The sequence below is a fragment of the Toxorhynchites rutilus genome, chromosome 3 (genome assembly GCF_029784135.1).
Source record: "Toxorhynchites rutilus septentrionalis strain SRP chromosome 3, ASM2978413v1, whole genome shotgun sequence".
In the NCBI taxonomy this organism is placed as follows: Eukaryota; Metazoa; Arthropoda; class Insecta; order Diptera; family Culicidae; genus Toxorhynchites; species Toxorhynchites rutilus.
In genome coordinates this window covers 109,233,240-109,305,123 of record NC_073746.1, presented here as the reverse complement: position 1 = coordinate 109,305,123, position 71,884 = coordinate 109,233,240, and the positions used below count along the sequence as shown (strand labels likewise).

At 38.4% G+C, this 71,884-nt stretch overlaps 9 protein-coding genes across 9 annotated transcripts in view; 3 read left to right on the top strand and 6 right to left on the bottom strand.

The window, feature by feature from the left end:
- Positions 1-1,035, top strand: part of LOC129776547 (leukocyte receptor cluster member 8 homolog) — a 10,420-nt gene extending 9,385 nt beyond the window's left edge. The window contains exon 5 of the mRNA XM_055782255.1: positions 1-1,035. This exon is cut by the window's left edge and continues 1,060 nt beyond it. The gene's annotated coding sequence lies outside the window, so the exon portion shown is untranslated.
- An 11,508-nt stretch (positions 1,036-12,543) lies between these two features.
- On the bottom strand, positions 12,544-15,139 carry LOC129775810 (carnitine O-palmitoyltransferase 2, mitochondrial). Its single transcript, XM_055780919.1, has 3 exons — positions 14,823-15,139; positions 13,923-14,711; positions 12,544-13,862 (listed from the first exon to the last, which is right to left on the bottom strand). The coding sequence occupies exons 2-3, from the start codon at positions 14,680-14,682 to the stop codon at positions 12,652-12,654; spliced, it is 1,971 nt and encodes a 656-aa protein (XP_055636894.1). The 5' UTR covers positions 14,683-14,711; positions 14,823-15,139; the 3' UTR covers positions 12,544-12,651.
- A 6,032-nt stretch (positions 15,140-21,171) lies between these two features.
- LOC129773425 (uncharacterized) lies at positions 21,172-22,368 on the top strand. The gene has a single exon (XM_055777032.1). It carries the CDS (start codon positions 21,172-21,174, stop codon positions 22,366-22,368), a length of 1,197 nt encoding a protein of 398 aa, XP_055633007.1.
- A 5,750-nt stretch (positions 22,369-28,118) lies between these two features.
- Positions 28,119-28,907, bottom strand: LOC129776992 (protein D2-like). The gene has a single exon (XM_055783002.1). It carries the CDS (start codon positions 28,834-28,836, stop codon positions 28,207-28,209), a length of 630 nt encoding a protein of 209 aa, XP_055638977.1. The 5' UTR covers positions 28,837-28,907; the 3' UTR covers positions 28,119-28,206.
- Positions 28,908-36,717: 7,810 nt separating this feature from the next.
- On the bottom strand, positions 36,718-38,418 carry LOC129776138 (actin-related protein 2/3 complex subunit 1A-B). The gene is made up of 3 exons (XM_055781575.1): positions 38,281-38,418; positions 38,061-38,205; positions 36,718-37,999 (listed from the first exon to the last, which is right to left on the bottom strand). Exons 2-3 carry the CDS (start codon positions 38,131-38,133, stop codon positions 36,951-36,953), a joined length of 1,122 nt encoding a protein of 373 aa, XP_055637550.1. The 5' UTR covers positions 38,134-38,205; positions 38,281-38,418; the 3' UTR covers positions 36,718-36,950.
- A 7,301-nt stretch (positions 38,419-45,719) lies between these two features.
- Positions 45,720-47,873, top strand: LOC129779165 (DNA polymerase delta subunit 2). The gene is made up of 4 exons (XM_055786453.1): positions 45,720-46,089; positions 46,145-46,417; positions 46,881-47,005; positions 47,066-47,873. The coding sequence occupies exons 1-4, from the start codon at positions 45,891-45,893 to the stop codon at positions 47,831-47,833; spliced, it is 1,365 nt and encodes a 454-aa protein (XP_055642428.1). The 5' UTR covers positions 45,720-45,890; the 3' UTR covers positions 47,834-47,873.
- A 733-nt stretch (positions 47,874-48,606) lies between these two features.
- Positions 48,607-53,919, bottom strand: LOC129773424 (uncharacterized). Its single transcript, XM_055777031.1, has one exon. The coding sequence runs from the start codon at positions 53,917-53,919 to the stop codon at positions 48,607-48,609; it is 5,313 nt and encodes a 1,770-aa protein (XP_055633006.1).
- A 1,233-nt stretch (positions 53,920-55,152) lies between these two features.
- Positions 55,153-57,728, bottom strand: LOC129773423 (uncharacterized). Its single transcript, XM_055777030.1, is given in 4 exon segments — positions 55,153-55,737; positions 55,802-56,287; positions 56,320-56,844; positions 56,959-57,728. Coding segments are annotated over 4 exon segments (1,692 nt in total). The 5' UTR covers positions 57,122-57,728; the 3' UTR covers positions 55,153-55,219.
- On the bottom strand, positions 57,707-59,509 carry LOC129773422 (uncharacterized). The gene is made up of 3 exons (XM_055777029.1): positions 59,167-59,509; positions 58,206-59,096; positions 57,707-57,976 (listed from the first exon to the last, which is right to left on the bottom strand). Exons 1-3 carry the CDS (start codon positions 59,167-59,169, stop codon positions 57,707-57,709), a joined length of 1,164 nt encoding a protein of 387 aa, XP_055633004.1. The 5' UTR covers positions 59,170-59,509.
- Between the last annotated feature and the right edge of the window lie 12,375 nt (positions 59,510-71,884).

Here is a 71,884-nt window from a genome sequence, read left to right as displayed (position 1 = left end):
AATATTATAATTTGCCTGCTATTGATACCAAGAATATACCCACCTGTATGGTTAAAATACTTCCTAGTCATGTTGCATTCAACCAGGAATTTCATCAAACAGGATTCCCTCACAAGGCTAACAACTAAACGTATTTCGGCTGCAGTGACGCGTGAATGGAATCGATATCTGAAGCTCTATTGGAAGAGTTTCGAGCACAGGAACAGTTTCGATTATCGTATTATTCTGAAACGATTTCAGAAGAACGAACTGTAATTCCTAGAACGTCGACTTATCGTATCAGTGAATTATGTGTCCGGTGGACATGCCACAACACGATGAACTGAATGGATGTGTGTGAAGATTAAGTTATATATTATTTCTCTTATTATCAATGAGTGGACTATATCAAAACGCGGGGAGTAAAGCTAAACTTCGTGTGTGATTTTCTTTGTGGGAAATTATAGGTCACGCTGAACGACGCACATACGCTCGTGGGATTGGAAGTAGGCGCTTCCAGTTCGTCTGTTCGCACGTCGGAAAAGAAACGATCAACGCCTGATCGATACGTGAAACAGTGCAGAAAATACCTCATGTTCCTTCCGTAAGCAGTGAATTCCGTATCCTGAATATATTCCTTTCCAAGCAACTCTCGATGATCCTACCTCAGCGTAGCCAATCCCTTCCTTAGTCAATCCCCGTCCTGTTCACCAGCACCGATGTGTTTCGAACAAACCAACTAGCCTCCTAAACCAGGGGAAGTGACACCGAAAAGGCTGTGAAATGTTCCAGGAGAACAGATAGAAAATAGAAACATTATCCAACTTTTTGCCTCCGACATTTTTTTATGTTTTAAATTTTTATTGACGTTTTTCGTTGGCTAATAATAAAACTATCGTTTTGAATGAGTTATTGGAGAGCTGTTTACTTTTAAAATAATACTGACTTGGATAAACTTTGTATATAAAATCGAGAACACTATATGAGCGCTTATTACCTTACCCATCAAGTTTCCTACTATCTTTATCGGAAATCAAATAAATTTTCATGTTTCAAGTGTAATTGTTATATCTTATTTGAGAACGCTCCATACTGGAAAGAAACATATTTTTAAGAAAAATGGGTCCGTTGGTACACTACGTAATTGCTGCCATTCCATGTAACAATTCGACTCGGGGACAAATTAAAGTTATCGATTTCCTAACATGGTGAAACATCGTTTACTGAACTTAGAGAAAATGATTCTACGTGGTTTGAACAAGTGGGTCGAAACGAACTATCTGCTGTCACATGCGCAGTTTTGTAAAGAGTAAAGTTAAATGGACGAATGATGGTTTTGCGCTGCTATCTTCTGAAATCCAAATTGCATTTTATCGCTAAGAACTTAGGTTTATTCTGCGACAAAGAGTAGGCCCCAATAGAGTTGACTACAAGATGCTCAAACAGACTCTACTCAATGTCTTCAACGACCTCTGATAAAAGCAGGAGCTCATTGAAAGTTGGAGACAGCATTGTAGTATCAATTTTCAAGATCGAATTTTTTTAAAATCATTTTGACTACTTATTGTATATGAGTGTCGTCTTTTTTAAATTAATGATATTTTGTCTCTTTCCTTAGGCCACAAAAAACTTTGAATGTCAAGAACAAAGCATTTTCCAGAACATTCATTCTGTGCCGTCATGGAATAATTTTATTAAATAAATTAATTAATAAAACCTTGTTAGAAATTCGAAAACTGCCCAGAACTCAGCTGTCAACGATTGCATAAAAGCCAACCAGGGCAAACCCGATTCTTGGTTTTGTCACCGGTTCCTAAAAACAACCTTTCGGCTGGAACTGATGTCAACATCTAGTTAAATGATCGTATGTGCCAGTGGTTACAGTACAACGCTCCCGTCAGTAGCTGCCGCTAGTTCTGATCCTTTCAACAAGTGTATGGAAGTAAATCGTAGAATCTGACTGACTTTGTCAGCAAGTTTAATAAAGCGATCCAAATGTTGACACAACGGGGGTCTTCGTAGCCACATTGGTTGCACGTTCGCTTAATAAGCGATCGATCATGAGTTCAAAACTCAGGGCCCTCAATTTGGCCATCTTTGTGTTGTTATAGAATAATTACGTCCATGTAATAATCATCAGCGATGGAGATCGATACACGGTTCATCCATTCATCCATACAACTGCTTTGCTCTGCAAGAAACATCGGGCTGTTGTGCGATAAATAACACAACCATGATCATATCAATTGTCTCCGCTGTCCGGTCTGAACAATGGAAAAACAGAAGGAATACTCTTACGCCTGAAAATGACTGCTGTGTAATGTACAATTTACAGATCCGATAAAACATGTAGCATGTACACGATTAAAATCCGGTTCTGTAACAGCTAAAGTGCTAATGAGCCTAAATGTACACTGAAAAACAAATGTACTAAAAGTTTTTCTAAGATCAAAAAAATCGAAAGTAAAAGATCGATTTTCGCGACTTTTCGAGTAAAATGAGTCGATCCAAAAATTGGAAATCGGAAAAAAATCAATCCAATATCGTCAAATCCTACTCTGGTCACCTTTCTGTCCAAAAACAGACCCTTGGAAAAGTGATAGCTAAAGCCAACAGAAACCATCAGCACGTTGAGATGGTAGCCCTTGTTCCGTCCGCGAAGCGTACGGAAGGGGAAAATAAATGACGTCTTTAGCACTTCCCCTCCTCTTTCGACAAGGAGGTGCGAGGGTATAAAACGAGCCACCCGATTGTGCGGAGTATCAGTTTTCATCCAACCATCCAATAAGCAACAAATGCAAGAGTGCAACAACAAACAATAAAAGGAACGAACAAAATCAAGAAGCCGCCAACTAATCATCGCAAGAGTGCGATAATAGGAGCAGCCGCAAGCAACAACAACATAAGCAGCAGCAGAAGAGTGGCGCATTCGCATGCGCAACAGTGAAAATATTACGATCATGTGTATATATTCAAACTGAATGAATTCAATAATAAAATGAGGAAACTGTAAATAGTTATACATCATGTTTCATTCTGCGCTACTCGAAACCTGAATCCACGAAGAGTTTTCTGAAACACATTCCAAAAGAGTTACATGCTCTTTTCAGAGCATTGGAGCGGAGCTACAAGGGGCTCCCACCCATTGAACAAGGCGTGAGGAACACAAGGGTTCCTTCCACGCACCGGTTGTCTCCACGAGGGGAGCAACCTTCTAAATACAGTCCACCCCAAGTTCCCAGCAGACGGAACATTTGGTCCGATCGAACCGGATTCACGACCAGCGAGAAACCATCCATGAGCGGATCGGTTTAACATTCCACGTACGAGCTAACAGGGTGACGAGTAGTGCAAATGGAGCATGGTGTAAGCAAGTGAAAACACGAAGCAAAAAAAGAATCGAGCAGAGACAAATTGAACACTATCGAACAACTAAGTACAATCAAGCAAGCGAGTGCAACATCTCAAAGAAATCACCAACGAAATCAACGAAAGAAGAACCAGCACAATGGAGCAGATTGAATCATTCATTTATAACCGCGGAATGGCGCTATTCTGGGTAACGAGAATAAAAGAAAAAATGGCGATTGCAAAAAAGGAGAAAATCGATCTCACATCAGCACAGATAAAGGTGTACCAGCAGAACGTAGAAAATGCCCGCAATAGCTTCATCGAGTGGCACCAGAAAATAGTTGTGAAAATTTCGTTAGCCGAACAAGATGTACAGTTCATGACTTTTTGCGATTTGTACGACGCAGTAGCCATCGGCTTCCAAACACGCATGGATGATTTAACTGCACACATCACACCACAGCCATCTATGTTATTTCAGCAGCCGATTATTATGCAGCGTCCCACGTATACACATGAAGATAAACGCATTACAACCACTGAAGCACATCAGGACACCAATACAGTTAACTCATGTACAACAGTTTTTCAACGATCACATACGTTTTTCGACGCATACACAGACGGCTATGCTATTTCACACACACACGCAGAGGATGATGCACTTCTCGACGCACACAAAGATGATGATGTTGCGAAAGATCATAAAGAAGAAGCCCACAATGCGAGAAAGAAGCATGAACCGAAAATACAAGCATCACAACAACTAGATATTCACATCGAGCAGGCATTATCAACGTACTACATCCAAATATTAATCAACACCGTTCAACAAAAAATGGCATTTCACAGCAAGCGGGAATCCTACAATCAGCAGAAAAATAGCAGCAGCACCAAACATTCAATGACAATTAGCGATATTCCGAAATCACAACAGCGGCCCGCATTCGGTAAAACAGTTGAACATCAAACGAAAGATTTTCGAGCAACCACGCAAGTTAAACGCAAACCAACGGATGACGACAATCGAATATTCAAAATGAACAAACACAATGACACGTCCGGATATGTTTCGCTTATGAATACCAGTACACGAGCACGCACACCAACGACTCCACTTCTTTCGTCGGCGGAGTATGTTCCGTCCGCGAAGCGTACGGAAGGGGAAAATAAATGACGTCTTTAGCACTCTTTAGTGAGGAACACAAGGGTTCCTTCCACGCACCGGTTGTCTCCACGAGGGGAGCAACCTTCTAAATACAGTCCACCCCTAGTTCCCAGCAGACGGAACAGCCCTGGACCAGAAAAGGCGTGTAATTGTGTGATTTTCCACCATCGCATAATCGTATGATGTATGGCGACCACTATCTTAACTATCACAGCCACTCGGAGGAAGTTAAGAAAAAGTGCATCATCCGGTTAAACTTACTCAAAACAATCTCTAAACCTCATTGGAGCAACAACAGGAAGATACGTCTACGGATGGCCAAAGCAATCATTAACACCCGCCTAACCTACAGCCTTGAACTGACGTGTTTGGCCGGATACAAGCTCCCAAAAACACTGACACCAATTTACAACAAGGTACTACAAACTGTCTCCGATCTACTGCCATCCACGCCAGCAGTCTGTATGCGCTGAAGTAGGAAAACCTTTCGACTTACTCATAGATTCGGCATTATTATCCAAGACAACAAGTTTTCTTGTCAACCGTAGAGGGGAACCAACCGTCCCATTTTGGCAAAACAAATCTTGTTTGGGACAAACGATTGGGGGTTCCCAGCTGTTCGAGTGGAAAACGATATTAGAAACAACCGGGAAAAGTTCGGTAAGTTTGCAGCAAACTTTGATGGCAATGACAGCAGAAAAATACACGGATGGCTCTGTGGGATCATGGGAGTTGGAGATTTGTCGACATATACCAGATCTTCTCGACTGAATTAGGTGGAATCTACGTGACAGCTCTGCCGTAATCTCGCAAAGTGACGCAAGCGCCAACATTGACATTTTGCGTTTTTTGTTATAGATCGATAAAGAATACCAAATCCTTCCAAACAACTGTGAAAATTTACAGAAATGTGGAAAAATGACCCCGTAAAAGCTTGAAAACGGAGTGGCGCAAGCGCCATTTCCACTGTGATGGGGCGCAAGCGCCATTTTCCCTATGTTGTGACGTAATTTGATAGTGATGCGATGTGATTTTTGGATCTGTTCTGATAGAGTACGATGAACGAGCAGGGACAGCAAATTTCACATAACAACATCTTCCGCAATGAACGTTTAGCATAATAAAAGTCACATGCCTTTTTTCTTGTAAAAAAACACTTTTCCGAAAAGCTTGTCATGCCAAATATTTTAATCAAAAGTAGTCCATCCCCATATAATGTTACTTTTATAATAGCAATTTTGTTTCAGAATTACAAATCATGTACTAAGAAGCTCACAAAACCATGTACTTTAAATTCATAAAATCAAACTCATTTTAAAGTGAAGGATATCCTAGATTGAAATGTTTTGCTGTTCTCACATATAGCTCATAAAGATTAGAACTAAATAGTTCAAACTCATCAATTTAATTGTTGATTACAAGGATTCTCTAATATGTAGTGTCTTTTTTTTTTCAGGCATCAAGGGACAAAGCTTCCTGGCGATGTTAACTTTCCTCGCCTGTTCAATTCCTCTTTCGGATAAATTGAAGCTGAGTGTTGATTGAAGGGTAAATGTCGAATTTGGTGAAAAGCTGCACTTCTCGCAATGCTCCAAACGAAACGAAACGTATCTTGCAACAAAACTCAAAACATCCTCTTGTAAACTGTATCTGTTTTATTTCGGATAATTTCGGACGGCATTATGTTATTTAACACGGATGGTTTCAATTGCATTTTGAATTCGAAAAAATCGGTGCTGTCCATAATTATTACAATCGGGTTCTCAGCTACGTTAACCTGTTCGACGCATGCTACAAAGTTGGGAAAATGTGTTAATTTTTCTTCCTGATGCTTCGCTCAACATGTTGGAGAAACTTATTGGAAACAGATTCTCACATACTTTGATGGATGAACGCCAATCGGTTGTGGAAACAGCGATTCAAATTTGCTGTTTCCAAACAAACTGACGTTGGTGGCATAGCTTAAATAAAACTGCATTTTTTCAAAAATCAAGCCGATGGCAATGTTTTTCCATCAACAATACACATTTTGTACAGATCAGATTTTTGTAATGTACGCGTATGCTACTTATACATGCAATTTTACAAAAAGTCTCGTACTGAAAATTCTTACCTCTGGCGCTTGCGTCACTTTGCGAGATTACGGCAGAGCTATGGCCAACAAAGTCAACAAAGCCGCTGTAGGTCGTCAACGACTCAGCAAGTGCTATCGACGCCATCGGTACAGAGTACAAGTATTCGGGAAGTATCTACTACCTGACACTGTCCTCATGTAGATTCCTGGACACTGTGGCATTGCAGGTACCGTAGCAGCCGACCGGTTTGCTGGACGATTCGAAATTGTGGATGCAGAGAAGTCAATTTCTGCGGAAAAAGAATGATTCCATCATCAGAATCGAAGATAACGAAGAAATTAGGTAGTAGCGAGTATTGTCCAGACTAAGGACTGGGATCATCGGTAGCAAAATGATAAAGCGATCTATAGATTTTAAATATTTGATGTACATATTTTTTGGTTCTAAACATACCTGAGGAAAAAAGATAGCGTATCTGAAACAGAAATGTCACCGAAGAATCATCTTCAAAAAATAACCGGAACATGATGGGATACCCATCCAGGAGACCTCATTAAGCTTTGTGCAAAGCAACAATATTATCGGTATTAGAATTTGACAGCTTTGACAACTCAGATAATTTTCTCTTTGTATAGTGTGATTCAAAACGGACTCCCCGATCTCAGTTGGGGTTGGCGAGGCTGGGCCCGTCCTGTGTTTGCCTTGAAACCCCATTTTCAGTCACTAAAAGGGTTTGGTTATGTAAGCCTTCGTAATCCACACCTTTCATGAAAACAATCATGTGGTCGCATGGTTTAGTGGTTAGTGTGACGCTTCCCAAGATGGGGAATCCGGGCTCGATTCCCGTCCTTGTCAGAAAATCTATCGTTTTTCGAGCTTGCATTGGTTCAGGGGAGCTGTTTAGGGTATGATGGGATGAGGTATTGGACCAGATTATCCATCGTGGCTCAACGCTAACGCCTGACAATGCTGCGAGAATCTATGGTCTCCACAACACTTGAGCTTAAACAGACTCAGCAATTGTGCGAACTGTCTGTTGTATAAAACGTTCATAATAAATATTAAATAAATAATGAATTATCACAGAAAATAGTTCAATGGACCAAATTTTGCTTGATTTCTACGTTTATTAGCTTTCTGCAAAAATGCTTCGATTCCCTGCCGGACGGTCTTGCGGCAGTTTGCGAGAACTTAGCCTCGGCGATGAAAAGATGGATGTCGGCATATTCCCAAAAAACTGTATCGGTTGCAACGGGGGCGTTGGAAGGTTTACCGATCTTTGGGGATCCAAAATCATTATTTTAAGCGTTACGTAATTGGTAGACGACGCCTTATGCCTTATGTAGTGGTAACATCCATACCTCCCACGCAGAGATAACGAGTTGAATTCTCACTCCCGACATTCTTCCAAAAATGGAAGTAAAAGTGACGAACCAGCGGAAATGTGTTGAAAGTCACAATACTAGAGAGAAAAAACACAGAATGAGTGAAGGCAAAACCTGAGTTCACATTGCTGCGAGAGGTGAAAGACGTTTTTAACGATACTTTCTAATATCTAGGAGGAATCTTATATATTATTAAATGCTCAATACAAATTCTGTTGAATTTTCTGTAGTATTTTCATGGAGTTTTTCAAGCAGATGAACAACAGATTCAAATTCAGTGATGCGACCCTCACGATTGCCTCAGTATTGAATCCCAGAGACATTTCCTATCCAACAATCAAAAATGAAGTATCAGAAGCGTTTCTTGCTTTCAACGATGAAGATTAACAAGACGTGGAGGACGAATTCCGTGCCCTAAAAGCGGAATTGTTCCGGAAAGAACTAATTGTTGAAAAAACAACAATGTGCAAGGAAAAAGAGAGAGTCCCAGACTCATTCAGTTCAACTCGAACGGAATACAGAATGGAATTTTAATCTGGATGAGAAAGTATCTCACGTCGACTACGTTCAGAGAATTGGAAATTAATCCATTGCAAATTTGTGAGCAACCAACACGTTTTCAACAGCATTTGTTCGTGAGACATTTTTCGTCATCAAATCGCCTATTACTTTAGGTTCCATAACACTGTTTTCTCAGAGATGTTCTATAATTTTGAGGCATCGTGTACAAATTACGTTACGGAGAGTCTCTCGCTTGCAGCCGTCCAATATAGATGTGTTTTTCAGTCTCTCCTCGTTTGTATCTATTTCGTTTACTCTTCAATAAAGTGGTGGAATAAGCAGTCTTTCAGTTAGGATTCAGAATAGTTTTTGGCGTGATTTTGTGAAGATGCCGTGTTTTGGTTTTGTGTTTTATGTTATTGATATTGGAGAAAAAACGAAGGGTCATCGACCGACATGTTTAGACATGTCTCAGCTTCGTCCATATCGGTGTGAGCAAACGTCTGGCAATCCTGAGTTTTACGACCGTCGTAATGGGTGTAAAGTGTTCGAGAAGCAAAAGAGAGCAAAAGCTAAATTTATCGTTGTGCTATATTGCGTTTCATTGGGATTTGCTTGAGCAAAGCTTCATTAATTATCAGCCTCTCTAAAGTGATAAAAATAGCAGTAAAAAGAAAGTTTTGTGAAAGCAATTAACAAAGAATGGTGTGCTGTTTTTAGTATTGCTGCAAATAAGTGAAACGTCTTTTTTTTGAATCTTCGTTCTCTTTTTTCTCTCCCTCACTTCATTGATATCAGTGCTCATATATGAGATCGAAAAAGTGACGTAGTGAGAATGCGTGTGATAGTTTTTTCCTGTTTATGTTTCACTTGTTCACTAGGAACAGATTAAATTTTCTCTAACTTAATTTTCATTTTTGTTCTCCACATATTTTCTCACTCCAGAATGAATTCTAGTGTCCAAAACAATTGTCAAAATGTTTAGTTGTATCGCGTTGAATTGGGCAAGAATATAAATTATACACATTGTCGCAATTTATTCTCGAGTGTTGATCTGAAAGTTTACTTCGTCTCTCTTTCCATTTTATGGTTTATGTGTTACTATTGTGAAGGAGTGCATTTTAATGTGGATTCATGTTCTGCACTCTGGGGTTTGCGCTTGATTCTTTCTGTGTTATACCATTCTCTGAGCGGCTAATTAAGCCCATTTGTGTCGCGCGAGACAGGGGTCAGATGAATTCAATAATTACATATATGAGCTCCATTTACAGTTGTGCATGGTTGCGAGACTATTTTTTATGAGTTGATATTTTTATATATTTTTTAATAAAATTATATACATATATAAACGATCGGCATGGGGTGTGCTTTACAAGTGAATTCTCGCGTAACTTTTGAAAAGGCCCTATGTAACAAATGTAAACAAATCGAGTTAATGGATGCACGCTATTAGTTTTCAATCATTGAATGTATTACAAAAACAATCGTTCACGTATCTATTTTCTTCATCTTTTTATCGCCGATACAAAAAATATCCAATGTACAGATTCGGATTTTAAGCGCCCGGTTGTTACTTCGGACGCATCTTTCCTCCGACGCCCGAAACGTCCGAAGTAACAAAGCAGTCAAAACAATACGAAGTCGTACTTCGGTCGTTTCGAGTTTTTGTTTCATACAGGTGTTGTTACGGATTTCAGTGCAATTCGACGAGTGATAACAATAATAATCTGCCTTTAGAATGAAATGCTGTTATTTGGATTGTTGTTTAGCAGTTAGTTTCAAATTCTTATCGTGCAACGTAATATGTACAATGTGCAAATGCGGGTAGTCAAAACGTCCAATGTAACATTTTTCGCTCCTAGTCTTCAACTTTAATCTCAAATCACGGAACAACAGTTACGATTGGTTTTTCAGAGTTATTCTTGACTGCTAGTGGTGAAAGTAGCGATAAAGATCGAAAACTTTTAAGACAATTCGCGGAATAATGTTTGGGTTTTCAACTTCGTTTTTCTCGCGTTGACGAAAATGTTACATTGGACCTTTTCAAAAGTTACGCGAGAATTTTCTAAGATTGCAATCGCGTATAATGTACAGTTTGTCGTAGTGACATTATCACCGAGGGAAGAAATCCTGCAGTAACGATATCTGAACTGGACGCCACAATCAGCTAAGATATATAATACTAATTCTCGCGTAACTTTTGAAAAGGTCCTATGTAACAAATGTAAACAAATCAAGTTAATGGATGCACGCTATTAGTATCATTGAATGCATTACAAAAACAATCGTTCACGTATCTATCTTCTTCATCTTTTAATCGCCGATGCAAAAAATATCCAATGTACAGATTCGGATTTTAAGCACTCGGCTGTTACTTCAGACGCCTCTTTCCTCCGACGCTCGAAACGTCCAAAGTAACAAAGCAATCAAAACAACACGAAGTCGTACTTCGGTCGTTTTGAGTTTTTGTTTCTTTCAGGTGTTGTTATCTATGTCAGTGCAATTCAACGAGTGATGACAATAATAATCTGTCTTTAGAATGAAATGCTGATGTTTCGATTGTTCTTCAGTAGTTAGTTTCAAAATCTTATCGTGAAACGTAATATGTCCAATGTGCAAACAGGGGCAGTCAAAACGTCCAATGTAACATTTTTCGCTCCGAGGCTTCAAATTTAAGCTCAAATCACGGAACAACTGTTACGATTGGTTTTTCAGAGTTATTATTGACTGCTAGTGGTAAAAGTAGTGATAAAGATCGATACCTTTTAAGACAATTCACGGAATAATGTTCGGGTCTTCAACTTCATTTTTCTCGAGTTGACGAAAATGTTACATTGGACCTTTTCAAAAGTTACGCGAGAATTCTTCTTGCTATTCCGATGAGGAAGTAATGTTTTATATTCTGAATTTGTATACATTTTTAATTTGTATTCCGTAATTTAGATAAGTGAAACAGGTTATATTTGGGAAATTGGTGGAGGCGGAGAATTTAAATGATACCGTTGGTTCTCACCTAGAAATGCGTGATGAACTTAATCCGCGTTGACGGCATCGAGCTTCGTATTACTAAATGGGGGAGTAGGCATGACAATATGGGTTTGCAGTTTAACAGAATATATTTCAAGTATGGCTTGTTTCAGGAGAAAATGTGGTGTTTCGGAGTTGGGGTGAGGGTTATTTGGTTGTTGGGGGTTCAGTGGACTGGGAATTGTGATTTTTTGGAGATTTTAATTAGAGGATTGTCGGGAATTGTTAAAGGTTATATTGCAGCGGAATTGGGAAGGATGAGGGGAACAAATTGTAGAGCTATAGGAGAGTTTTGGTTTAGTTGATGGAGGCAATCGTATTTCACGGAGAGCAATTGCGAAGTGTATAGTCTACCCAAGCTCAAGCTCAGCTTACAGCTTACAGGATACCTAAAGACCTCGGCCGCGTGTTGAGATATGAGTGCGCGTTTTTAGAATAACATCACTTACCGCAGTGAATCTTGATTTTTGTTAACCATTCCCACTAACAACTATCCCTTCCATGATAAACGTTAGGGAACCACGCTATAGAGGCGACCCTTCTGGCCTTCGGGCGGCGAGTATCATACTAACATTCCTTCCCTTCCCCTGGTGACTGTAAGGACGTGGCCGGCGTCGTTATTGACCATTTAAAGCTCGAATCACCGAAAATTGCACAACGAGAATGATTTGCTAGTCCCAAGCGTCGTTCTGTGTGTTCTTTGGAGAGCAACTACGAATTGTACAGTCTACCCAAGCTCAAGCTCGTGCACAAATTACGTTACGTGAGAAAGGGGAAGGGGGTTCAAAATCCGAATTTTGGGTGACGTCTATCTCCATGCATTTCGGTGGTTTGTATGTCGATGATTTTTCCTGGAAGCTTACAAATGTAGTAGTTAACAATAAGTATCATTGTTATATTTTGTTCTGTTGTTCTACCTTAGACTGTTCAGAATATTATCAGAAAGTTCATATGAAACATATATAAATGTAAAAATAAATCAGTGAATCAACTATTGAAATACGTATAACAAATATATCGGCGAAATCATCAACAATTATTATTTTTTATAATCAAACATTTATATAACCAACTTTATTTCATAAAAATATGTCGCTCAACAAAACGAATTTATACACAATTCACAAATCACCTGTGATTTGTTTGTTGCATTGAAGACTTAAAATCATTTACCGGACGGTTTTGAACTATTCAACACATTGGCAATATCATCATATGCACTACGAAGACATTCTACAAAATCGCTACCATTACGCTCCGGCTTATAACTAGTGATCACACATCCCAGAAAACCATCCTGGATGTTGTATCCAATGCCATATCCATCCTTCACAACCGGTCCGAACCCACCAGCGAGAAGTGCCGGCGATGAGAGGGTACTAGTGGAAAGGATGTTCCGATTGATAGCCGCATAGGCAGGATCCTCGAAAATGCAAGGCAATGGAATGTCATTGAGTTGGGCTGTATGACGCAGTCCGAACAAATGTCTATCGAAACCTTGACCCATGGCTGCTTCCTTCGTCAGTTGCCCGTGAATGGTGGAACATTTATCCATCATTTGTCGAAGGTCATTCATTGAATGAGGATTTTGTTTTCTTTCTATAGCTTCACAGAATTCTTTAGTAGCCGAAGTACATGGACGCATAGTTTCGGTTCGTCCATGGCGAAAAGCGGCAGTACTACACGATTCGTATGTGGCCACAAACTGTCCGTGCTGCTTGTAGAAAGCTAATTGGAAACCCAGTTGCATAACAGAATCTGGACTGATTTTTTTCTGTTTACAGATGTTCTTATTAATACCGTTGTATTTTATATAATTCATGTCCAGCGAGTCAATTATTGCGTTGTGATGATTTTGTGCAGCTATGATACCATCTCTAATTTTGCTATCTAACTTAAATTCTATCAGCTTGACCACATCTCCGCTGGCGTTAGCGTCCTTCGGTTCCAACTCTGGATGCACAAAAGGAGCATTCGTAGTTTCTTTATAGATTTCTTGGAAGTACCGAAGCACAGCCACTCCATCGCCCCACGAGTGCTCGAAATTAACGCCTGCCGTTCCATCTTTGGCTACAATCAACGAGAACGATTTGTCAAACCATCGGTTTGTTCCGTCACCTAGTAGGAAATCTCTAATCATAGGAATTGGCTGATCCGGATCAATCTTACTGTTATCCAAGCAAATACAGAACAGTGCTGAATCAACGTCAAGAAGTGCTTTTTCGTTTCCATTTTCGTGAAGATGGTAGCGAATTTCGGCCCACGTGTCTCGGTTCTCCGTGGTCAGCAGACTCAGTGGGGTTTCATTCGGTGGGCGATTATCCTCCAGGACATGTTTGAATCTAGCTAACAAAGTCGCTGGCTGTTCTATGTTACCTGGAAGAAATATGCAAAAATTAAATAGTTTTATATTCTTAAGGTTATTTGCGTGAATACCCGTTTCATCCATAACATCTACTGAATACATGTTTCCGTTTCGAATCACCAGCACATGTTTCGACTTCTCGGTTCTATAAATTCTATCTTTGTCCGTTTCGGGAATCCTGGTTGCTCCAAATAACCCTTGATACTGGCTCATATCAAGCGGAAAAGCCTTGAAAGCATATGCCACGTATGTAGAGATGATAGATGGTGTGAGTGAAGTAATGGTCCTAAATCTATCCGTGTCGCTTTTAGCAGGATTCAGGTGGAACACTTCTGGCTCAAGCAGCTGTGCTCGTAGTGAATTCATAAAACGCAACGAGCTTATCACCAGATTAGTTGTCCGCACCAGTTGGTTATTGTATTCCGGACGTGGATCTGGGTTCATCATCAACAGAGGATTGTAATTTATCGGCAGTGGAACTCGATCTCTGAGGTACATATCGAACCATGGTTCGGAAATATAACTGGTATGTTTATTTTGTGAATCTTTTTGCTTAAGCAACTCTTGCAGTTTAGGCCCGGTGGTAGTCATGAATCGATCAACATTGTCATTTGTTTTCCGGAAGGCCTCATCGATAAGCAGCGGTTTCTGAGCAGCTAGATATCGCTCGCAGGTTTTTTCGAGCGCTGGGATCGGTAATCTAGGCAAGGAAGGCTGAAAATGCAGCATAGGGATTCGTGTTCTCTGCAAGTATTGATAGTCCTCGCCGGAACTGGCGCGAGTAGTTTTACCCCGTAAGAAAACGAAATTACTGCGTGGAACGCGTAGCATTTTTTCACTTTCTCTCTTTTAATAGAAACCTACGAAAATGAATATGAACTTTGATTATCTTACATATCTAATCACACAAATAGTCCAAAGTCCAATGATGATTTCATTGAAATGGCATATTTGATTCTCTGTTTTCTGACCTTTTGAGATTCTAGTTTTGCACCTAAATAGTGGTATCAACTTTGCATTTAAAACAATAATAATAATAAATTGATAGTGACTTTGAACACAAATTTTGTAATAAAAACCTGGCTTATCAGCCTAACTGATTGATCATCACGATAACAGTAAACAGAGTAGAGATGGGCAAACCGTTCATGAACTGATCAAAAGAACTAGTTCACCAAAAAGAGTGAACGAACTGCCGTTCTTTTTTGCTGGGCAACAGTTCATATGAACTGTATACCCAGTTCAGAACGAACTGTGTACGGTAAACGATGAACTGATAATACATTTCAGAACGAACTGACCGCTGACTGAACTATGTATACAGTTCAGAACGAACTGTGTATACAGTTCTGAACGAATTGCGTATGCAGTTCAGAACGAACTGTGTGCGATGACCGCCGAATGAACTGTGTATGCAGTTCAGAACGAACTGACCGCTGGCTGAACTGTGCATGCAGTTCAGAACGAACTGTGTACGGTAAGCGATGCATAAGAGGAAAGTAAACGAACGAGTGATAGATGAATGGTGCTGCAAGGTAAATAGTTCTTAAATTAGCGAATGGAAACAAACGATAGCCCCATGAAACAACAAAAATAATATGTCGGTATTGTCGCTTTCATAAAAAAAGCAACATTTCAGGATACGATGGTTTTAAATTGGATTGTTAAATTATTTATCAAATAAAATTATTAATTTCATATTTTGGAGTTCAGGGTAAATATTTCAGCAAGTGCTGAAATATTTTGCTATAGCATTTATTGTAATACATCGTAAGCAAAGCAGCACAATGCTAGTTTATGCTGAAAATAATGAATAACGACTCAAACAAAATCAAAATTTAAAATCAAAGTTCGATTTTCTATTGTGCTAAGTTATTTCTAACCAATATCGGACGAATAATGATTAAAACGACATTTTATGAATAAACAGTCTTACATAACACCCCACACTTTTTATACTTGCTTCGACATAATCCTCCACTGTACAAAAGAGTGAGTGAACTGCTCAAAAGAACTAGTTCACTTAAGTGAACGGTTGGTCACTGAACGGTTCATTAAAGTGAACCGTTTTGCCCACCTCTAAAACCGAGTAAACACCAAGATGGTGGAGTTAACAGGTGGCTCGTAATTTACACTATTTTGAAAAGACGTATGAGGAATGGCAAGACGAAAAGTTTGGATTTGTTTATGTTATTACTTACGTTGATATGGTTACATTTGATTTCGTCGAAGGTATTTGAAGAAGTATAATAAATAAACAGTTGTCGTTGAAAATTGTAACCTAGTAACCTTTATGCATATGCTTCCGCTAGCTGGCTCGGCTAATGTGATTCAAGGAATGCTTTGATCGTGGTACCGCCACTGGCGTATAATTTGCAGCTTTGTTTTTTTTGTGCTGGTTCATAACGGCAATCAACCGTGCCGGCGAAACTGTAGTCAATGTTTAGTGTTGATTGGATACCATCTATGTAAATAAGTTCAAACTTACGGGATACGTCCGAACGGCAATTCTGACATTACGTTTTACCTTCCACTTCACTTATCTTGGTAAACACGACTGCAAGATAGAAGTCAATAAACATTGTAGGAGAACGTGGGGTAAAGCGGCCCATACATATACAATATTATTGAGCAATTCCAAATGAAATCGACAAATGGCAAAACATGAGTGTTTTTGATTTGAATAGAAGTTTGTATTCCGTTTGGGTTGGAGGAAGTATAAGTTTTTCGAAGCATTTGGGAATTTATTTTAATCAAGTGTAACTTTCGAAAAGGGCGTATCGATTTTAGTAAGAGAAATCTTTGATAATTTATATCTCAAAAACTATGAGTCCTATCGAAATAGTGTCTTAGAAAGAGTTATTGTGAATTGATGTCCAAACTATATGTTTAGGAGTTACGTTGAAAAACATCACTACGTTTCGATTAACCCACATGTCTTCAAATGTTTTTCAACGTAACTCCTAAACATATATATTTTTACCATAATGATGTATTTGGAAAAGATGTTGAAAATTATAGGCAAATTCATAAAATTTCATGAGCATGGCAGTATAACACAACAAACATATTAATAGAGCCTATTTACTAGAATAAAGGCAATAAATCAGTAATATTTTTTTTAAATCTCAAGAATGGCTGAATTTAGAAGGAGATTGATAAAGAGCTTTTTTGTTTTAAATCACATCAGAATTCATAATTTGTGGCTAAAAATTATTATTAACATATAAAAATTCGATGTTTCGGAAATTCATAAAAATACGATGTTTCACAAAGTTCGTCAAAAATAGTTTTACCATCTTGTACCCATTTTTTAAATTTTCTACGTGACTTCTATTTTATATGAAACATTTAAAAAAATGCATATATAATTAAACAAAAAATTGAAATTGAAAAAGATAATAAATTAGAAATGTTTTTTCAAATATCTCGAGAATAGTTGCATTTAGAAGAAGATTTATGAAGAGCTTTTTCATTTTAAATCACATCAGGATTCATAATTAGTGGCTAAAAATTATTGTTAACATACAAAAATTCAAAGTTTCGAAAATTCATAAAAATTCGATGTTCCACAAAGTTCGTCAAAATAGTTTACCATCTTGTACACATTTGTTAAATTTTCTACGTGACTTCTATTTTATATGAAATAAATAACATATATGTATTTTAGATATTGCAATTTTTTTTTGTAAATAAAAAGTATTTCCTCCAACCCAAACTGAATACAAACTTTCGTTCGAATCTAAAAAAACATTTTTTTATTTTTTTAATGCAGAATTTTTAGTTCGATTTCATTTGGAATTGCACTATTGCACAACATACAGTGATACAAACTCGAAATCGTACGCCACCGTGCAAATCTCTTGTCCCTTCCAAAGATAAGATCAGACATTAGGTCGTATGAATAAAAAAAGTATTTACTTATTCTGCCCGTTTCCAAGTAAAGTAAACTTTCCTAGTATTTACTTGAATCCGTATGAATAAAAGTTTACTTTACTAATTTGATTTTCGAATTCGAACATAGTTTTTACTTTGTCAAACATCTATCAACTGATTGTTTAGGTTTCGTTTCAAAACGTTTTTTTTTGACGAAGCGTGAATTCGCGATGAAAAAGGAATAGTGTCGACGTCTGGTGGCGACTTTCAATTAGGGACCATAGTTTGGGTCTCTATCTCGTTTGTGTAATACCTATCATATTAGAAGACACGAAGCCAGTTTTCAAATTTGAATGAAAATGTTCACATCATGTTATTTAATCACTTAAAACACTTTTTTCCGACTTTTATTTAACCCCCTTTGTCTATACATTTCCAACATCATTATTGAAACTTTTCATTATAATATAAAGTTGTCTTCAAAAACAATATTCGTACAAGATTTTTTCACCACCTGCAAATAAAAGTGTTTTACATTTAAACAGAATGCCAAATTGGTACGGAAAGGTTATTTTTCATTCATAATTTAAATTTTAAAAACGTGTTCATTCCGCCTGAAAATCAATCTATTTTTTTACGCTCCCCTAAACTAGTAAACGAAGCTCAATGCCATCAATGCGGATCGTTAACTTGTTTAACTTCAAGCGCAAGATAGCAGCATTAAACATAAATCGGATATGACATCAAAACGGAATGATAGTGTTTTCAGATCCAAAGTATGCTCATGAGCATACTTGATGAATACTGTTTTATTCATACGAAATCAGCTAAACATCCATTTTCGAAAAGTAAATACTTTGTTGTTTCTTTTATTCATACCAAACGTAGTAAAAACTTAATCTCTCTGCTCGACTGCTCGAATGAAGTAAAGTAAAGATGAATTTTGTTTTTACTCATACGGCCTATTAGGGGGTCTTTTACGGACCAAATTTCTGTCAGCCGCTCATTGGCTGATTTCGATAAATTTTATAAACAAAGTCGATTTTTTCAGTGTTGCCAATGAAAATAAATAGCGTTGGATTTGTATTGAGTTTGTATATAGTGAATTTAATGAATATCACTATACAGGGAAACTTCGATATAACGTACCCTCGTTATAATGTACCCTCGATATAACGTATATTTTACCTCGATATAACGTACACATTACCAAAGTGTAAAGGAAAATTTTTTTTCAATATTTTTTTTCTGATAGAACAATGAATTATCTGTATTGTGATGCTAAAACAAGTTTTGTACCTTGAACCAATCCCGAAATACAGTTGGTTTTGTGATTCCGGATTCTAAATGAATCATGCTTTAATCAACAGTACGAAGGGAAACATCATGAGAAAGGCTGGCTTCGTCTTCTGATAGAAGTTATTCATCAACTGTACTAAAACAGCAACACAATAATGTATTATAGACTACGTTTGTGAGTACTTCATTGTGCTTCGATATAGCGTACAATTCGATACAACGTACAATTTTGAAAGTGAAATGTACGTTATATCGAAGATTACTTATATTTAGTTTCAAGGAAATGTGAAGGAATTATATACAAGTTTATGTATGTGTTTTTTCACAATGGAATAAAGTGAACGGCAAAACACTCATTTGTCAATTTAGCTTCGTTAGGTCCCTAACGCGATTTCATATTTCGGAATATAGGGCCCTATTATAGAAATCGAGGCGATAAGAATTTTGCTCGTTAGCCCTATTTCACTATTATAGATACCGAGCAATTCGTTAGCATCGAGCGAGTGATAGCTATCGGTGCAGCCTTCAGAGTTTTTGGAGTTGTTTGGTTTCCTTGTCGCATACCTTCAGAGAATTTTTTTGTTTTGGTTTGCGTCCCTGATATTTTCCTTTGAGAAACATTTCGGAAACGCCTAAATATATGCAATCGCGACACATGAAATTCGAGCTCGGTACGAGATTATCTCGATTTACAAAATACGAGATTTATTTTGATTACGAGAAATGTTTTAAAACGAGTTTGAAATATTTCACGAAGCACTATAGAAAGGATGCCAAATCTTTTTTTGAGACATCTGCTATGAAAATTATAAATATCTATATTTCCAAAAGTGTTAGTATGATGAGGTTTTGGAGAAAACTGGTATTCCCTCAACGAATGAAGCTTAACAGGCGTAATGCATGCATGGATGTGTAATAAAAACATCATGGAACAATTTGCCTTACAAAAAATATAATTATTAGAAAATGAATTTTTTCATGTATTTTCACAACTGCAATCTATGGAATTCCGTAAGGAGTCACACATGAATTCCACTTTTTTTTAGCAAAACAATTTTTTTGCATGTAATTCTCTTTTAGCGTCGATTTCTTGTTGTAGCGGTGTCAATAGCTTCATTGTATTGGGCCACCACCTGTGGCCCTAAATTCTCGTTTGTTGTGTGCTAGAGTTTTCTTTACCTTCCACCTCAAGTCAATCCAAATCTGTAATTTAAAAAAAAAATCATTATTGTTTTGCAAGACATTTCAGCTTTAGCATATGGTATAGAAAGTTTGGTATAGTATAACAATAAAAAAGAAAATTGCTGACAAAAATAACACGTACTGATGTACGCTAGCAGGAAGATGCAATTTTTAGGTAGGAAATTCGGTTGATAGTAATTTAAAGAATATGATAAAATTTACTTATGAAATTATATGTATCGTAGAAAAAACACTTACTTTCTGCCATTCTGAACCAAGACGCTCAGTGTATTAAGCTCCTCACTGAATTCCTCCCACTTTTCCTTAACCCTTTCACGTACAACATCGGGTCTCACTCGATGTGATGAGATTGTGCCAAAACGTACAACATCGAGTCTCTCTCGTGGTGCGCTTGGTGCGTCACAAGAGTAGTGAAATCAATCGGTGCGTGACCCATTGAAGCGTTTGCATTTGGTCCGGTCTTTTGAAAATTAAATCGTATGGGAAGTTGTTAACACATTAAGGACCGCACGTTTTGGGGCAAACTTGAACGCTTCATTTGTTCGGATTCCACGAATGAGATCGTTTCCTCCGATGTGGATGAGACGAAGGCGAGCCATCGGTAGGCCTTGTTTGGTTCTTGGCAAACCAAGGATTTAACCTTCAAGTGTAGAAAACACGGGTTATTTCGTGAGCCATTCGTAACGGATGGAGCGTGAAACACGAGAAATCTCGTGAGCGGTCCACAATGTGTTAACCGGGATTTTATTTGAATTGTTTCCACAAATAGCTCGTGCAATGTTTACATTCGCTTTCATTGGTTCAACGACAAATCAGTCGTGGTGATGATTTGTCGGTCCACTCATTTTCAGCCACTAAATATGCGCTGGAAGTAAGTACTGCATTGTAAATTATAACATGATTGATATAATCCTGGATTGAACACTCCGTGATGTAGCTTTGATGACCGTCCACACCGATTCGATAGCAACAGTGCGTTCTAGACTCAAACCGATGGATGAAATTGCGATAATCGGGGATTTCAATTTACCTGGAATCAAATGGAGACCTTCGAGATCAGGATTTCTGTACCCGGATGCCAATCACTCTACACTTTCGACATGCACAGTCTCCCTATTGGATTCGTACAGCATCAGCCTGCTTCAACAGATCAACCATGTCGAGAACAACAACGGAAGAATTCTGGACCTCTGCTTCGTTAGCAGTGCTGACTCAGCTCCAGTTATTTCAGCAGCGGCTGCTCCGCTAGTTACAACCGTTTCTTACCACCCCGCTCTGCACCTTGTTTTGGAAAACCGTGCTTCAAATCAATTCCGCAAAACCGCAACTGCAGTGTACTATGACTTCAAAGAAGCTGACTATAACGCCATTTCTAACGTCCTGTCTACTATCGACTGGGAAGATGTTTTAGATTGTGACGATGTAGACAATGCAGTTCAAATGTTCTCCATTATCGTGAACTATGCTATTGACAGGCATGTACCGAAGCGAACTACTTTAGAGCATTCGCATACTCCATGGCAGACTAGGGAACTAAGTCAAATGAAAACAGCAAAGAGAGCGGCATTACGTCGATTTGCCAAGTACCGAACCGTGCCACTTAGGAATTATTATGTGCGACTAAACAATGTATACAAGCGAACTACTCAATCGTGTTATCGTAGTTACATAACTAACATGCAGCTGAAACTGAAATCAAATCCTAAGTCCTTTTGGAAGTTCGTAAACGAGCAAAGGAATGAGTCCGGTCTACCTTCTACAATGGAGTACAATGGGCGCTGGAGTTCTGACACACAAACGATATGTGACCTATTTGCTGATAAATTTGGAAGTGTGTTTTCGGATGAGTCGATAACACCCGCGCAAATTGAATCTGCTGCTGGAAACGTACCTTTTCTCGGCCAGTCTTGCTCCCATATCGAGGTTGACGAGCCAATGGTACAGTCTGCTATGAACAAACTCAAGGCGTCTTGCTCAGTTGGTCCTGATGGAATTCCGTCTATTATATTGAAGAAATGCGCAGCTAATCTGATGATTCCTCTTTGTCGCATTTTCCGCTTATCGTTGATTAGTGGAACATTTCCAACTTCCTGGAAGTCGGCGTTTTTGATTCCTGTACATAAAAAGACGGGTGGGTAATGTCGGGGACATAACCGGAGTGACGTAGGACTATACAAAGGGGACAGCTTTTGTTAAATATATATTTTAAATATATTGTTTTATTTTCTTCTCCTACGTGAATACCTACCTACCTGAAAAATGGATTAGTTTACTGTTTACTCTTTATGAATATGTTGATGGTTCTGAAAAGAACCTTTGGTGTTGTGTTTTTGTTATCACTCGATATTCCCATCTTGTTCGGTTAAACCTTCCTGTTTAGCTATTGCGTTTGCCACTCGCCACAGCTTTCACAGTTGGAAAATTTCTTCCCATCCAGCTTGTGACATGTTGTTCAGTAAATTACATTTAATGCGACGTGCCGGAGAAACACTTTGCTACTCACTGAAACTAATTGTTGCCTTGATGAGCGCCGAACCGAAGCTGCTCTGTTCTTGATGCGGGTTTTCTGATTGTCGTGAGCAACTTTGCAAGCCAACTCGAGCACTCCGACGGCCGAAACTCTATAATCGCTGTTAGGTATAATGGTGCTCCGGCACATATCCGTTCGTTCTAGTTACCCTTGCGGAGCAATCAGTGAATGCGACCAACAGGGAACTGGAGACCTGCACGGTTCGAGTGAGACTTTGCCTTTCCCTTAACTTGTCCTCCTTTGTTACGTCCACGATGCCGATGCCGATACCACACGGGTTTACGGTTTGAAAGAAAATAAGATATTTTTTTGGGGTCCGAGTGTTTTATACTCTAGCGGTACACACTCACAGGATAGAGACAAATCGGCAGACTCAGCCAGAGGGGCGAGTCCAACGAGACGAACGAATGAGCGTTAAAAGGGAGCGATGGCAAAAAAATACATTCATTCCTTAGAGGCGAATGAACTGAAAAGTTTAAACCCTCTTAAAGCCAAAAAGAAGAAGAAGAAAATACATTCATTACGATTTGTTCGCTCGTTGGATTCACATGCAGGCTAAAAAGGGTCCTTTTCAGGATCACAAAATTATCTTCAATCTAAAGAGTTTATTGTTATGTTATCACTCGATATCCCCATCTTGTTCGGCTAAACCTTTCTGTTTAGCGATTGCATTTGCCACTCGCCACAGCTTTCACAGTTGGAAAATTTCCAACAATTTTTTTTTTTCAATGGCACGTCGCATTACCACCACTCAGTATCGGATTGGAGGTAATTTTAACCTGTAATTGAACATTTGCGATGGCAGTGGTACAGTGTCGACTTTCAATGTGGGGTCATAATTTGGACGACGAACTCTATGTTTACAAAAATGTCCAACTTAATATGTCGCATTACAGGTCCGTCCAATTAGCTAAATGTCGAGATAAGTGTAAATTTCTGTACTTTCAATCTAGAAGCAATTTAAGAATTGGTGAAAATCAATAAGCTCAGAACAACTGCCAAATTCACATACTCATCATATCCTGGCAAACAAATTATGAAAAAATCAATTTGTGTTTTATTATTATTTTGGATATTGTTTTAGAAAGCATTGAACTGTATTTCGTAAACTCTTTTTTGGAAGGTTTAATGGCCCTGAAAAGCGCCTTGTTTTATGGAATGGTTCCAATTTAGAAAACTTAGTACTCGTGGTTTTGAAAAAAACCATTTCAAACGTCCTCGATGCCGCCTTGTTCTGGATTTGCCACCAAAGCAGTTTGTATAAAGAACAAACTTTTTTCTTCTGCTACCTGATGCTGTTTTGCGATTGCGTTTGCCACTCGCCACTCGCCACTCGCCACTCGCTGCAACTGCCTGTTGTTGTCTTGATGTGTTCTGTTCCGAATGCAGGTTTTCTTATCGTCGCGAGCAGCTTTGTCAGCTAACTCGATCACTCCGGCGGCCGAAACTATATAACGCCGGCTAGGTGAACTGGTACACAGGTACTAACGCGCTCGGCCTAGCTACCTTTGCTGAGCAATTGGCGGATACACCTACGGGGACTGCACACCTGCACGGTTCGAGTGGGACTTTGCCTTTCCCTTAACTTGTCCTCCTTTGTTACGTCCACGATGCCGATGCCGTACAACCACACGGGTTTACGGTTTGAAAGAAAATAAGATATTTTTTTGGGGTCCGCGTGTTTTATACTCTAGCGGTACACACTCACAGGATAGAGACAAATCGGCAGACTCAGCCAGAGGGGCGAGTCCAACGAGACGAACGAATGAGCGTTAAAAGGGAGCGATGGCAAAAAAAAGACGGGTGGGTAATGTCTGGGACATAACCGGAGTGACGTAGGACTGTACAAAGGGGACAGCTTTTGTTAAATATATATTTTAAATATATTGTTTTATTTTCTTCTCCTACGTGAATACCTACCTATCTACCTGAAAAATGGATTAGTTTACTGTTTACTCTTTATGAACATGTTGATGGTTCTGAAAAGGACCTTTGGTGTTGTGTTTTTGTTATCACTCGATATCCCCATCTTGTTCGGTTAAACCTTCCTGTTTAGCTATTGCGTTTGCCACTCGCCACAGCTTTCACAGTAGGAAAATTTCTTCCCATCCAGCTTGTGACATGTTGTTCAGTAAATTACATTTAATGCGACGTGCCGGAGAAACACTCAGTGTCGCATTGGAGGCGATTTTAACCTGTAATTGAACATTTCCGATGACAGTGGTACAGTGTCGACTTTCAATGTGGGGTCATAATTTGGACCCCGAACTCTATGTTTACAAAAATGTCGCATTACAGATCCATCCAATTAGCTAAAAGTCGAGCTAAATATAAATTACTGTACTTTCAATCTAGAAGCAATTTAAGAATTGGTGAAAATTGAATAATCGGGGAAGTCCCCAACCATCAATAAGCTCAGCACAACTGCCGAATTCTCATACTCATCATATCCTGGCAAACAAATTATGAAAAAATCAATTTGTGTTTTATTATTATTTTGGATATTGTTTTAGAAAGCATTAAACTGTATTTCGTTAACTCTTTTTTGAAAGGTTTAATGGCCCTGAAAAGCGCCTTGTTTTATGGAATGGTTCCAATTTAGAAAACTTAGTACTCGTGGTTTTGAAAAAAACCATTTCGAACGCCCTCGATGCCGCCTTGTTCTGGATTTGCCACCAAAGCAGATTGTATAAAGAACAAACTTTTTTCTCATGCTACCCGCTGTCGTTTTGCGATTTTGCCACGTTTGCCACTCGCCACTCGCCACTCGCTGCAACTGCCTGTTGTTGTCTTGATGTTCACCGAACCGAATGTGGTCTGTTCTGAATGTGGGTTTTCTTATCGTCGCGAGCAGCTTTTCCACTTCGGTGGCCGAAACTATATAACGCCGGCTAGGTGGACTGATGCACTGGTACTAACGCGCTCGGCCTAGCTACCCTTGCGGGGAACTCCAGACTAACACGGTTCGAGCGGGATTTTGCCTTTCCCTTCACTTTTCCTCCTTTGCCATAACCAACCATGGCTGCTTGTGTCGGTTGATTGATGTGATGTGATGCGAAACGATGTGGTGTACGGTTTGGATGAGAATGATCGTTACGGCAGCGGAGGGGGGATATTTAAGCTGACTGGCTGGTTCGAGAATTACGCATGTGTGAGACTGCGACCAATGTTTCGTTCATATTTTTTCTTTTTCCTTTCCAATCGTGCTTCGTTGTATTTCGCTGCTGCGCTGGTTGACCGTTTTGGTCGGTACGATTTGAGGAGCACAAAATGGACCAATCAAAAATGGGCACATAGTGCATTTGGACAATGCTTGATATTTCACAATTATTTAATTATTTATCTCAAGAAAACTGAAATGTTATTCATTATGATAGATGCGTAGATATATTTCCTATCAATTGATGCAAAAACCTTTGCGATCTATTGAGAAATGCTCGAGTTATAAGCGTTCCAAATCTTGCATTTTTTCCTACTTGTTCAGTGCCTAGATTTTCATTTCACCCCCTATATCTTCCGGTTAGACGTAGTCCTACGTCAAAAAGGGTGCCAAGACTCAAATCGATAACTACCGAGGAATTTCCGCACTAAGCTCGGTCGCCAAACTGCTTGAGCTTGTTGTCTTGGAACCGATCTTTAGTTTCTGCCAGCATTACATTGTAGAAGACCAACATGGATTTATGCCTAAGAGATCTACTGTAACCAATCTGTTGATTTTCACGGCTTATATAACGGAAGGTTTCAATAGCGCCAAACAAACAGATGCGATATATTTCGACCTGACAGCAGCGTTTGACAGCATTAATCACGAAATTGCGGTTTCTAAAATGGAGAATTTGGGGTTTGGCGGCAGAATAATCAGTTGGCTGCGGTCATACCTAATCGGTCGCCAGCTAGCAGTAAAAATTGGGGATCATTTCTCGCGCAAATTCGACGCGCCATCTGGGATTCCTCAAGGCAGCCACCTGGGGCCGTTGATTTTCCTCTTGTACTTCAATGACGTCAATTTTAAGCTGAACCTTCCGCGCTTGTCACTCGCCGACGATGTGAAAATTTATTTTATAATCAACTCGACTGCCGATGCCTGCCTACTTCAGCAACAGCTGGATAGTTTTGCCGAATGGTGTATTGCTAATTGCACGAAGGTGAACCCAAGTAAATGTGCTATTATCACCTATTCAAGAAAAAAGGAACCGATCTTGTTCGATTATAAACTCTTGGATACTTCCATCGAGAGAACCAACTGTATCAAAGATCTAGGGGTACTTCTAGACAGCAAACTATCGTTCCAGCAGCACATTTCATATATTGTGGGCAATGCTTCCAGAAGTCTGGGCTTTTTGTTTCGAATCGGTAAAGATTTCAATGACATATATTGCTTGAAGTCTTTGTACTGCTCGCTGGTACGTTCGACTCTTGAGTACGGCTGTCAAGTTTGGAGTCCTTATTACCAAAATGGTGTCGACAGAATTGAAGCTGTACAGCGCAGGTTTGTGCGCTTTTCTCTTCGACGCTTGCCGTGGAGGGATCCTTTTCGGCTACCCAGCTATGATAGTAGATGCCTTCTAATCAATTTAGACACCTTAGCTGTTCGCCGCAATGTCGCCCGTGCTATGCTAGGGTCTGATGTCCTGACGTCGAAAACAGAGTGTCCGGCGTTGCTCCATATGCATATGTTTAAGCGTTTCTGAAATGTTTCCCAAAGGAAAATATCAGGGACGCAAGCCAAAACAAAATAATTCTCTGAAGATATGCAACAAGTGAACCAAACAACTCCAAAAGTTCTGACACTTGCATCGATAGCTATCACTCGCTCAGGGAGCCGATCTGGCGTGGAGGTAACATCCATACTTCTCACGCTCAAGATCATGAGTTCAATTCTCACTCCCGACATTCTTCCAAAATGGAAGGTAAAAGTGACGAACCAGCCAGAAGCGTTGAAAGTCACTATAATACATATCACTCGCTCGGTGCTATCGAATTGCTCGATTTCTATAATAGTAAAATAGAGCTAACTCTTATCGCCTCGATTTCTATAATAGGGCCTAATTACTCGCGTGAAACTACTTGTTCAAATCCAAAACTTTTTGTTTATATTTGTCTCATGTGAACTGGCTGTCAAACTCAGCTTCGATGTCCCGGAATTGCAGACATGTGCAAAAAGAAGCAAAAAGAACACAAATATGTTTTCACGTTATGGTGCTGGTGGTTAAGCCAACTATGCAATCATGAGCAATGGCATGATCTATGTTACGTTCTTTATGGTTACACCGTCGCTATCATTTTTACGTCCCCAGAATCATGTTAGCTTGCGTTAAAAATACCGCTGCTGAAATAATCTGGAGAAATAAAAAAACGCTTATCAGACAGGTTTATTTATATTGTCGTATATTTCCAGTACATTCTATGCGCTTTAATTCCATCACATTTGAACCTTTCGTGGTGCTTCAAGCACCCAACTGCTCGTACAGCAATGGAACGTAATCATCCCACTCGGCTTGATAAAAATTGCCGGCAATCGGATTTCCAAGTTTGTACTTATCGGCAAACTTCTTGATGGAGAATCCTCCACGGTTATCTCCGCTGCGATTTGTCAAACGCGGCTCATCGAAGCTCAGCTTGCCGTTCTGCTTGTACACCAGAAACACGTAACGATGCAGACCGGTTCCCTTCGGTGGTCCCGAACCGACATACTCGGACAGAGTTTCTCCTTTGGCCACATCGGCACCCGGAATGTTTCCCACCAACCAATGGTGCCACTCGCGGAACGTTGGCTCCTTACGACTTGGAGCATCAGGATCGGTCATGCACAGAGTGTAGAAAGTCGATCCGTCGGCATCCCAGTCTACCTTTGGGATGTCTTTCACCTGTGTTGGGGTCAACTCGTTACCCTCGTTGACGACAACACCACTCGGGTAGCTAACTTTTGCAACCACTGAAGGGGCCACAGGAATCACATCAGGAACGACTTGATGCTTTTCCATGCTCTTAGCTATGGCGGAACTGAACAATCGAACAGAACTTGCAAAAATGCTACGAGTGAGGGTGGGACACGACTGTAGCAGACTAATTGACATTGTTGAACTGAATGTGAAAACTGTATCGGCCGGTTGCTATTGGCGAATTCGTTTTTAAAACTGAGTTAGTGCCACACTGATTCTGTAATAAAAAAAACATTTTCAGTTCCACGAATGCGGCGGTTTGTTGGTGTGCGTTATATAGTCTGATTTGTTTATATTTGCGACGACAAATGTACGGTGTCGACGTCTGGTGGCGATATTAGTGCTTGGGAGGTAAATTATTCTCTATCAGATCAGAAGGGCCAAGTGCAGTGTAAAAATATAAAAGTTTTTCGTTCAATGTTTCTGCGATATCGATTAAAAAACCTCTTATTTCATCACATAGAATAAACATTCGATACGTTAAAGTAAATTTCCATTCATAATTTTGATTTTGAAAGCATGTTTATTCCGCCTGAATATCCATCATTATTTTTGCCTCCCCATGAAAGCACACGAAGCTTAATGCCGTCTACGCGAATTAACTCTTCAAAATCAGAATCCGAATTGGATTACGATTCCAATAATACAAATGCAAAAGCAGCAGGGCTTTCCATTTTCGTAGTCTTCATGTTTAGAATTTCCAAAACAATACTCGGAACTTGACAGTTCAGTATAGTTGTATTGGTGAACCCGAGTGCCAACCCGTGAAACATCAAGGGGTTAGACACAGCAGTGGAACTCCATACAATTCACTGACTAAAAAGTGTCCACATTTTCATCGCTTGTTTACGTGAAGAATATAATTTTTTCAGGCACACTTGATTTGAGAGTGTATGGATTTCTAGCTGTCTTGACGCAAGGTCTTTAATGAAAATTGAGAAGATGGGAAGGTTTATATAAACATGTTTATAATTACATAAGTTTATTCAAATATTAATATTGCTCTTATTTAACTATTCAGTGCAATTTTATCAAAATTTGAAAGAGAAATTAAAAAAGGAATGTTTTTTTTTCAATATTTTTATGAGATTAATCTATTAAAAATCCATGATTACCTTTGCTTTATTATTTACCCCCCATTATTTGTAATTTTTCCTGCTTTTCGTTCTTTGACCTATCATTTTGAGAGGTTTGAAATTGCGACAAGATAGAAATTTGGTGTGAAAGAGCGAATTGTAGAAAATTAAGTCGCAAATTCTCTAAACTTTATAATTAAAGTTTTTATGTAGTATTCAATTTTTGAGTTTGTTTGAATGACAGATTGAAGTTGATTCATAGAAGAATAAGATTTCATTTGATATTACGATTTTTGAAATCGACTCAATGGTTGTAAAATTATGACGTTTTGGAAGAAATCGTACTTATTTAATCAGCAAAAGGCCCACGTGGCATGTGCTGTACACAAAAATCGTCTCCATTCACATGAATTTTATTTATCACAGTTTTATAGTAGTTTTATAGCGCTTTTTTAGTTGGAGTGCCTTTAATTGGCAGTTCGCCAGTTGGAGCACGCGTCAATCAAGAAGCAATCATCCGTCATAATTGTATGTCAGTTTTACTCAGTTTTTCAATGCCATTTTTATTGAAGAGTCTTTGAACGTTAAAATCAAAAAATTAAGGCACAGTATAAAAGTATTTAGTTTTGCAGTTTGTTTGAAAAATGTATTCGTTTGAAAATATTTATTAATATATATACATATATAAAGTGGATTATATCACATCCACTATTCAAGGAAGTTAAAGATATTTTCTAAAAGACATGAAAAACAACAAGAAAAACGCGAACTTTGAAATTTGTGAACTATTGCAGTATTACTGCAGTATTATTGCAGCCATTCCATGCCAACCCGATATAGTGGTTTTCAGATTTTCGTGAAAGATTTTCGTGAAAATTGGTAGCTTGTTTTCTTTATGGTAAAATATTGAACCTGTATTATTTTTTTGTTGGGTCCCAGCAAACATTAAGTCGTATGAATAGCTATAATTGGAGGCGATATACATACAACCAAGACACATTTGTATGATATATGATGCATATAACTAGCAAATACACGCAAAAGTGGAGGCTATATACGTATATGCCATATTGTGTACGCATATAAAGCCGTATATAACGATATGCGATGCTTTTTGGACTGATATGCGATTTGATCCGACAATATTACCACTCAATCCATCGATGACATGGAAAATCGTGTTTTTGCATTTTATTCGAGTTTAGATATACATGATCGATATTTTGATTGATATTTTATGCGATTGTGATTTGATACGAATTTATGTAACTTATCATATGCAAAGTTATACGATTTAATGTTTGCTGGGGTGATTCGATTTTTTTCACTTTTTCCCAAAAATGACTTTTATCAAAAACTCATAACTTTTGAACCACTAAGCCGATTCAGATTATCGATACATCAAATTGAAGTTAATGAGCTAGTCTTTTTTGGAAAAAATGTCAAACTTGCAAGAAATTTGAATTTTTTTCTTGTAATTCTTGATTGTATCCGTTTTTATAGTTTACATGGTTTCGGGACCAACGGCGCTATATTTTTCTATATTTTTTCTTGAAAACTGAGGATTTTTAACTCAAAATTAGTTATAATTTTTTTAAATTAACCGATAGTTCGGAATATTAATTTCTTCCCCTTTTTCCTATTCTCAAAAATTCATAACATTTGAACTGCTAGAGCGATTCAGATGATAGATATATCAAATTAAAGCCTAGAATTTTTTGGAAAAATATTGCACTTGCGAAAAAAATTAATTTTGTTTTCGTGCTTAATAATTGTATCTGTTTTTTTATAAATAAAAAAAAAATTTTTTGCAAGTGTGAAATTATTGACTTGCATTAACTATGTCGATTATCTGAATCGGTTCAGTAGATCAAAAGTTATGAATTTTTGAAAAACGTAATTTTTGGAAAAAAGGAGAAACATAATTTTTTCAACCATAGGTTAAATTTGAAAAATCATAATTTAAAAACATTACACATTTTTGGATATGTTATCTAAAAAATCCTCAGCTTTCGAGGAAAATATAAAAAAATGTAGCGCCCTTGAATGAAAACTATAAAGAACAATTACGAACAATAATTGACATGGAATATATATAGTATATAGTTTGGTGTTAATTTCCCCGGCAGCTAAAAAGCTGTTTACTAAAAACTAATTGATGTTAACGTTTCATTACCTTGTAAATTCTAGATACAATACCAACAGAGGGTATTTTAAAAAATGGCTTTTTACGGGGTGTGTTCGAAACTGAAAAAAAAGAAATTTATTCAGAAATCATATTTTTAAGTTGTTTTTTAAACGTACATACATTATTTAGTCGTATAATTATTGTATCATTCAATTTATTCCGATGAGAATGCTTTAAAATATTTCAACTGATGCTCTTACCACATTTAAATTTTTTTTTCAATGTTCAGTTTCTATGGCGAAGCTTCATTCGTAAATTACACATTTGTCATCATTGGTGGAATACGACCATAAATGTTGTTATGAATAGAACAGCAAGTTATGATTACAATACATATGGGTTTATTTTGATAATGCATTATACATAAGCCGATAAAAATGCATTATAATATTTGTCCACAGCGTTTCAGCGTGTATATGTATATTTTATTCAATTTTCAGTTCATAATTTGTATCCCATTCGCCGTGTTTATCATGATGATGCTAACATTATATACGAACCTCCCACCTTATATATGATGTCTCCCACCCTCTTAGAGACATCTTAACAATATGTTCAATTTTTAGAGCGTAAACCATCTGTCAATTTTTTCACTGTTTACATTTTCTTGCCACAAATCGTTGCCACTTTTTTCTCTCAAGTTCCACTTCTCTTCTCTGGGGTTAGACACTAAGTGGTGCGGACTCAATCCACTTCATTTTCAAGCAAATTCATGCATGTTTTCAAGCGATTTCTTGCAATAAATTCTCAGACCACCAGGGATGCCACATTTACAAATATGTTTGTAAATTTACAGACATCTGTAAAACACTTTTCATTTTTGTTGTAGACTTTTTGGATACAAAAATATTTCACAGGTTTTTGAAAAATAAGAGGCTTTATTCATCACATCAAAGATATTCGACTCACCATATGACATTTTTCCATAGTTTTAATACAGAAAAGTTATTATATTTAGTTTATATCAATACACATGACGTTAGACCAGCGATACTCAACCTGCGGCCCGGCAGTCTTTCTGGTTGGCCAATCTGGTGTGTATAAAGTTTGAAACTCGTACTTTTGCCATGACATCATTGCAGACGAAAGAGAGAATACGGTTATTCACAATTAATGAAAAATTGCATTCTCTGCAGGAAAGGAAAAATCTTGAATGAAAATTGTCTCTGATAATTATTTTCTGTTCTAGATAAGATTGTTTTGCTGAAATGCAAGGAGATTTATTGAAGAATAGTTAAGTTAGGGTCAGGACTATGTCTTCTAAGTATTTAAACAACATCGAATAAAAATTTTCATTCTATTTTCAACAACTTACATTCGCTTTCGGGTCTGCTTATGACGAAATATGGGTTACTGTTCGATATTGTTACCACAGACATGGTTCATGGCCGTGTGGTGATCTAAAACTTGTATAGCCTTGCATGGCGGATGGAAAATATTCACTGCATTTTCTTATAAATTTCATCAACGACAAGACCGCAAGCCTTGGTGGATGTCCAATATATCAACGAAGAAATACTGATTTTTATAAAAATTAACAACGCGTATATATGTGTATGTATGTATGTGTAGATTGTTGAAACATTTAAACACACTTACAACACATAAGTTATTAAGTGGCCCGAAAAATCAATTTTTTCCACTTATTCCCAAAAATGACAAATGAAAATTAATAACTTTTGAATCACTGATTTAGAAGATCGACATATAAAATTGAACTAATGACCTAGCCTTTTAGTGAAAAATATTTAACTTGCGAAAAAAATGATTATGTTTTAGTAATTATTGATTGTAATCGTATTTTTATTTTTTTATGACTTTGGACTAGAGGGCGCCATATTTTTTTATATTTTTTCTTGAAAGCTGAGAATTTTTTACATAACATATATCGATATCAGAGATGCTATTTTTTCGTTTTTTAGATATGATTTTTCAAAGTTAACCGGTGGTTCGAAAAATCATTTTTCCCCCTTTGTCCAAAAATAACATTCTGCAAAAAATCATAACATTTTAACTACTGAACCGATTTAGATGATCGATATATTAAATGGAAGCCAATAAGCAAAATTTGAAAAAATATCACACTTGCGGGAAGTTTGGATTCTAGAAGCGGGAATATTGATCGAAGACTTAAAACATGTTAAATTTACAAAGTTATAACTTAAAAATGAGAATTATAGCATCTCTGATATCGAGATATGCTAGGTAAATAATCCTCAGCTTTCCATGAAAAATATAAAAAATTATAGCACTCCTATCTTTAACCGAGGAAACTATGAAAAACTAACTGAATCAATAATTACAAAAATGAAAAATTCAATTTTTTCGCAAAAGTAAAATTTTTCCATAGAAAAATAACTCGTAAGCTTCAATTTGATATGTCGATGATAGGAATCGGTCCAATAGTTCAAAAGTTATGACTTTTTGTAGTGGGAAAAATGAGGAAAAATTGTTTTCGAACCATCGATTAGTTCTGAAAAATCATATTTCAAAAACGAAAAAAAAGCATCTTTGATATCGAGATATTTTATGTAAAAATTCTCAGCTTTCAATTAGAAATATAGAAAAAAAAGCGCCCCCTAGTCCAAAGCCATGAATACATTGAAAAACGACTACAATCAATAATTGCGAAAATAGGATCCATATTACCTGCAATTTCAATATTTCTCAATTAGAGCTCATTGGCTTGAATTTGATATGTCGATCATCTAAATCGGTTAAGTGGTTCGAAAGTTATAAATTTTTGAAAAAAGTCATTTTTGAAAAAAGTGGAAAAAAATAATTTTTTGGATCACCCTAAAATGGAAATGGGCACCCTAATGAAAAAATAAAAAAATACGAGTTTAATGTTTTGCGATAAAGAACAAAATTACCACTTTTGACGAAGATCTGAGAATCACTATATTGGTTTGGCATGGAATGGCTGTATATATATACAAAATACAATCTTACGTGCATCGCGATGTACAAAGTATTAATGAATATGTGAAAATTAACGTTAAAAAACATTTCTATAGATCTGTACACTTTTACAGACTTTTCCACATTTTTAACAGACATTCACATGTTTTTACAGACTTTTTTCAAAAATCATCTGGCATCTCTTCCTTCCACTTTTTATCGAATATTTTCAAATCGCAGGAGTAAACATTTACGTGACTCTGACTTCGTTTGTTTTTATTTCGTTCGGAAAAAACGTTATGTCAAAGGGAGGGGAGATTAAAAATGCGTTGCTCAGTGAAAGGTTGAGATGCTCTTTCAGAGATGCAATGGTTAATTAAACAATTGACGGAAAAATGTAGCTCGTTCATTTTATAATTCTAATTATTTTTGCCCTTGACAACAATACCTCTTTTATAGTGTTGATTATCATAAGAAAAATAACACTCCTGATCGTTGGATCTCTTTTGACATTTCAATTGGATCTTTTTTGACAGCCGTTTTGATTCAGTCCGCACTACCTAGGTTAGACATCAATTGAATATAGGCTACCCAAAATCAAAATCAATATGGCGTCATTTGTTTACTAACATATCATTTACGAGGATTGAAATCATTGAAATCACGGAGAAAGTATGCTTTATTTTTAACTGCATGAGCAATTTTCATATTTCGGTTTCACATGGAGGTGTTCAAATTTAACATGGAATTTAAAGTTAGCCACTATTCGACTATATAACCGGACCGAGTTGTAAACAATAGTAATTGATAGAACCAAAATGTCAGTAAACCGCAGCATTATTTGGTACACTGGCAATATGAGGGATCTGACGTTTTAGTCATACCCCTGGAAACATCTCAGTGCGAAACTAACAGCGTTAGGGCCGAACCAAGGCGCTTATATCAATTTATAGAGGCGCCTTGGGCCGAACCTAGTGCGACACTAGGTTGAAACTGAGTGAATAAAAAGTCACAGGAGGGTTGTGTGCGAGACACGACCGCATAGTTGACGTAGGATTCCGTTAGGCTATCTGTTGATTTCAGATATGTTTGAAGGATTACATCGTTAAACTCTTTGATAATGATTTGGTATTAATGTCTCTGTTAGGGAACACATTGTTATAGGAAAAAAAGTTTTCCCAACTAGTGATTCCCGATAATCGTTCCATTAATCGAATACTTCCTACAGAAATCGATTATTAATCGAATTAATCGATTATTTGGGGCGATTAATCGTATCGAATATCAAACTGCTGAAAAGTATTCGATTAGCTGATGAACGATTAATTTCATAAATCGGAGATCACTACCCCCTACTTTCATGTATTTTCAATGTCGATTTCCCCCAGGTAGCTTGGTTTTGATGTCTCTGTTAGGGACCCGCCTCATTTGTCGTCAATCGATCAATCAGAAGTGGGTATTTCCGTTAGGATAGGGGCTGAGATTTTTCAATTGTTCGATAGTTAGTTTCATGACATATATTATTTTCTTCAAAACAAAAAATTGTTATGGAGTGCCGATATCTATTGACGCAAAAATTTCATCAATCCATCAAGAAATGACTGAGCAATGAGCGTTTGAAATTGGACATTTTTCACGATGTGCTCGAATTTCGATTTTCAATTTGTACCCCAATATGTTCCCGAAAGACGTAATCCTACGTCAAAAAACGTTTTGACAGCAGTTAGTGTGGCACTGGGGTTGAAACTGAATAAAAACGAATTCGCTATAAATAAAAATCTAACCTGTAAGCAAAACAAATTGGGAAGAAAACGGATTGGTTTTCTCGCAGACATAGATTACTAATCCAAGTAACTCAAGCCATTTTCTAATACGTGTTTATTCCACACAGTCAATTGCGTAATTTGGAATTTGTTGAATGACTCTACATTCATCAGAAATTTATTTATCTAAGTGCATAAAATAAACCGTTCGCCTCAAACATTTCACTGATAGCGAAAACAGACAGCTACAAGTATTGAAAAGATATTTGGAATTTATTTCCTGTATGCTGATGAATACTGTTTGATTTCCGCAACAATGCATTAGATTCGCAACCCTTGCATCGAGCGAGTCAACGTATTTATATCCCAGATGACCAGTTGACCATCCAAGCCGGATGTGCTGATGCGTTGAGCATTTCCTTTGCTTCCAGAATACAAACAAACACATGTTATTGCATTTTGGTGAATCGATTCCAAGTTTGTGTCGGAGTTTTCAGTGCGTGAGTTTCGATCCAGTGATTGGAAAATACGCATAGCCGATATACCGCCCTGTTCCTTCTTCGTTGACTTATCCAGTTTGGCCGCTAGAATCAATGTATTGTTGTCTATAGTATAGATGAGTGGCACACAGCTGTGACCCGCCACCAGAATCGATTGTGGAGAAATCCATTCGCAGCAGAGAAATGGAAGATACTCCGTCCTGAGTTTAATAGCAATGTTTCCATTGTTCGCTTCACCAATGTTAATTGCACTGTCATGGCCAACCCAGCAAATCCGATTACCGTCAGCAGAAAAGCTAACACTGTGGACCCAGCCTCCGCCGCTGGTTGAGTTTTTAAATTCCGCCAACATTTGACCGAGAGGCTTCTTCGGTCCCCAAGCAGTGGGTTCCGGATGCTGCTCAATATCCTTGATGAAGGCAGAAAACACACGGACCTTATAATCGGTGGAACCAGCTACCAACAGCATGTTATTCGGATGCCAATCCAATGAAGTCACCGTCGAACGGATGGGTTTCTTAATATGCTTCGAAACCCACCAGTCATTTTCCGATTCGAAGTAGCAAACCGAAATCAGCCGAGCACCGGAACCGACCGCAAATTTATTCTCGAACGGCGACCAGCGGACACAAGTGGCAGCCCGGTTAATTCTCAAAAGTACCAACGTTGGCTTCCACTTGCCATCGTCACCCTGAGACCAAACATATGCGTTCCGGTCCACCGCACATGTTACAATCCGGTTGGTGTTGGGGGCCCAATCGATGCCCATAACACGTAGGTCATGCTGATTCAGCACGTCCAACAACTTCCACTCGGATCCGTCACGCTTGTAGATATGAACCTCATTATTGTTAGGCGATATAGCAATTTCTGAAAAACATGTAATTCCAATTTTCTAATTAAACCGGTGTAGAATATTGGAATAACTCACGGGATCGATCCTTGTTCCACGCGTGACAAGTGATGGGATTTAGATTACACCCGAAAGTGTGACGCTCGGTCATTGTATCAAAATTCGCCCAAACGGTGACTAATCAATCGTTTCCAGTACCAGACGGTCACACCCCACGCAAAGTCTAGTATAGATAAAAGGAAATGCATCGATATATTTATCTCGCAGCACTAAATATAAGGTGGAATAACACTCATACCTATTTTGAAATGCAATTTATAAAAAAAAAATTCGCGGACTCTGGGCCGTCTACACGAATTTTTCACCTAATCTGAAATAATCAACCAACTGCACTGCAGCGTAGAAATTCGTATTGAATGAAAATGACGTTTCTTTGTGGCCGTCCACCAGTTTGACAGTTTAACTTTCTCACACTAGAGGGGAAAGCCACATGATCATAAATAGTGCAAAATTCGAGATGAAGATGGCAGGTGCGTGGTTAGAGGTGCTCAACAACTGTTCTCAACAACAGATCAAATTTGATCAACGTGTACTGATCAAATATATGCGACACAAATCACAAATAAAAAGGCAAATATTCAATTATTGGATGTCTAAAATGTATTTTCGATCTGTTCTTCTTCAGTCGATTTTTTTCTATGTTTGATGTTTGACAATGTTTGCCACTGTTGAAAATTTAAGAATGGCAAACAAAATAGTGTTTGTACAAATATTAAACCAAACTTTATCTGTCAAAAAGAATAAAATATTTGACCTCTGTGCAAAAGTGTACGGTCACCTTAAGACAAGACATAACAATTGACGAATTTACGCAAAGCTGAATCAGCTCATGCGACATCTACATTAGAGCTCAGAACCACAAAAGTGATGGTGTTTGTTTATTTTACACACTGAAAAGCAAGACGCGGTGATGGTTATTCATTTTATTTCAATTTAGATTAATGTCAGCCATTAAATGTCGTCAGTATATGGTAAGAAAGTAGGGGCTTTGTATTTTTACCATGGTTTCAACACGCTATTTGACCAAAGTCATAGATAATCTTCGAAAATTTTAAGTTTGATAATGCATACCGGTTATTGATACTATGGATAATTGCGATGAAATCGATATCATATCAAATTGGCTGATATCATTGGTTTTGTAGGGGCCGATACAAGAAGGATTTGCAGTATTTTTAGCGCAAAACACCCTATTCATCGTTTACTTAGTTGAAAAAAATTTAAGTTACAATACTTATAACAAGCCATTCCTCGTCATACACATAGCACATTGTAAAATGATGATTTTCTAACCTTTTCAGCGTGGAAAGAATACATGAAACCGGGAAATTTGAAGATAAATTTTGATTTTTCTAGAAAATTTGAATGAATTTCATATCAAAAAAACAAAACATCCTCATTTTACTTGCTGCGCCATCTGGTTGTAAATCCAACGTAAATTCGCCAATTGAGTACTCGACTTGAGTCACATGATGAATTTACACAAAGCTGAATCAGCTTATGTGACATCTACATTAGAGCTCAGAACCACAAAAGTGAGGGTGTTTGTTTATTTTAGCACTGATTCGGTCGTGATTATTTTCATTAATTTATAATTAAAATCATTTTAGCCATTAAATGTCATCAGTAAATGGTAAGAAAGTTATATTTTTGTCTATTTACAATGGTCTCAACACGCGATTGGACCAGAGTCATAGATAATCTTCGAAATGTTTATGTTTTATAGTGAATATAGGTTATGAGTACTAACTTCTGGACATTTTTCAGAAGCTCAAACTGTGAATAATGCAATGAATAATGAATGTAATCGATATCATATCAAGTTGGTTCATACCATTGATTATGCAGGGGCTTCCTTTCGACGGATACGAGAAGGATTTGCAATATTTGAAGCGCAACAAATGCCACCCATCATTTACCTAGTGAAAAATGTAAATTATAATACTTGAATCGAATCATTCGTCATATGTTATGAATGAAACAATGTAAAATGATGATTTTCTAACCTTTTTCAGCGTAAAAAGAAAACTTGAATCGGGGAAATTTGCAGAAATTTTCTGATTTTTCAAAACAAATCAAACCGATTCCATACCAAAAAAACAAAACATCATCATTTTACTCGCTGCGCCTTCTGGTTGCAATTCTAGCGTAAATTCGTCAATTGACGAAAGCTGAAAGCTGAATCAACTCATGCGACACCTACATTAGAGCTCAGAACTACAAAAGTGATGATGTTTGTTTATTCTGCGCATTTACAAGCGCGATTCGGTCGTGATTATTTTCATTAATTTGTATTTAAAATCATTTTAGTCATTAAATGTCATCAGTAAATGGTAAGAAAATTATAGTTTTGTTTATTTACATTGGTCTCAACACCCGATTGGTTCAAAGCCATAGATAATCTTCAAAATGTATAAAAGAAGTATCCATTGAAGCATCACTGGGACTGTGCTCATCGGTCATTTCGTTCTCTCTCCCTCTATTTCATTCGTATATCTGGTGTTACTAGAAGATGCATCATTCCAATTCATTTTGAATCGTGTCATACGGGACTTGGACGCAAGAAAACTGCGTTTTATTTTATGAAATAATGTTTTTACCGGAGTGCTCTCTCGTAATTCACAAATCGGAATATACATTGTTTATAAAGTTCAGACTCCCCCGAATCCATACATACACATGAATGTATGAAGAACGTCTTGCTTCGAATATCTTCACCTGAAAACAATAAAAACAATATATTAAATTGTATATCAAATTAGTAAAATCCTTACATTCCATTCGTGCTTCTGTAAACTAGGCCAATCTTGAAAACATTGTTGGTTATTACAACTGACAAATGCTGATACTTAACGAACGCAGAAATCAAAAAGTCAACAGAAATTGAACGAAAAAGTTGCCAACAAAAATCGCGCGCGACTCGACATGCTAGGTTGAATCGGAAAAGTTGGTCCGACAACTTTTTTGACATATTCGTTAAGTTGCTTTCCAACTTAGGTTGCCTAGTGTGTAGATGGCCTTAGAATTATTTCAATCATTTAATATCGTCACTATGTGATAAGAAAATCAGAGTTTTGTATATTTACGATGGTTTCGACACGCGATTTGACCAAAGTCATAGATAATCTTCGGAAATTTTAAGTTTTATTATGCATTCAGGTTATAAATACTATGGATAATGGCGACATTGAGTCACATTGAGTTGGCTGATATCATTGATTATGTAGGATGCGATACGAGGAGGATTTGTAGTATTTTCAGCGCAACACATGCTAAAGGAAGGAAGACAGTAAAATAAAAACTATTAAACAACTTTTGGCATTTTCTTTTTATTCATATTCCGAGCCCAAGCCCGTATGCTCGCACCTTCCTCTTTACCCCGTCCATAAGGTTCTGTACAACGTCAGGTTGTAGTTTTTTTTTAACAGAAATCCATTTTCTCTTGAAGTCCGCCTCCGATTTGACAACTTCTGGGTTCTTCCGGAGGGCCTGCTTCATAATCGCCCAATATTTCTCTATTGGGCGAAGCTCCGGCGCGTTGGGCGGGTTCATTTCCTTTGGCACGAAGGTGACCCCGTTGGCTTCGTACCACTCCAACACGTCCTTTGAATAGTGGCACGAAGCGAGATCCGGCCAGAAGATGGTCGGGCCCTCGTGCTGCTTCAATAGTGGTAGTAAGCGCTTCTGTGAGCACTCCTTAAGGTAAACCTGCCCGTTTACCGTGCCGGTCATCACGAAGGGGGCGCTCCGCTTTCCGCAAGAGCAGATCGCTTGCCACTCCATGTACTTTTTGGCAAACTTGGATAGTTTCTGCTTGCGAATCTCCTCCGGAACGCTGAATTTGTCCTCTGCGGAGAAGAACAACAGGCCCGGCAGCTGACGAAAGTCCGCTTTGACGTAGGTTTCGTCGTCCATTACCAGGCAATGCGGCTTCGTCAGCATTTCGGTGTACAGCTTCCGGGCTCGCGTCTTCCCCACCATGTTTTGCCTTTCGTCGCGTTTTCTGAACCTTGTATGTACGCAGGCCCTCCCGCTGCTTGGTCCGCTGGACGAATGAACTTGACAAATTCAGCTTATTGGCGACATCCCGGACCGAACTTCTCGGATCACGTCTAAACTGCTTAACTACGCGCTTATGATCTTTTTCACTGACGGAGCATCCATTTTTGCCGTTCTTCACCTTCCGGTCGATGGTTAGGTTCTCGAAGTATCGTTTTAGTACTCTGCTGACCGTGGATTGGACGATTCCCAGCAACTTACCGATGTCCCGATGTGACAATTCCGGATTCTCGAAATGAGTGCACAGGATTAATTCACGACGCTCTTTTTCGTTCGACTACATTTTTCCAAATTTACGAAAAATTGACAGTGAAGCATGGCCTACGTGATCTATACACTCTTATCTGATTATAAGCGAAAGCTGAAGATATAATTCCTAAAAATTAAATTTCTACAGTGTTTTTTCCGTGATGCAATTTGATGTGACACACCCTTTACTCTGACTCCGCTCTACGTATGTTGAGGGGCGAATTCTCTGCAAATGGCTTGAGCAGCCACGAGCCCGGTAGCCATTTTGATGTCGCTTTTCCCTGCTTATCCTGTACTACTTTTGTTTCTTCCGCAACACTACGCGATGTACGACTTGACTATTTGTCTGTTAATATTTGATTATTTAAATTATTTTTTTAAATGTTTGTTTATTTCCTCTATACATTCACTTGTATTTGCTTGCTTTAAACATTGGACCACAAAAATAAATTTTATTTATACATTGGTCTTGGGCATTACCCGACTCAACTGTTCCTTGAGTTACACTCGACGTTGAATTTTGTTTTATCTTATTTATTTATTTTTAGTACAAGTTGGCCTTGGGCTTTTCCCGACTCAACTGTAACCGAAACTCAATGTATAACTCTTCTGTACAAGTTGGCCTTGGGCTTAACCCGACTCAACTGTTTTGGCCTAGAGCTATACTCAACTCAAAAAATTCAGTACAGGTTGGCCTTGGGCTTGACCCGACTCAACTTTTTTTGACTATGATTCCTACTCATTGTGATACTTTTTATCTATAAGTTGGCCTTGGGCTGAACCCGACTCAACTCTTTTGGCCTAGAGCTATACTCGACTCAAAACATTTAGTACAAGTTGGCCTTGGGCTTAACCCGGCTCAACTGTTTCGACTTAAGGTAAATCATTTTCCTAGCAACACTTCTCACCACATAAATAATAGAAACAAATACACGATACTACAACTATAAATCTTAAAAAAACAGTTACAAGATTTCATAAGAAACCTGACTCAAATCATCATGAAAACCGTGAGTACATTGAACATTGCTCCGTTTTTTATATATATATATATATATATATATATATATATATATATATATATATATATATATATATATATATATATATATATCGAATTCCATTTATCCATATAAAATTCATATATAGAACGCAAACAATTACGACATCATATTTTGTTTACCAATACTAATACACATCGCCTACCACTCCACCTCGATATATATCTCGTTGGTTCCATCTGTTCATCCGTCTAAGCCAGAAACAAAAACATTATTTATATTTCTCATTCTACCACTCACCAGTCGGAGAATTTGATTGAATTCATTCTCTTATCCAGCGAATCCTGTATGGCAGGATCGCCAATGTGATATTCCGGCATACAAGACACACAACACTATTAAATGCTCAAAAACCAATATATATTTCTATCTCAATGTAGTATTCAACACACTCTAACTGTCATTCCAACTACACACAAAATCTAGGATACCACACTTTCCACGCTGAAAAGGTTAGAAAATCATCATTTTACAATGTGCTATGTATATTACGAGGAATGGCTTGTTATAAGTATTGTAACTTTAATTTTTTTCAACTAAGTAAACGATGAATAGGGTGTTTTTTTCCTTCTCATATCGGCCCCTACATAATCAATGATATCAACCAATTTGATATGATATCGGTTTCATCGCAATTATCCATGGTATCAATAACCGGTATGCATTATCAAACTTAAAATTTTCGAAGATTCTCTATGACTTTGGTCAAATCGCGTGTTGAAACCATCATAAATATACAAAACTCAAACTTTCTTACCATATACTGACGACATTCAATGGCTGAAATTAATCCAAAATTGAAATAAAATGAATAATCGCCACCGAAACTTGCTTTTCAGTGCGTAAAATAAACATACACCCTCACTTTTGTGGTTCTGAGCTCTAATGTAGATGTCGCATGAGCTGATTCAGCTTTGCGTAAATTTGTCAATGAAAGGGGCCAATTGGCGATCTAACGCAAAACGGAAACGATCGGTGAGACATCTGGATTTTGTTTTTGAACTAAGAAAATGATGCTAATGTAACCTAAAACTCAAAAACAAATCAAGTATATTTTACTTCCGGGCTTTCCAAGGTAGTTCTCACATGCAGGAATCGTACATTTTTCTACTTGTGTTTGACTGTGCTCTCGAATTTCCTTCTTCAATTTAACCATTGTCAACATTTTTATAGTATTCACTACTGAAAGAGGTAAATAAATAACATGATATATATAAAATTGCGCAGAATTAAATTTATTACAAACTCATTGCAATCAAATAATCTTTTATGATTATAACATTGTAATTTATGGAAAGAACTATAAACCTTCCATAAGCTCACATGGCAAAATTTAAAACCATCATCACTTTCACCACAGCGCCTCATAGGTGTAGATTTGTGCGTTAGATCGCCAATACGAGAAGGATTTGCAGTATTTTTAGCGCAAAACACCCTATTCATCGTTTACTTATTTGGAAAAAATTAAAGTTACAATACTTATAACAAGCCATTCCTCGTAATATACATAGCACTTGTAAAATGATGATTTTCTAACCTTTTCAGCGTGGACAAAATACGCGAAACCGGGAAATTTGAAGATAAATTCTGATTTTTCTTTCATACCAAAAAAAAAAACAAAACATCCTCATTTTACTCGCTGCGCCATCTGGTTGTAAATCCAACGTAAATTCGTCAATTGACGAATTCACGCAAAGCTGAATCAGCTTATTTTACGCACTGAAAAGCAAGATTCGGTGGTGATTATTTTATTTCAATTTAGGTTCATTTCAGCCATTGAATGTCGTCAGTATATGGTAAGAAAGTTGGAGTTTTGTATATTTACGATGGTTTCAACACGCGATTTGACCAAAGTCATAGATAATATTCCAAAATTTTAAGTTTGATAATGCATACCGGTGATTGATACTATGGATAATTGCGATGAAATCGATATCATATCAAATTGGCTGATATCATTGATTATGTAGGGGCCGATACGAGAACGATTTGCAGTATTTTTAGCGCAAAATAGCCTTGATAAAAATATATATTTTGGAAAAAAAATCATCATTTTACTCACTGCGCCATCTGGTTGTGAATCTAACGTGAACTCGTCAATGGCTAGTTAGCTCTTGTCAAAATATGTAATGTGTCAAACCAGTCGGGTGACGTCTTTAGAGAACCCCCATTGAACTGACAGGAGCCAACATATCGGGTATCCCACTGACATTTTCCCTTTGTTTTCTTATGAATTGGGTATTCCACTGACAGTTCTGCTTGAGATTTTGCTAACGATCCTAGCATCAATCATAGCACCCGGCTGTGTCAAACAAATCGAAAAGTCGCAACCAAGGTGTGTATATATATTATTAATATTTATACGCACCTTGGTCGCAACTGGCGCAATATTCTCGAATCAAGTTAGCCCTCTAAATATTTATTGTGTGTTGTCAGAGCAAATAATAATACTCCAAATACTATTGCAACAATTATCGTTATGTTGTTTCCCGAAGATACATATTTTAATGCCCTTCGCCGGAATGAAGATTTCGAGCGGCTCCAGGTGGCTTATGAATACAAATCGGATAAATTCCACTTCAAAACAAAGGATTTCGCGAAGCAATTCGCTCACATTTACTCATCACGTCTGGAGCAAATGGTTGGATTGTTACAAACTCGTATCAAGCAGAAATGGGGTAAATGAAAATACATTTCATTGGCAAATTTAATATTACCAAATTCTACCTGCAGGTGACAAGTACCCTGTCAAACAACTGGCCGACCTAAAGGAGGATAGTCCGGAACAGTGTATCATTATCGGTACGCTGTTCAAGCATCAGGAACTGAAGCCCAGTATTCTGCGAGAAATCTCCGAGGAGAATCAGCTGGCTCCGCAGCCTCCACGGTCACACTACAGTGACGAGGCCGACATTCTTATCCTGGAGGATGCGTTGCAGCGGATTCGTCTTTTCGGAAAACTGGATGTTCACTCTGTTGTCACTGGCGTAGTTTGTGCAGTGTTAGGTAAGAACTTGATGTGTTTTTTGGTACATTTCTAGCTATCACGAATTTAGAAGAATTTCTATGAATAGTTTATATTGCTCTTCTATTACATGCTCGTATATTGCGATCGTTTATAAAAATCAAATGCCCTTCAAGGAAAAGACAGTAAGTGATCAAGGAGAAAAGCTTTCATGGGTTTCGCATTTTTTGGTTGCACTTCAATTGGTCGTTTAAGTTTCCAAAATGCACAAATTATTTTATTCGTTCATGCATACTTATTACTTATTAACATTGTTAATTAATAAAAGGAAAAACGGAGACAATTGATATTGGAATTCAAGATGTAAATAGAGGAATCATACAAAATTGGAATGGTATATCTCAACATGAAACAAATTATACAAATCAATTGCCAAGTTTCATTCCGACAAAACAATAATTTATTTTCAATGCCAGTGTTGAACACGTCACATTTTGATTATAGGTTACGAGGATGGCGATGGGCGCTTCCGCGTAGATGAGTACCTGTTTTATGAGAGCGGTCCCCAAAAGTCGTTGGACTCGTTAAGTAGTTCTCCTCTAGTTGTATTTATATCAGGCTTGAATCAGGTATATTATTTCGTTACTTTGCAATTTCTGCAAAAACCAATCCTTTTTCGATTCGAACAGGCCTCGCCAAATGATCTTTCTATGCCTATGGAACTGCTACAGCAGTGGATTTTTGGAAACCTCGAAGGTCTTTGCGAGGCTCACGATTGGGAGGCAGCTTGTGTTGTACGAGTGATCATAGCTGGCAACTCTGTAAAGTCAGCTGTTAAGCCGAAAAATAACTTCCACGGCCGAACCACGAACGATGGCAACGATCTGACGAACGCTGTCCAATCGGTGGATACGTTTGTCCACAACTTGTGTCAATCGGTGAACGTGGATCTCATGCCGGGCGAGTTCGATCCAGCGAATCACATGTTACCGCAGCAGCCAATGCATCATTGCATGTTTCCAAAGGCAGTGCCTTTCAGGAGTTTCAGGGGCGTTCCAAATCCGTACGCGTGTAGCATTGCCGATCGTGAAATTTTCGGTACATCCGGGCAGAATGTTCACGATATTTCTCGTTATTCCAAGATTGAAGATCCATTGGAAGCTTTGAAAAGCACGCTGGTTTGGAGTCACCTTGCACCTACTGCTCCGGATACTTTGCCCTGCTACCCATACTACCAGCAGGATCCGTTTGTAATTGATGAGCGTCCACATATATACTTTGCCGGTAATACCGGTGTGTTCAGGACGGACTTGATGGAAGGTACCGACGGTCAGCGAACGCGGTTGGTTTGTATTCCAACTTTTGTGGAAACACATTCTGTGGCTGTGGTGAATTTAGCTACTCTTGATTGTCGAGAGATTTCCTTTAAAATTAACAGTTTTGATGAAGAAGAGTAATATGTAAATTGTATCAAATAAAAGTACATTGAATAACGAATACTAACTTTGATTTACAAACAAAATGTATTAATTGAGTACCCGAAAACAAACTCCACTGTTTACCTTCTCCTTGATTCGTTGGCTGGGAGAAAGCAGGAATCCACAATCCAGCAATTACACGCTCCAATTATCGCGTTCACAACCCTCCGTTTTCTTTCTAACTCCAAATCTGATACGTAGAACTTTTGCACTTAATTTCACGTACGGAATCACAAAATCCAGATTCCGTAAATTACCGAAAAAACTTCCTTTCTCGTATAAAAAATATTGCCTTTAGTTTATTTTACGACTGTGGTACAAAGTTTGAACACTTCTATATTTGTCCATGATCGGTTGGCTACTAGCTTGGCCGGCAATTTTATTGGTGTATATTAGTAGCAATGTTTCATTTCAGTCTGTTCCTGCATGCCTTTCTAAGTGTTTCCTTTTCGTTTGTGTTATCTATGTTATAACTATTATTTGTGGTAGTGTAGTGACAAGAGATACTCAATTTTGTGTACCGTTGTATGTAGAACAGTTATAATTTTTACTTATTTAATTCTAGATTTAAGTTTTAATTCAATGCATGTAAGTGTTGTGTATTCTTGTGTTTAATTTATACTAAACGGCTACATTACCGGCCCCCTTGAACTAGCTTCAATAATTACATTTCATTTGCACTGTTCATCAGTTGCTAATTTCTACAAATTCAAATAGTTGGCAGTTCCGTAGACGTCTTTGTTCGTTGATACTCATCGAAAGGCAGTGGACAGATGCGATTGACTGCACGTTTGTATACTCCGGTCGCCGTTTTCACCGTCACCACTCGAACGACTCCGTCCAAACCTGGATGTAATCCAATGATCCTCGCTAGAGGCCAACAAAGCGGTGGCAGGTTGTCCTCTCGTAGCACGGCAATACTTCCGATTTGGATGGTGTTCATTGGCAGGTTCTTCGTTGCCACTTGCAGCTGCGTGAGGTATTGCTTGCTCCATCGTTGCCAATAACGCGTATTGCTTGCTCCATCGTTGCCAATAACGCTGGAACATTTGCTGAGTTTGCTGGTAGTGGTCAAGTCGGTTTGTGGGTTTTGAAATGAAATTGGGTTCGGGCAAAGCTTTCATGGCTGAGCCAATCAGGAAATGCGCGGGGGTTAGCGCTTCAAATTCCGTGGGGTCATCTGATAGGGGCGACAAAGGCCGTGAGTTTAAAGTAGCGGTTATCTGAACTAGGAGGGCGGTAAAGTGATCGTAACTGAGCTGTTGAAGACCGATCTCTTTCTTCAACGCAGTTTTCACGGAGCGAACGGCAGCTTCCCATAATCCTCCGAAGTTGGGAGCGCGAGGTGGGATAAACTTCCACTCAATTCCTTTCTGAGAAAGTTCGTTGCAGATGGCATTACAGCTAGTCTGGTTATTCAGCATTTCGTGTAGCTCTTTAAGTTCATTACGGGCTCCAGAGAAATTCTTGGCGTTGTCAGAATGTATCTCGGCTGGCATTCCACGGTAGCCGATGAATCGGCGCAAGATCGAAATGAAACTTTTGGTAGACAGGTCACTAGCAATCTCAAGGTGCATTGCCTTTGTTGTGAAGCAGACGAACACCGCAATATATACTTTTGTTGGAGCTGCGTTTCGACGTGCTGGCTTCAAATAAAATGGCCCACAGTAATCAACGCCAGTTATCAAGAAAGGTCGTCCTGGGCGTACGCGACCAGCGGGTAGCTGTCCCATGGGTTGCTGGATGGGCGTTGGATTAGTTCGGAAACAGCGAATGCATTTTCGAAGGACGACGTTGACGACACGCTTACCATGTACGGGCCAAAACTCTTGACGTATTTCAGATAATGTTAGCTGTGGACCGCTATGAAAGTTTTGGTAATGGAAGAACTGTATAACCATATCCGTGAAAGGATGATGATCCGGTAAAACAGCGGGATGCTTGGCCGTATAACTTTCATTAGAGAAACGAAGACGTCCACCAACTCTGAGGATTCCGTAATTGTCGAGAAATGGAAATAATCTCTTGAGGTTTGATTTCCGGTCAACTCGTTGTTGTAGTTGCAGAGATTTGATCTCGTCTGGAAATCGTTCGGCTTGTGCGATGCGGGTTAGCGCCATCTTCGCTAATTGTAGTTCATCAGGAAACAGAATAATTGAATCCTTTCTATCGTTCGGGTTTCGACAATGATGAGCAAAACGAAGACAATAAGCAACAATTCGTAGTAGAGGAGGTAATGAAGATCGTAATCTGAACAGCTCATCAGGTGGTTCTTCCACTGTGACCTTGTGAACAACCTCACGAAGTTCCAACTGTTCATCAGGAATGTTGTGGTCTTCGGCTGAGTTAGGCCACACGTCTGTGTTATTTCGCAACCATGGGGGTCCATTCTTCCACAACTGGCTTTGCAGAAAATCGTCGATAGTCATTCCACGCGATACCAAGTCAGCCGGGTTTTCTTTTCCTGCTACATGTCGCCAAGAATGGGAGTAGGTGTAGGTTTGAATCATTGATACTCTGTTAGCCACAAACGTTTGTAATGAGTTTGGTGGAGTTCTCAGCCAATGTAGCACAATTGTACTGTCGGACCAGAATACCGTGCGTACGTTTTCCAATGAGAGAGCCTTAGTTACCTTCGAATGCAAAAGAGCAGCCTCTTTGGCGGCGCAAAGTTCAAGACGAGGTAACGTCAGTCGTTTCAGCGGAGCGACACGTGATTTGGACGATAACAATTCAATTCTAACGTTCCCGGCTTCATCTGTCGTCCGTACGTATAAACACGTACCGTAGGCTAGGGTAGAAGCATCAGCAAAACTATGAAACTGAATATCAACCCATTTGGATACGAATGCGAAACGATTAATCCTTAACTCCGAAATTTTGTCCAATTGGGAGTGGAACGTCTTCCACTTTCTTTCAATGTCGACAGGAACAGGCAAGTCCCATCCTGAGTTGAGCAGAGCGAGCTCTTGCATCAGCATTTTTGCCACAATAATCACCGGTGAGATAAGTCCCAACGGGTCAAAAAGCTTGGCTATGGACGATAGAATGTTCCTTCTCGTCCATGCCTGCTCGCTTGCTGTGATGCAATAGTAGAACCGTAATTGGTCCGTCCCAGGTTCCCAGGTGATTCCCAGAGCTTTCACCTTTTCCTCGGGACTTATATCGAATGAAACTGATAAATTAGTCCCAAGATGTTCGACCGAGATGCCAGCTAGAACTTCTGGCTTATTGGAACACCATTTGCGTAAGGTGAATCCGCCTTTTTTCATCAGTGTATCAAGGTCATTTTGAAGCTGAATGGCTTCATCTACGCTGGATGCTCCACCAATATAATCATCCACGTAAAAATCTCTTATTATAGCTTTAGCAGCTTCTGGGTATCTTGCTCCTTCATCCGCCGCAAGTTGATGAAGAGCGCGAATCGCTAAAAATGACGAGGGCGTCAACCCATAAGTTACCGTTGTCAACTCAAAAACTCGTATAGGTTCATCCGGTGAGAACCGGAAGAAGATGCGCTGTAATCCGGTGTCATCATTGTGTACACGCACTTGCCGGTACATTTTTTCCGTGTCACCAACAAGTGCTACTTCATATTTACGAAACCGAAGGAGCAGGCTGAGGAGCACATCCTGAATTATAGGACCCTTTAGAAGGGCGTCGTTCAGGGAATAACCACTATCCGTGCTGGCCGAACCATCAAATACGACGCGCACCTTTATCGTAGTGCTGGAATCTTTAAATACCGCATGGTGCGGTAGGTAATATACCCTTTTAGCACTCATTGCCGCTGTCTCCTCATGGATCTCCTCTTCAGTTATCTCTCTCATGTGTCCGAGATCCAAATAAACTTGCATAAATGCATTGTACTGCAAACGCATTTCCGGATTCCGTTCCAATTGCTTTTCTAACCTGTTGAATCGTGATAGTGCCATAGTGCGAGAGTTACCCAAAAGTTGATCAAAATTGACCTGCTTCGGTAAACGTACGACGTACCGACCGTTCCTTGTGCGACTGAATGTTTTTGAAAAATGATCTTCGCTGTCTTGCTCCTCTTTTGACCAAGCCACTCGATCTTCAATGCTCTCGATTTCCCAAAACTTCTGTAGCTGGATCTCCAAATTATCCGATGCTGTCGCTAAACAGCTATTAACCACCTTACTCTGCGCTTCTGAAACCTTTCCCGTTATAATCCAACCGAATACGGAGTTTATAAGCATCGGCAAACCTGGCCCTAATGTAATCTGTTTCATCCCACTCTCGAAAAGGAACCGATAGAAGTGCTCCGCTCCAATCAAAATATCGATCCGATTACTGACATTGAAGTTCGGATCAGCCAATTGTATTCCATTTGGAATCCTCCAAAGTGCCACTGGTATGTGTGCCGATGGCAGTTCTGACGTAACCTTCTGAAGAACCAGAAATTCCATGCCCATTGAGAAATCCTGTACCCTAGAACTGATAGTTGTGGTCACCAAGAATCTTGCTCGTGTTTCGGAATGACCAATTCCACTAATTGGTACGTTTATCGTGCGTCGTTTCAGGCCGAGTGTCTGACAGAGTCTTTCACTCAAAATGTTTGCTTGCGAGCCGCTGTCAAGCAATTCTCGGGCTAAATGTTTCCCTCCGTGTTGATCCCGTATGACCAGAACAACGGTAGACAAAAATACGCTAGAGATATTACCACCTTTGGTCCCTACGTTGTATGCTCCAACCGTACCTTGATCGTCAATTCCCTCTTCCTCATTCTCAGACTCATCCTCGTTGGTCGCTAAATTTGTTGCTATCGTATTGTCGTTTCGTTTATTCTCCGATTTGCCAAGCGGGTTAACATTGTTACCGATACTACCACTGCTCGTAGGAAATCCTGGATGGATCAGTGAATTGTGTTTCTTTCCACAGTCTCGACAACTGAATTTTGAACTGCAATCACGCACCCAATGCCCAGACTTTAAGCAGTTGCTACACAACCGTTTGCCGTTCACGAACTGCAATTTTTCTTTCAGTGTCATTCTACTGAACTTGCCACATCGACCCAAGTAGTGCGAGTCCCCACAACAACAGCAGACTGAACCATTCTTCTCATTGTCGGTAGCGGAATGAGCTATTACTCTCTGACGTCTAACTTCCACCCTCTGCAGCGAATGACCTTTCAATTCGACGTTCGATGAAACCGCTTCCAATACCCTTGTTCGCTTCTCTAGGAAATTCACCAGAATCGTGAATGACGGATCCTTTGTTGAAGCCGCGTGATCCTCCCATAACTGGAGCGTCTTCATGTCCAATTTGGAACACATCCAGTGCACTATCATTGCACCCCAATGTTCCGTCTTCTCTCCTAGTTGTTTCAGGATCTTTAGCCGCTGTTCGAATTCATCGACCAATGTATGAATTGCCGATGACGATCCCCTCTCTACCTTTGGGTACTCCATTAGCGCTTGAAGATGCCTTTTCTTCAGCAGATACTCATTAGAGTACCGCTTCGTAATCGTATCCCATGCGATGGGATAGTTATCGTTGGTAAGTGCGAGTGACTCGATGAGTTTAGCTGCTTCTCCTTTCAACGCTGACTTGAGATAATGGAACTTTTGAACGTCACTGAGCTCCCCTGACACATGGATCAGCGACACGTATGTCGATTTGAACGACAACCACCCTTTGTAGTCGCCGTTGAATTCCGGCAATGATATTTGCGGCAGTTGTACTCCAGTATGTGCTCCTACAGTGTGACCATTCCTCCCGATAGTACTGTTTAAATCTGGAACCTCTGTTTCCCTCGGTAATTTTTCCTGCAAGGCAGCCCGTAGCCCGTAGTACAGCTTCTCGAATTCGGAATAAGCTTTATTGCAATCCTCCTCATAAGCACCCCTTTCATCTAGCTCAGCGATATCCTCTTGCACCTCCTCGAATTCTTCGAATTTTGCCTCGATTTTGTCCAACCTCGATTGGACTTCCCCCGTATGCGTATTTGGATCAAAATCCTCTAGAAATTGAGCATGTCGTTTTAAAGAAGCGATAATCCGCTCCCGCTTTTTGACCCTTTCTTTTATTTTTTTCTCAGTCATTACCACAACCACTACCAGAACAGCAAACCGAAATCAGAGTTGCACAGTTTCATCAATATCACTGACAACTAACGTGCAACGTTAGTCACTTGCTACTGACGAAATTCTTAGTCAAATGGTGACTGACGGAGTACGATGCAACACGATACCTGTTGCCGAGCTCCGTCAATACCGAGGGGCACGCACTACCATACGCTTGCTGCCTAGTAATGACATTATAGGTTATTATTTATAGTAATTTTATAATTATTGAGTAGATTGTGAATATTTGAAATATTTTTAGTATTTAATAGGTAATTCCAGTACAGAAAGAGGAACCAACCAATAATGATAATATATAATTGAATCAATATGATAATTACAATAATTAATATTTTATTGTGGTATTTATGGAATTGAATGGAGTAGTTATCAATAATTAAAGTATTCTGAGAAATATTCAAAATACTCTCTGATTTCAACTAGAGAAGGATGCTGGTAAATTAACCCTCTAACGCTCACGACTTTTTATGATGATTTGGATGGCAAAATAGCTTGTGTATGAAAAATGCTTCAATAACAACATCGTAGCCGTTTAATTTTTTTATTGTTTTAAATTGTGTTTGACTGTAAACATAGAGTAAGGCTCGAGGTAAAACTAAAACTAAAGAGTGAGCGCTCATTTTTACTTAATGTTGTAAATCAATAGTTTTACAGTTAGTACTTCAAAATACAATTTTACAATATTTCGCAATTTAGTGAGAGTTGGAACCTCCGAGGGAACCTTGAAGAAATGATGCTCTACACACACCATGGGCGTTAGAAGGTTAAACCTTGAAATAATTTCGTTTATCAAGATTCGTTTTCGGTAAACCAACGAAATATAAGAATAATGCACTGTTAAAAATATGGTAGGTTGGATATGGTTGACTAAAGAATATTTGAGTACACTTTAATCTGCCGTTCTATGCATGGTTATCCCAGCGTGCACAAGGTTTGTGTAGAACATGGGACAACCATCGGTAGAACGGCAGTAATCTTGGGTACAATTTATTAATGAATAAACAATTTTTAAATATGTACTACCGAAATTATTACACAAGTCTTAGTGTAGCAATTACCGAATATTCTATAAAATTTATATTCCCAGGGTTATTTTTTTCAATTTGTGTAAATTCAATTAAATCCGAGTTTTAATATTTGATTATCAACTATTTTTTTTATTTCTTTCGATCTCTTTTTATTATCCTCAAGTCGTGAACCTTTCGTATTTATTATATATTTAGAATAGTCAAACTTCAAATCATACAAACAACTGCGTTCAAGCTAGTGTCATAACATTGTTTATAAATGTTGGAGATTGGATATGTGTTTTGTACAAATCTATATCAATCCGACCATCATTTACAATGTTAGTAAGTTGAATTTTGTTCGCTACATTGCCACATCGTTCAAACCAGTTAGCATACACAAAAATTCCTGTTGGCACAATGCCACTGGGTGGTTTTATTGGAGCGCAGTGCAGCGTGTAGGTCTTCGATCTACCGATGATGTATTCAAATCCTACCACATTACCATACACGACTCGTGTTCTTCCATGTGCCCTATATTTAAACTCACACCAATCTCCAATATGAATTTCATCATGCGTTCCTCCAGACTGGACTAAAATAGGATCAACTCTCCTATCATTATTCCTAACAAAACGGTATAGGCGATCTGAACTAACGGTATCCTTAACATTGTTAAACAACCAAACGACAGTTGACTTTTTCACAAAAACTTCTTTTCCATCTGAATTCTGTATTTTGAAGTACAGTCGTGATGATTTAATTGATACTGAAATTCGAAGCGTGTTATAGTTTATGCTAAATACCCAAACTTGTATTATGTCCATACATACCATTTCCCTTGATGAGATGTTTAATTTCAATGTTGTTAGCGCTTTCTCCTAGCATAAGCCGCAATTCATCTTCAACATCCAAAGGTACATACATCTCGGCATGCATGCTGGAATCACCGTTTGAAGCCACAGTTATATCCAAATGATCCAAATCGAGATCCAAATAGTTGTGCTCATCATCCAAGTCAACATCTGCATCAGCATATGTATTGACTTCATCATCATTCCGTTCTTCGTTCGTGATGGGTGTTTCAAAAGGAATTTCAGACCTTATTTCAGGAAATAATGCTGAGATCGAGGCTGAGATAGGATGCACAGCCTGAAGACCCAGGTGCAACATTTCATTTTCAGCGTCAACTTGGGCATTCAGAACAGTTTGTTCGATTTCCTCTAGGCCCGGAAGTTGAAATGTCTGGCAGGTTTTGGAACTCTTCTTCGAATTGACTCCATAACATTGCAGTATATTTTCTGCATAGTTCATAAAGTCTACTCTATGAACTCTATGCAATAAGTCCAGCATTGAAAATTAACAATTGTTGAACACAAAGTAGTCAATGATCTCAAATGGCGAAAAAATTCTTCACAATCTTGACTGCCGAATAATGTTGGCTAAAAGTATTCATCCATTGATTTTTCTCTGAAGAAATTGATGAGTTTGATCAATTCATGGAAATTCATTTCAATGCACGCGTAGATATTTGCCGCTATCATAAAGCAGCTCCTGTTTTTCCTACAACAAGTCTTCCAGATACGGAGAGCCATTACAGTAAACGCCATCCTATAAATACGACATAGAGGACTGAGCGATGAGTCTATGAAAGCTTCATTCACATATCGCATTATTTTAAGATACATCACAGTTCCACTACCTCCAGGAATATTTGTTAGAACCCATTCCTCAATTTTTGGGTTTAGTAGCTTTGTAATAGAAGAATAATTCATTTTGTCATTCGACAAAATGTCTCCAACATTCAATTTATGTATTGTGCGTGGCATATTCTGAACAACGATCCTTAGGTGTGCTTTAGATGCGATGAAATTTCCTGAAAAAAGTTTATACAAAAATTTGTCGACATGATATTGATAGAAATGCTCGTAGAAATGTTATGAATGACAACTAATGTCAATAAATTAATAATTTTTAAATATATTCTTACCTATTCTTATACCACTTCCTGAGTTGAACAAATTGTTTCGCATCTTGCCCATGATATGCACAGTGTCTTGAATGCAGTGGTGACCGTAATCATTCTCAAATGGAGTATTGAACCAATGGATCCAGTCTGCTGGTACATTCGTTAGTTGCACATTTTTGTACATTCCACAGAATTGTTTTTGAGAACATGTATATCGTGAATCGCCATCTGAAGAGCTTCCTGGAACTAATATACCAACAGAATTTAGTTTCTCTATTACGAATATGCGTCGTTTGGTTACTGGTGCTGCAGTAAACTTATCACATCCCACAACCATCAAACAGAAAGGTGGGGCACCTTTTTTTAAGGGTCTATAGTGACTACGGCGTTGATGGTCAGTGTGGAGGAGTTCAATTCTTTTTTCATCTGTGAAACACTTTCAAGGTCTCTCTGTAATAATACAGGCATTCCTGTCTCATCATCTTTCGGCAGAAGAGTTCCAATTATATTTCCAGAAGCAGGATCGATTTGTAATTTAGAAACTAGCCTCGTTGCATCCTCGGATAGCCAAACAACAGGTGGAGAATCCGTGAGTTCCAAAAATTTCTTCAGCTGCTCAACTCGCAATTCCCCTTCTTTAACTCGATCAATAGTTTTGTGTAGATGTTTTTGTGCAGTTCTCAACGAAATTAACGGCAATGTTGATTTAAGCGTATTATAAGCCTTCGGTCCTGCTAAAATATACATGTAGGTGCAATACGTCTTAAACTCATCTGCAAATTTGATCCTTTTCCCGCTCCAGAAGGAGTTTAGATTTCATACTAGGTGAAGCCGTATTAGAAGTCGTTTCAATATCCAGGATACATGGTGTAGAATTAGACGACCGTCCCGAACTCGAATCGATTTGGAGTTGTTCAGCTATATTAACGATTCGTTGAGTGTACTCATAATAGCTTGTGATTAATGGCTGATTAGAATCGATTTCACGAACGAGCATCCAATTCCGATTTTCTGATCGAGACCGACTTGCGACTTTTAACTAAAACGAAGTAAAAATAACACAAATCTTTAGCATCAGTAGAACGTTGAATCAGCAACACGTAACGCAAACACGGACAAAATGTTGGGAATGAACTGTGAATATACATTAGTGTCATGTGAATAAATAAAACTTAAAACCAACCATTTAGCAAGCTATTTATTAATAAAAAAGAAGGGTGAAACGGAAAACATTGAGCATTCTAGGGTTTCAAGGAACTCTAACCAACCTGTGAGTCAACAACGACAGCTTTGCTAGCATCCAGAATCTCGATAGTGACTGCTTCGTTTCCTGGTTCGATTTCCTCGGCTAGATACTCCTCCAAAACGCCTTCGCCGGGAATGTCTGACTCCAAGAGGTCCTTGTGAGATGCACTGCTTTCAGTTACTGTTGTCTGCTGCTCCTGATTTCTTACATTTTCCTTCTTGGTTCGAGTAAAAGCTGTCCGGATGTCCTTGTTCATGACCGGAGGAGTATACTTTGGATGTGACTTGGTGTAGTGTTTGAAGAAATTAGATAGTGTTGGGTGGAACACGCCAGGTCGTGCTTCGGTCAAGGCAACATTGCACGGCAATTTACAGCTGACGCAAACGACTTTTGCTACCGGAGGCTCTGCTTCATTTTTGGACACAATTACTTGAACATCTCCGGGTTTCACCTGACCTGGCACCGATTTTGTGTTCAAGAAATTTGCGACGAGAACTGCAATCCGGTTCTGATACACGCTAGCGTTAAAATCGGCTTCACTTTCCATCGAGCCGAGCATCGAGCTTCCCGCAGAAGTAGTGGGCGTATGCTTTCGCTTCTTCATGGTTTTCTGGTTCGGTGTTATATCCACCGAACGATGGGAACCAACGCGACTGTTTAAATCCGCATTCAAAAACGGGATGGTTAATTCTCGGATGCGTTTTACCATGTAGCCAAGGAAAATCTTCGGACCTACATCCAACGGGAGACTTCCGATGGCATGCTCATCCAGATTTCCCAGAATTATGAGCCGATCGAATTTTCTTTCCTCCAAGGCTTTCCTTAGTTCAACCGGCACAGCTTCAATATGATGCGCTATTGTTTTCCACAACGCCTCCCGGTGAACGGTGTCCTCATCCTTCGTGAATAAGTCCTGAATTATTGTATTTATGTATTAGGAAATTGAAACAATCATTTTATTATAATATCAATTATTAACTTACCATGTTCAATGGCTTTCCGATTCGGACCAATTATTTCAACAACAAACAACGATAGTAAATGTTTTTGACAAGATTTCGACCCACTTTTCAAGAATCGTTTCAAAACAAAAAAATAACCTCGAAAAAATCACCTAACATGGTTTTTGACATTAAACACGCTCACAGACTCCAACTCAATGTAAATATTTTTTACCCTTCGTATTAACCCTAAATAAGTGTGTAAATTTTGCAATATTTTGTGTAATTATCTGTTCATTTTGTTGGTAATGAAGGTAATTTAAATAATTTTGTCAATATTGACAATAATTTAAATACTATGAATGGTAATTACACTATTTTGCGTATTTTTGTTAGTAGTTTCAAAATTGAAATATAATGAACGAATATTTGTCAATAATCATGGTATTTTAGATGTTTTTTGTGTAATGAAATTATATTTTCGAATCGCTGCTTGGTATTGAATCAGGAGGGCGCGCCCCTCGGTCAATACGCTTTGACCGATCAAGTAGGCTGTAAAAATGTCCGTAACGAATTGTTGATTGTCGTAGATTGTATTTAATTTTCAACGAGCAAAGTTACGATTTCCGTTCCGGTTGTTGAGTTTGATTTTTGTTTAAAGAATTATTATGCCGATCGGTGAGAACAGTAGTGTGGGGTGTTCCTCTATGCAGAGAAAGCGAGCTCACGGCAGGAAAAGTTTTGCCGAAATTGTCAAAGAGTGTTGCAAAATCGAAGGCATTAAATATTATTGTGCTATTGATCCTGACAGTGGTTGTACTTATATACAGGAGAATTTCGATTCAGGAAATTTGGTACGACACTTCCGGAACAAACATAAAACGGCAGCGGAAATCAAAGGGCTCTTTCCCGATGGAAATCAAGAAAAAAGGTCACGAGTAATCACTAAGCGCCTTGTTTCCTTCGACAAGCGAACGTATGTCGAAGGAACCATAAAGCTTGTCACGCAACACAACCTGCCTTTGAACTGCTTTCAATGGGAGGGTCTGAAAATGTTGCTTGATCCTATAGCAGATGCTGTGAACATAAAAGTATCCAGATCAAACATACCATATGTTGTCTAGCATTTTAAAGCAAGAAGCGAAATTTGTTGAACTGGGAACTCAGTATTCTGAAATGTGTAAATTAAGACAATTTAATCGTTCCAATAAATAAATGTAAGAAAAAAATACATTTTCAGGTTTGGGCAAGGATGATTGGAGATTTATCAGAGATTACGTTGATGCTACCAGGCCGTTATATCACTGTACAAAGGTTATGCAGGCCGATCATTATCCCTTGTCACAATTCTACATCGACTGGTTGGTTGCCATTCAGGAGGTCAGTATGCTGAAAGGCAATCCTTTCTCTAATGCCCTTGTATCAACATGCACAAATCGATTGGAACGTCTTCGCAACAACATGGCATTTAAGGCATCTTTATATTTGGATCCGAGGTTGAACTTCCTTGATTCTACAGTTTTTGAGTCTACTAATGAGAAAGCAGAAATTCAGGTATTTTTCAGTAACGTGCACGTACACCCAACCTTTTTCTATTTTTTTTATGTAAATGAATTATAAAATTCTTGATTTTTGATTTTTTTTTGTTTTTCAAACAAAAAAACATTTTTAGACATTATTTTTATCAATTCTTATGTTGAATTATGTTAAAATAATATGTTCTTTTCAGAATTTTATTGCAGATACTTGGAAACGAATTCGCTCTCTAAGCCCGGTGGTGTCTTCTGATGAAAAGGAACACACGAATGCATTTGATTTTAACGACAAAGTCGATGATATATTGATCAAAATGTTTGGTGGGACATTCAATACAAGCTCTGACAATTCTTCAACTTTTTATAATCAAATAAGAGCTTTGGATACACAGGATCGTCAGCCCCATACTTTCAATGTGTGGAAACACTGGGTAGCTCGTAAATATACCCACCCGGAACTACACTCCGTAGCTATGGTTGTTTTGGCTACACCATCCAGTCAGGTATCGGTTGAAAGAGCGTTCAGTGCATTGGCGATAATCCTTTCTGATCAGAGAACTGGTTTAGGAGCGGAAACCCTTTCTAATATTCTTCTAGTCAAATTGAACAAGGATCTTTCAGATAAGGTTATGTCAAACTTTTACATCTGGAACGACACAATCACAGAGATGAATTCAAACAACTAGATTGCAAGACAGGTTTTATATTACTAGATATATGTTAAGGGTTATTATATGAGAACAGATGTTTGTTGAATTGAGTTTGCTTGAAGCAATGTTTCAATAAAAGACGAACTTAATCTTGTTAATAAAAAATATAATTTAAAACAACTTCCCACCTCTTTTCTTACAAAAATTCCAATACAACTCTCTCGTAACATTTGAAAATTTCTATAGTTTTTGTTTCATTTTTCAGGTTGCTCTTTTATGAATCAGTCATGCCAAATCGATAAAGTGGTTCTCAGATTTTCATGAAAATTGGTAGTTTCGTTTCTTATCGCAGGATATTAGACTCGTATTTTTTTATTGTTCCATTAGGGTGCCCATTTCCATTTTAAAATTCAGTGGTCCAAAAAATCCATTTTTCCCCTTTTTCCTAAAGTGATTTTTTTTTCAAAAATTCATAACTTTTGAACTACTGGACCGACTTAGATGATCGACATATCAAATTGAATCCAATAAGCCTAAATTGAAAAAATATATTACACTTGCGAAAAATTGGATTTAGTTTTCGTAATTATTGATTGTATTTGTTTTTTATAGTTTACATGGCCAAAAATACAGGACGCTATATTTTTTATGTTTTTTCTTGAACACTGAGATTTTTTTTATCCATATCCAATAATCAGAGAGGTGTTTCCTTTCATTTTTGTGTTATGATTTTTAAAGTTAACGTGTTTTTAGTCTTCGTTCAATATTCATATGCGACTAGACTGCCATGTGCCTACAATGATTTATAGCGACTGTATCATGGTTACATTATCAATACTTATTATAATTTCTAATCTCAGACTATCATGTTAGACGTAAGGTCTTAAATCAATTTCGACGATTGCTTTATTAATAATATTGAATTTAGATGAAACTTGTTAACTTTGAAAAATCATAACACAAAAACGAAAAATTCATCTCTTCGATTTTTGGATATGTTATGTAAAAAAGTTTTCAAGAAAAAAAATTAAAACTATATTGCCTTTGGTTCCTAAATCATGTAAACGATAAAACACAAATACAATAAATAATTACGAAAACAAAAGGGCAATGGAAATATTTTTCAAAAAAGACAAGCTCATTGGCTTCAATTTGATATGTCGATCATTTGAATCGGTCCTGTATCTAAAGTTTATGAAATTTTAAAAAGTCAGTTTTGGAAAAGGTTATAAGTTGATTTGGCGGACCACTCTAAAATGTTAATCGGAAAGAATAAAAAATAATGAAAAATTTATAAAAAAAAACGGATTCAATATTCCGCGATAAGGAATATAACTACCAATTGTCATGAAAATCTGAGAACCACTATATCGATTTGGCATGGAATGGCTGAATAACAAGCTTGATTTTACCAGAATTTGGCTTGCTTAACACATTGAGCCCATGCCAGTCCCTAGGGGCCGACATTGAGCTTTTCGTTAGAAAAACATTAATCACTGGACTGACAGTTACTAAATAAGGAAATAAAAAAGGACATGGTTTATTTTCGGATGTTTCACGATATGTGATTTCTCTCAAGCCGAATTTTTGACTATTTTCTATTTATACAATAAATATCGATATTATTATTGTGCAAATGTTTTTGATGCGTATTGAATGTAAACCGCAGCAAAAACAATCCGGGGCTTAACGGGGCAATAATTTATCCTCAATTAAAATTGACCTTATCAGTTCTCCCTCATTATTCCAGCATAAATGTCATACCGCAATTGCAGGTGCGCCACTCCAACCCAATCATTCTCTTAGTTATTTATAAATGTTTATACACTACTAGAATTAGGAAGCATTGATGTTAACATACTACTAAGTCCCAACGAATCACCTGAGAATCTATGGAACTCATTAAACAAGACGACCGGTTTAACTTTCCTTTCAAATAAAAACCTGATTGAAAATGGGAAGGATTAGCAGATATCTTTTGATTCTATTACAAAATATCAACTAATTGTTCTCCTCAACTTATTTTAAATTTCAATAAATTACCATTAAACCCAGACACACTAAGATAAGGAAACAGTTCGTTACATGTATCAATTCCTTACTTTACACATAAGGTGTTTATAGCGGTTGAATTCAGGACATAAATTTCAACTAGCAATGACAAATCTTCACATGTGAGGATAATGAAGAAATTCTTTCGATGAAATTTCTGCCCGGCATCCAAATGCACGTATTTGGCAGATCCTATACTCATTTATATATTTTATTCTCCTCGATGTTTAGCATTTTCATATAATAAGGATATTCACGAAGCCCTATAAACCCTGATAAATGTATAAATTTCCATTAAACAAATTGAAAAAAAGTATAAACTTCCATAACACCAAATGACATAGTATTTTCCGTCTTGACCACAATAGTGCAATGGCAAGCAACATGCTTTGATCGTCAGAGCACTCTGACAAACCATTCATCAGCAAAGAGCGAACAACTTGTTTTGTCGGTTTGTGTTTTGTTGCACGTCGTTCGATAGTAATGTTGCAATGGTCATAGTAGCTAAAATATGAGCAGTGACAGTGACAAAAATCAGCTCTGACCGAAATATGAACGATGACGATCGAAAAATAGAAAGAAAACCAACCAAGAAGCACTGCAAGTTACCACGTAAATCGTTGGACAGGTACTCACCTTAGCCCTGTCTCAACAAGGCCTTGAATTCAAATAAATGCAGCAGTAGTTAAACGTGAAATAATCGTCGTCGCAATCCAAGAAAATATATTGTTTCCGAAAAGTGCAACCAGCAGTGCAGACTGTGTTGCAGCACAGTGTCCTCCAATGTAAAAATTTACGTATCCTTCCGTTGTTGTAGAGCGCAAGATGAATGTCGTCACGCTTTTCCCGCCGTTGATCAAATCCAACTCCAAGTTGTTTCCAGTAAATGCAGTAGATGCAATTGTCCTCCCAGTCCGAATCGTACCGCCACGTAGTGTCAGCAGGAATTGCTGCTGACCGAATTAGTTCTGGATGCGAAGATCCTCCGATAGTAGCCAACGATGTACCGAAAAAATGTTCAATGAAGATACTATATAGCACCACTCAAAGTTTGTGATTGATTGGACAGACACTCACCTGAGGCCAGTCCACAATAGGCCTTGAATATCCAGGAATGAAATCTTTATGTAACTCCAAATATCGGCTTCGAAATATGCAGTCCTTCCAGCGATTTGTAGAATACAGCTTTTAATGCGATGTATGTATGCCACCAGTCGATTAATGTTTCATGAACCTCTCCAAGTGAACAACTTATCGAGTGTTGCAATATGGAGTCGTGTGACGTCAAAAGCGGCAATCGTTTCAAGTTTATATGCAACAAAAAAAAACTCAAAAGCACCAGAAAGTTTGCGCGAACAAATTGGAAAGCCACTCACCTGTGGCCTGAGAAATATAGGCCTTGTATTATTTTTTCCAACTGATATCACGATTACTATCCGTTGTTGCGCGACTATTCCCGTGTGACAGAAGGGCGAATAGCATATGATGATGGTATAAGCTTTCCGTTGTTGCAGGAGAGAGTGAAGTCCTCAGTCGATGAGCCTTACAACAGCAAATCCGTTGCTCCGTTGGCCTACAGCCTCTATTATTCCTCCGAACAATGTCCCACCGATTTCAATGACCTTCTCCAGCCGCTGATCCTGGTCACGGCACCACAAAATGTTTACCTTCTCCTTGATTCGTTGGCTGGGAGAAAGCAGGAATCCACAATCCAGCAATTACACGCTCCAATTATCGCGTTCACAACCCTCCGTTTTCTTTCTAACTCCAAATCTGATACGTAGAACTTTTGCACTTAATTTCACGTACGGAATCACAAAATCCAGATTCCGTAAATTACCGAAAAAACTTCCTTTCTCGTATAAAAAATATTGCCTTTAATTTATTTTACGACTGTGGTACAAAGTTTGAACACTTCTATATTTGTCCAAGATCGGTTGGCTACTAGCTTGGCCGGCAATTTTATTGGTGTATATTAGTAGCAATGTTTCATTTCAGTCTGTTCCTGCATGCCTTTCTAAGTGTTTCCTTTTCGTTTGTGTTATCTATGTTATAACTATTATTTGTGGTAGTGTAGTGACAAGAGATACTCAATTTTGTGTACCGTTGTATGTAGAACAGTTATAATTTTTACTTATTTAATTCTAGATTTAAGTTTTAATTCAATGCATGTAAGTGTTGTGTATTCTTGTGTTTAATTTATACTAAACGGCTACATCCACCATGCACGAAATGCTACCGTATGCTAATGTGCTTAGATCCGTTGTTTGCGATGCTGATTAGCGTCTGGTTATCGCAACATACAGAAGGCGGTCAGTCACTATGTCACTTTTATAACACATTCGGTCTGAGACACCGACGCGAATATAGAAGTAACATTTTTGGACAAGTGACTTTTTTCGTATTTTAGAATATTGTTCAATGAAATGAATAAATTAATGTTAGTGGTAGTAATCTAGAATGTAAGGCATAAGATCATTGCCGGACTATTCTTATTCTATTCTTATTCTATTTTACTCCTTTTTGTCACCGAATTGAACGGATTCATATATTATTCGTCGATAAATCCGTCGTCAGATTCACGCTTGCAAAAGAAAAATACAAATGTTTGACTTTCGTATAGTTATTCGCTAAATACAATGGTCACGCATACACACACTTAGAATTGCACTTGTGGAAGAATTATAAACTGTAGACTATATTCTAATAGTTGGCTTATAGTTTTTTTTATAGTTACAGTTTCGGGGATATTTTTTTATAATAAAGGGTATTTCAATAGGGACGCTACAAAAGTAGACCGATAGGGACAACAAACAACGCCATATTTTTCGCCGCTTTCTTGACATTTCTTTTCAGTAAGGTTTGCCATTTCATAATGGAAAGATATACGATCCAACAACGAGACGAGATTATTAAAATTTACTACCGAAATTCGGAGTCAATGGCCTCAACTTTAAGAGCGATACGTCCAATTTATGGTCGTCATATAGTCCTGCCAGATTAACAATTGTTTGTCTAGTGGGAAAATTTGAATCCAAAGGCACAGTACAAATGTTCCGGTACCAGTGAGACAAAGAAGTGCCCGTAGTGTCGAGAATATTGCTGTCGCTAGCGCATCAATTGAGGAAGACTCAAATCAGTCTCCCACACGTCGTTCTCAAGCGTTGGGCATCTCTGTGACGTTGTTGTGGCGAATTTTGCGAAAAGATCTTAGCCTACATCCTTACAAGATCAAATTGACGCAAGAACTGAAAGCCGATTGACCACCAGAAGCGTCGTATGTTCGTGAATTGGGCTGAGCAACAACTTCAAAATGACCCGGATTTTCATCGAAAAAGCGATCGTCAATAAGCGAAATATGCGTTATTGGTCAGGCAGCAATTCACACGTACTCCATCCCGAAAAAATTACGGTTTGGTGCGGTTTATCGCGGACCGGCACGTTACTGTGAATGGGAATCGCTACCGCTCAATGATAACCGAAGATTTTTGGTCCGAATTGGATGATATTAACTTGGATAATATGTGGTTTCAACAGGACGGCACCACAAGCCACACAACGAATTTAACAATCGATTTATTGAAAACCAAGTTTAGTGAGCGTGTTATCTCACGAAATGGCTCAGTCCATTGGCCACCTCGGTCGTGCGATTTGACACCGTTAGACTATTGCCTGTGGGGCTACGTCAAATCTATGGTCTATGCCAACAAGCCAGCGACGATTGATGAACTTCGTACGAATATCGAACATGAAATTGCATCAGTATCGGCCGATTTATGCTTGAAAACAGTTATGTTTAACGCTAAATCAATACTTCCTGGCAACACCTGATTCTTTTGACATTTTTTAATTTTATCTCTTTATGTACCCTCCGTTAAAGCATGTGACTCGAATGCATAGACAGTGAATTTATATTTGACTTTCAATTGAATAAAAAGAACGTTTATGAAAACCCAGTATTTAACAGTGGTGTTAGAAGAAGGATAAAATGTCCATTTCAGCAGATGTGCTACAATGGACAGAATGTGTGTGTTTTCGCCAATGCGACGGAATTTCGCAGCTTCAAGAGCCGGGAGAGGGCTTAGCGAGTTTGGCGTTAAGACAACGACAGGCTGTTGCTCATTGCGAATATGGAAATTTTTTGGATCGTATGTTGATTGAGCAGCTACTCTTCGGTTTGGAATGGCGTAGTATGTGTGATGAAATTATTGCGAAAAATCCAGACACCTTCGACACTGCGTACAAAGTGGCACACACAATGGAAGCAACTCACAAGACATATGTAGAAGTCGCAGTCCCGGCCGGTACAGCCGAGGCAACGAATAAACTAGGTTATGTGCCTACGAGCGTGAAACGGGGATAAATTGATAAGGAAGCCCTCGCTATAGTTTGGGCGGTGTAGAAATTTTTCATGTACTTGTATTCTCATCACTGGACGTTGATCAGTGATCACAAACCGCTGTCCCAAATACTACACACAGAAAAATCGCTTCCAACGCTCTGCATCAGCCGTATGACCAACTACGCCGACTTTCTGGCAAATTTCGACTCTGACGTTGTGTTCAAACGAACGAAGAAAACTGCAAATGCAGACTACTGTTCCCGTGTTGTTTCAGGTGGTGGGATCAATCAGTTGCAAGGTAGTCTGGCTGTCGTTCAGGATGAACAGTTGGATGAATTCGATTGTTTTATGTTACATTAAACCCAACAGCGGCCAATTCACGCGCAACGCATGGCGCAAGAAACGCGAAAGGACGATATTTAGGAAAGAATTGTTCGTGCTCTTGAAGATGGTCAATCATTGGAACGTGTGGGCTTCAAATCTCCAGAAATCAACTATCGAATTGCTGTTGGCTGTCTAGTGTATGAGCACCGAGTGATCGTACCCTGTACGCTACAAGAAACTGTTCTGAAGGATTTACACGTGGGACATCTGGGAATAGTGAAAATGAGGGGGTTGGCGCGATCATTTGTATATTGGCCCGTAATAGATGCAGATATTGAGCGGGCTGCGAAAAGTTGTCATGTATGTGCTAAAAACGCGCCGTAGACCCCACTACAAAAATGGATCAACAACAGAAAAGTAAAATGAATTCATCCTTCCCTTAATTCAGTGTCTCCCAACCAGTATATTTTCGATCTTTCAACCAAAGGATGGATAAGTGGGTTCCTGGCGTGATCTCTGCTCGCTTCGGAGACTTGCATTATGAGGTTGACTATAGCGGCAAAAAGTGTAATCGGCATGTTGACCAGCTCCAGAACCATATACCTGATTTGTTGACAAGTGGTCCTTATATTAGGGACAAATCTGACCCCATACAGGTCACGATTATCATCCGAATTATCACCGATCAACGTGCCTGTGGAACCCGGTAGACAGGAACAATCACCACCAGTCCATGAATCGTCTAATAATGAATGCGATCGGTTCATCACCCCGAGAACAGCACCAACTCCAGCAGCTCCACGAAGATCGACGAGAATCAGGAAACCACGATCTTCTCTCCCGATGATCGTTAAAGGAGGGATATGTGTTATGTATTTAAGTATTTAACAAAAACCGTCGAAAATTGGGTTCAACGTCTGGACTTCAGCAAGTGTCCCCATGGTGGCCATGCAAAAGAAATAGAGTTACATACATAATGGCATCAACTGTACTTTCACATGAATAAAGAATTTCATTTATATTCATAACCGTTTTTGTTTCATTTAAAAATCATTTGTAGCGCTCTTATTGAAAACTCGATGGTAGTAAGCACACCGTTTGTTTTGGTTTTGGTACATAAAAAAATCAATTCACTTATCAGACTGTGTGGCGCTCCACTGACACGAGTCTTAGAATACATTTGAAAAAAATAACAATTCAAAACTGAAGTAAAATGTAGGAACGATGTGATCCGATATATATAAATATATATAGAAGGTGTATTTCCATATGAAGTAAAAATCTGATTATACGCGAGCGTAACATGAGCAAATTTGTATCACATGCGAATTGGGGCTCTTCTATATATACATAATACACTTCTTCCACTTATGCTTTAGCCATTGAGACTGAAGGAATGTTCCAGGGCATAAAAAAGCAAGGAAAGAATTGCGATCTTACCTTGTAGCAACGGCACGGGAAGTCACAAATTTAAACTTTTTGTAATCAGTAAATTCAAAAAACCAACGCCAATGATAAGACCAAAACAGACCATCTAGTGGCGTCGACTGAGGAGTGCGAGAGGTGGGGACCGCCCCCGGGTGCACGATTTCAAGGGTGCAGAAACACCCCTACATTAACAAATACTTCACCATTTGGTATACATCACATATAGATAATAAAGAAGGAGGGGTGCAACCGAACACATCCGCCCCGGGTGCGAAAGCTCCACTCGACTATTTTTTGGCGCAGGGCTACATTTTTGATTTCTATATAGGGGGGTCACTCTAGAAAAAGTGTAACGAAAAATAAAGGGATTTCAAATACAAATATCGCAAAATATATATTGCGATATATGTTATACTATATATTATTAGATTGAGAGTTTATTCAGCATTGTTTTGTTTAAAACACAAACAGTGGAGATAGGAAAATGTAGGAAATTATTTATGTTTTTATTAAAAAATAACAAACAAATTTTTGAAAAAAATTAATGACAATTTAAACATTTTTCTACATTTCATTCTTTGACCAAAATTTTTAGGTATCATAGTTTTAGAGTTAAAAATTTTTGTAAAAAATTAAGAAAATGTTTGGCTCTTTTCGAAAAGTAGTCCATTTCTTTCGAAGATTTCAAGTGTGCAAAGTTGCTTATATGACTCATGTCTTTACACCCACAGTGTATCACTGCTATGATGGCATGAAATTCGTTAAATGCTCTTGATACGGGCTGAATGGAAAGCGTAGCAAGAACAATACGAGGCTCAACGTGTTAATCGGCAAAAAAATCGGAGGAGGTTGAGTCGATTCATGAATTGGGCGAACAAATCATCTACTTGAGGGAAAGAAAATTGAAAAAATGTTTTTTCCGTTGCTTTCAATCCATTGTTTAGAGGGAAAGAAAATTGAAAAAATGTTTTTTCCGTTGCTTTCAATCCATTGTTTGGTCTATTGCGTGTACGTGTTCTTGTTAAGGTGGCCGTACACTGTTTGCCCGGAGGTCAAATATTTGATTTTTTTGACAGATAAGGTTTGATTTGATATTTGTACAAACACTATTTTGTTTGCCACTCTTCAATTTTCAACAGTAGTAAACAATATCAAACACCGAACATGGAAAAAAATCAACTGAAATATTCAAGGTAACCTAACCATGTACCGACAGGTTCGAAGAACAGACTGAAAAAATATTTTAGGCATCCAATAATTGAATATTTGCTTGTCGTGTTTTGTGTAGAAAATATTTGATCAGTACACGTTGACCAAATTTTATCTGTCAAAAAGAGTCAAATATTTGGCTTCGGTCAAACAGTGTATGAGCACCCTTATAAACATTATCGGATTGTTTGTTAAAATTGATCCCTCAGCTTCAATGCTGCTCATACAAATAATGTTTTGCCCAAGATTGTGAGACGACATAAACTGTTGCCCCAACGCATTCGCTTTTTCGATGATCTTCACGTGAACTCCCATATGAGAGCAAAGAAGGGATGACTTTGGGTCACTTTTTGAAATTTTGTAAGAGATCGAGTAGGCTTATAATGAGAAGGAATTTGTTGAATCTTTTGCTGAAATTCCCCATTTCTGCTGCTGTAGTTTTGACATAGTGCGTAGTTCTGCCGGGGGTCCGAAGCCAGCTTTGAATCCTCCAGTATGGCCACGTTCGACAAAAAGATATCTAGGATCGAGGGAACCCCTATCGAGGGAACCCCTATCGAGGGAACCCCTATCTGGAGATAGCCGGACAGTTTAACTAGGGTCCGGCAGGTGATGTTTCGTCTAATTGCAACGGCTACTCTTGCTCCTCTCGAAACGGAACTGTTTAGTCTCGTGTATCGGTCAAGATGCAAAACGACTTGATCTGGATAGCCAGTGCTTCGCTTCCTGAAGCAACAACATTCCAAACTGCTGTTTTGGCCGGATTGGTCTTCCTGTCATTATAGAGTAAAGGCCATGAAAGCGATATGGTACCAACAACGTGCAGCAAGTGCCCAATAATAAGAACGCTCCCAATACGCCCAGAAAATTTCCGCCCAATCGAGAAACATTGGACCATCGTCCAGCTGAACATGAAGAAGATCCAAATAACTGTTGGAAGCTCGAAAATGTCCAAAACAAACTGGTTTTCTATGGCTAACAAATTAGACACGGTGGATGTACAGATAGGTTTCCGGAATAAATCGTAGCGGAAAACGACTGGAACAGAAAAAACCACACAGAAGAAGTGTTGGCGCGGTATTGTATTTCAAAACAAAAATTAGCTGGACAAACGTAATACATCAGGCCAATGTATTCCGTCCGACGCTCGCTGAAGCTCGGTTGGAAATTGCTAAAGGATCGTATCCTATGTTTCAAACTTACCAGGCAATCAGCGGAAC

What these genes read in the sequence shown, in the direction of transcription:
- LOC129779165 (XM_055786453.1), top strand. Translation starts at nt 45,891, where the DNA reads ATGTTGTTTCCCGAAGATACATATTTTAATGCCCTTCGCCGGAATGAA. An exon ending in TCGTATCAAGCAGAAATGGG is followed by an intron (nt 46,090 to 46,144) that starts GTAAATGAAAAT and finishes TTCTACCTGCAG; the next exon opens with GTGACAAGTACCCTGTCAAA. An exon ending in CGTAGTTTGTGCAGTGTTAG is followed by an intron (nt 46,418 to 46,880) that starts GTAAGAACTTGA and finishes TTTTGATTATAG; the next exon opens with GTTACGAGGATGGCGATGGG.
- LOC129773425 (XM_055777032.1), top strand. Translation starts at nt 21,172, where the DNA reads ATGACCGTCCACACCGATTCGATAGCAACAGTGCGTTCTAGACTCAAA.
- LOC129773424 (XM_055777031.1), bottom strand. Translation starts at nt 53,919, where the DNA reads ATGACTGAGAAAAAAATAAAAGAAAGGGTCAAAAAGCGGGAGCGGATT.
- LOC129775810 (XM_055780919.1), bottom strand. Translation starts at nt 14,682, where the DNA reads ATGCTACGCGTTCCACGCAGTAATTTCGTTTTCTTACGGGGTAAAACT. An exon ending in AGATGTTATGGATGAAACGG is followed by an intron (nt 13,863 to 13,922) that starts GTATTCACGCAA and finishes TATTTCTTCCAG; the next exon opens with GTAACATAGAACAGCCAGCG.
- LOC129773422 (XM_055777029.1), bottom strand. An exon ending in CTGTCGTTGTTGACTCACAG is followed by an intron (nt 57,977 to 58,205) that starts GTTGGTTAGAGT and finishes ACTTCGTTTTAG; the next exon opens with TTAAAAGTCGCAAGTCGGTC.
- LOC129776992 (XM_055783002.1), bottom strand. Translation starts at nt 28,836, where the DNA reads ATGTCAATTAGTCTGCTACAGTCGTGTCCCACCCTCACTCGTAGCATT.
- LOC129776138 (XM_055781575.1), bottom strand. Translation starts at nt 38,133, where the DNA reads ATGACCGAGCGTCACACTTTCGGGTGTAATCTAAATCCCATCACTTGT. An exon ending in GTGGAACAAGGATCGATCCC is followed by an intron (nt 38,000 to 38,060) that starts GTGAGTTATTCC and finishes CATGTTTTTCAG; the next exon opens with AAATTGCTATATCGCCTAAC.